Consider the following 72089-nt stretch of genomic DNA (forward strand, 5'->3'; position numbering starts at 1 on the left):
TTGGTTGTTGGTTATTGAGCATCTTAAAGGCAATATCATTCATGTAATGTTGAAGTTAAAATCATCTCCTTGGATATCAAGATACCTTGTGAATTTATGTGATTAATCTCTCACTACTGCTAATTCATTACTTGTTGTTTAGGATATGTGATCCTTGAGAACTGAACCTATCTAAAATTGTGATTACTTGCTATACGTGAAACTTGCTGTTTGACATGAAATTTCTTGGGATTTTAACTTAGTGTTTTAAGAACTGAATTCAGAGATGCTTGTCTGACAGAGCATTAAATTAATACATCATTCAAGAGAAATGTCCTATCTACTCAGAGAGAATGTGATGCTGAACTTTTATAGATGGAAGTCTGTATTTGAGCAAAAGCACTGGAGCACAGCTTTAATTTTTTCTTAGGGTAAGCTCCTTCTGGCTCAGTTTCCCAATTATGTCCCTTTGAATAGGAATGTTCCCCATGTAATTATTCCCAAGTGTGGTTATGGGGTGGAATTGCAAATGCATTTTTGGTTGTTAGTTGTGATTCATATATGAAATCAAATGGAGATAAAGATGCTTTCTATCACAATCACATCCTTACTTTTTCTTCTTATAGCAAATTTCTATATTCAGACCAAGTGGTCAGTAAGAAGCCATGAGCACATGACAAGTATGTAAAATCTTGCTATTTTCAATCTGAAAAGGAAAAGGAGTATTTGGGGTAGTTACCTATCTATTACTAAATGTTTGTTTCTGTATGAAAGAAGATCCTTAAAGGTTTCAAAAGGATATAAGAGCAATTGATCCAACTGTTTGTGGGAGTCAGCTGTTATTTTATTGATGTTGAAGCTAAATCTAAAACATCTTCAGTGTAGTTAAGAGAAAAGAATTTCAATGCAATCAGTTTTCTTAGAGAGATGTAACTTATGGAATATTTTATGTTACATCAATGGCAAAGTCAATTTTATTTAAGTTTATTTATAATGTGGGAATAACATCTGTTTGTACTGTGTGTCCTGTGGCAAAACCATGTTTTCTTATAAATAATTTATTTGATGTGCACAGACCAATTTGTAGGAAATTGGCTTGCTGATGCAGCCACAAGAGTGGCTGCTGGTCAATCTATTATCTTGGCCTTTTTACTCCTCCAGTTCTCCAGTTCTTATATATCATCTTATAACAGGCCCTTGCATAAGAGAGGGGATATACTTTTTCCTCCTCAGGCTGGTTTTACAAACCCTCAGGCAAGCTTCTGTGTGGGACAAAGACCATTGCCTACAATAAATCAAGATTTCTCAAGATAGAAGCAGAAAGGAATTTTATTACAATCTCTCAAGAAAGTGTCTCCCTCTCCCTTACAGAACACCAAATTTTATATCCCTGACTCAGAGATCTCCCACCCACCCCTGGCTTCCAATCCCAGTGAGTGGGGGGGCAGGCTCACAACCTGAAATATCCCAGACACAAAGAATAAGGAAACAGAAATTAACCAATTCAAAATCATAAAAGCACCCACAACCTCATTTGGGGTAACTCCTGCTGATGTGGCAGAGTCTCACAATAGCATTCAGGGGAGGGGGATTTGGACTTCTTGTTTCTAATCAGATGATTTTTGGTAAATGAATCTGGGGCTTGGGGCTTGAACAAATTTATCGTAGTGACTGAGAAGTCTTCACCTATCCTACTCAATCCCTCCTCTTGCATTCTAACTCTGGGAAGACTTCTCACACCATTGCTTATATAGTTCATTTGCTTCTTCATTATCAGTCTCCTCCTCTTCAGGGCCGAGTCTTTCTTCTACACCTTTGACCTCTAAGAATCCTTAACTTGACAGATCCTCCAGCTTGGCCCTTCATTCTAATCATCTTGGACAATACAGACTGGATATAGGAGGATCCCCCTGAGTGCTATGAGGAAAGCTTTCCACAGACATCTCCTTCCTATTGATTGGAGTTCTATAACCCCAGCTCCCATCCTGGGCTCAGGTAGCAGGGCCACCTGTCTTCCCAACCAGCTACATCCCCAGTAATCAGAGTAGATTATCTTTCACAAATAAAGATCTTTATCACAAAAGTCAGCAACCACAGAAATGTTAAAAGAAGCAGACAGACATGAACCTAGCAACAGCTAGATGACTAGGCTGAATTCTCTTGTATCTACTTTAGGGTATGATGCCCACATAATTTTCAGATTTCACTTGAATTGTGCTCATGGCTTCTACTGACCATTTGCTCTGATTATAGAAATTTGCCATAAAAGGAAAAAACAGGGACATGATTTAAATAGCATGAAAAGTGGTCCTTCAGGCCTCAGCCTAAGATCTCATACATGATACAAGATAAAGTATTCTTAGATCAGTTTGACTGCAAGTAATTGTCACATTTTTCAATTCACCATGTAGCAACAATTCCACCTTAGAGCCAGACTCAGGAATAATCAGGTAGGTTCTTTTTCAAAAGACACCACTGGGGAACTGAGTCAGGAGGATCCCACCTTAAGCAGAGGCCAAGGTCGTCCTCCCAACTCTTGTTCAGATACTAACTTCCACCTGTAACAATTCAGTATTACATTATTCTGGATAGCTTGTGGCATATTCCTTTTAGATGGTGGACCACTGACTTGATAATCCATCAGACAATCATACCTGAATTTAAAACTCCAAATAATATCACCTACAGTCTGAGGAGATTTTATCTGAAATAGCAAATCTCATTAATCAAAGCTTCAGATGAATTTAGCTCTCAAGGATCACATATCCTAAATAAATATTGACTATGATCTTACAATGATAACAGTAAGAGATTCATCCTAGAAAGTTCACAAATTATCTTACATATCTACATAGATGGTTTTAACTTTAACATTACACAAATCATTTTGTTTTTAAAATGCTCAATATATGGAAAAATTCTAAAATGCATATTTTCTATAGCAGAAAAATGTTCAAAGTGACAAAGGCATAAATTATTCTCAGAATTCCTTTAAATAATGGGTACAACTTTAAGATGATTCAATACAACCAATTAAAACAAAGTTTGCTAAACTTCACATACATAAATAATTTCACTTAACATCTTTGATCCATTTTCTTTATAGCAAAAACTCATTCTGGTGTAAAAGGTAAACATTAGAAATGTTTAATATAACAAACCAGTAGATTATCAATAAACTCATTCCTTGTTTGTAGACTATAAAACCTAAATAAATTTTCCCCAGGGCTGTTTCAAGAAACATAGTAATTTTCTACAAGGCTCCTAGAGGAGGAGCCTTGAGCTTGATGTTCCTACCTGTTCACTCCAACTATTCTTAGGATTTTTCTGTGGGATGTGATCTTTGATATACCTCCCTCCCCCACCAAAAAAAAAAAAAAACAGTTTTAATTGCCTTGGTGCAAAGTCAAATTTTTACAGGTTATAAATTGTCCTTAAAAGTCCATTCTTGAAGTTTCTCCACAGTTCCTTTAACCTTGCTGTAGAGTCCATCTCTTCTCAGCCCCTGGTCTCAGTCATCAGTAACATCTGATAAGGTCCTTCACACTCTGAGCCTTCCAGTATTTAAAAGGCACCTAGTCTCCTGTAATTATAAAAACTCCAAAGGTGTTGTCTAGGCCAACAGTTCTTGTTTCCCAAGGGCTGAAAAGGATAAGAACGTGGCCAGTATACAATTATTAAAAACCTTATTCTTTGTTTCAAAGAAAAGTATTTCCCTTTTTCCTCTATCTCAAATGGGGAAAGCCCCAGATCTCTTCTGGGGACAGTTCCAATACTTTAATAAGGCAATAAGCAAACATTTGGTCCAAAGCAATTTAATATTTAACATCAATTTAGTAATGTTTCTTGAAAACTTGATTCATTCTTTTCACTTTCCCTGATAAGGGTAGATAAGACTCAATTTGCAGCCTTCACTTTCTTTATTTCTTATAAAACCTTAGAAGGAAAGTATGTTCCATTATCAGAATTCAGTGGTCTCTAGCTATCCATACCTAGATATAATTTATTCCAAGGTTATTCTACTAACCTCTCAAAGTAGTAGAGCTCAGGGGAAAGAGCCCACTTGTCCTATCAAATGGTCCACTATAACCAATAAATACTTCAGTTTTCCCACTAGTGTCTTTTCAGTAAAATCTAACTTGAATATTTTGGAGCAGGCTCCCTTATTCTCATCTGACGCTCTCTAACATATCACTAAATTGTTTACTGCCCCAGCACCTTAGATTAATTCATAAGTCTCATCTGATTTCTTAAGGGACAAAATAGGAAAACTGAAAGGCAACATACAAAGTTTTAATAGTCCATCCTTCACACATCCCTTTATTATTTCAATCAGTAATCCAAATTATATAGGGTATTGTTTAACACACACACCACACTCTGGATTTTTCAGATTGATTTTGAGAACTTTTTTTTTTTTGGGGGGGGGGAGAACTTTTAAGTCTCCCCTATTTCTGCCATTCATATTTTCTTCCAAAAGAGGGTGCATTTTAAATCTGATAGTTCCACGCCGTTAATTATAATACCAATTGTATAATTCAGCCTCTGCCTGACAAGTTATTTCCCACCTCTGGGATTTACATCTATTCTATATACAGAAGTGACTTCTATCCTGAAACTCTGACTAATTTAGAGTGAAGATCTCTCCACTCCAGTAACTACTATATCCCCTCCTTTTTACTCTTATACACACACAGTACTTTCAAGTATAGGTTTTAACATAATGAATAATCTTAGAATTTTCATAAGTAACAGCCAAATGGTCAGATGTAATTTCCTCCTAATTCACAAGCAATGATGGAAATACTAATCTTTTAAATTACTTTTACTGACTTGTAAAACTGATAACAATCTTTTAAATTACTTTTACTGAGTTAGTAAAACTGATAACAATCTTTTAAATTACTTTTACTGAGTTAGTAAAACTGATAACAATCTTTTAAATTACTTTTACTGAGTTACTAAAACTGATAACAATAATTTTTTAAACATTTTCTACCTTCTGTTAGTTTTTCAGTTTATATTCTAATAACCTTCAGAGTACTTGATAACAAACCAAATCTGGGTTCAACAATCTCAGAAGGAACACCACTAATAAGCAGTTCAGGTAAAACAGAACCGATCTTTATCATAATCAATTAAGTTTCCAGTTTAACATATATACCTATTTAAAAACTAATTTAAAATGATTAACCAGTACTTTAGTTTGTGAGATTCCCTAAAATCTAGCTAGATATTCCATTCAAGCAGAATTTCTAATTGTTTTCCTAATTCACACAACCCTCTTTTCTTTTGTAAGCCAGGAAAAATCTTAAGTTTCAAGGTAGTAGCAGAAGATGGCTAAGCAACTCTGAAAGAATTATTACTCTGAATGAATTCCAGCAATTCAGCCAGGTATTTCTACAAGCCAGGAACACAGAGGCTGAATTCTTATTTTTCACAAGCTTATTAACTTTTAACACAGAACACAGAGTGAAAAGCAGACATTCACAGACAGATACACACAGAAATCTCCTCTCTACAGCTTTTAAATACAGGTTTAAGTATGACATACCCAATTAGCCCTGGGATCATCTTCCCCATGTAGAACAACAACATTTTATCACTTTTTTCTCTCTCCCTTTATTTTTAGGGAATTTTGCCCTAATTCTAAAGTTTTTATTCCCCAAAGGGTTGTCTACCAGTGTCTCAGATTTAAGGGTTGTCTACCAGTGTCTCAGATTTAGACTCTGACTTAATTTAGCAAGGACTCTCACAATCCCAGAGCCCTGACTTACTGGGCGCTGCCCCTTTCTGCTGGATCACTCTCTCTAGTAACCCCAGGTCCCTGTTCAGCTCACCTGTGGGTTGTACATCTTATGTGACTGCTCCACTCACCTGGCAGGGGGACTTGTACAATAGGAGTCTTTTCCTGTTTTGTTTCTGTTTCACTAAGTCTTCCCTTCTCAGGTCATTTAGCACACCAGGAGGCAACCACCCTCTAGGACCAGGGACCACCAAATTCGAGCGAGGGGCAGCTATCCCCACACTTGGAGAGAGAGCCCCCCTCGGGGGGGGGCCCCCCCCCCCCCCCCCCCCCCCCCCCCCGCTAAAACTTGTTCAGAGGAGGAATACTTGTTTGGGAAAAGACTGGCAGATTACCTGTCGAGGAAAAGATTGGCTGAGAGATTTTATACATATGCCTCATGTAGAGGTTTGGGCTAATCTTCCTATTTCAATACCCTGCTTTCTGATAGGTGATTATTCTGAGATACCTCTTAAGGAAGAATTAAATGCCTCAATTATCCTGCTAAGAAACCCCTTTCTGAAAATTATTTTTCCCCAAAGTAGTCTTCTTCATGGGGATCTTGGCTACTCTTTTTGCTTGGTTCCTATACTCATGCTACTTCTAATCCCAAGTAGATCTTTCATCCAATAAAATTTTTTTATACAGTACCAACTAGGTGGAGCTCTCTAGAAATCCTACTTTTATTGTATCCAATCAGAAAGCCAAATTAGATGTCAAATCCCTGTGATTAGATTTCTCAGCTGCTGTTGTATCTCTCAAAATAAGCATGTTTTTATTCCCAATGCAGAGAAAATTCTTCGGGAGAAAGAGCCGGGACAGCACAAAAACAGCAAAATCTCTATAAAAGAGATCATATCTCATTTTGGCCTGTCCAGTTCTTTACAGAGTTAATATGGTCCAGCTTTCATGTCACAGATAACCCAAACTGTGGCTGAAGCATTTAAAATTGTCTCCATTCTGCCTGGAATTCTCAATCTTCAGGGAAGTTAGGGAAAACTGATCATACTCTCTCCAAGTCAATTGTTTTCTCCCATACTTCTTAAACCATTTCCCCCTGCCCACATATCCCAAGTGTGAGGGGTCTTCTCTGAATGCTCTCTCTCCAACTCTCTCTGTCCCACTCCGTGGGCTCCTGTCAGTGGGGAGATAACTCTTTAGTCGGAGTAGCACAAAGCCTGACTTCAGGCACTATCTATGCTGTTTGCGGCAGCCCTTTTTGTAATAGTAAGAAACTGGAAACTGAGCGGATGCCCATCAGTTGGAGAATGGCCGAATAAGTGATGGTATATGAATGTTATGGAATATTATATTAATATTATATTAATTACAATCAGCAGGATAATTTCAGAGGGGCCTAGAGAGACTTACATGAACTGATGCTAAGTGAAATAAGCAGAACCAGCAGGCCATTGTACGGGGCAACAACAAGATTATATGAAGATCAGTTCTGATGGACATGGCTTTTTTTTAAATGAGGAGATGATTCAGGTAAATTGCAATGATCTTGTGATGAAGACAGTGGAAAATGAGCATCATCAAACATAGCCTTTTCACTCTTTTTGTTGTGATTTCCTTGCATTTTATTTTCTTTCTAATATTTTTTCCTTTTTGATCTGATTTTTCTTGTGCAGCAAGATAATTGTATAAATATGTGTGCATACACTGGATTAACATATATTTTTTATCATATTTAACATATATTGGATTACTTGCCATCTGGGGGGGTGGAGGGAAAAGGGGGAAAATTGGAATACAAGGTTTTTCAAGGGTCATTGTTGAAAAATTACCCATGCATATGTTTTGAAAAGGAAAAAGCTTTAATAATAATTTAAAAAAAAACTACATTCCTTCAATTTTCTGTTTTCCTTTTAATTTTGGATACTTTTTTTTTACTTTGTTCTATTTTCTAGGGACTTCACAGTCCTGATTTTACAGGTTCTAAAATCTTTCAGTTGAGGTCCCTCCCACTTCTGACATTCCGTGTTTTAAAATCATTTCCAGATTTCATATTCCAGTCCATGTTCTAAGTTTCTTCCCAGTTCTGACATCCCACGTTTTCACATCCTTTCCACACCTAACCTTGTGTTTGCAGGTCCCTCCCACCTCTGACAATCTAAGTTCAAAGTTCTAAGCACCGCCCCCCGCCTTGCTTTTACCTTCGAAGACGCAACGCCCCACCTCCTCCCGACCCCGGCTCCGCCCCACCCCGCCTCCAGCCCGCCCCAATTCTCCCGCTGTGCGGCGCCCAAGTCCTCACAGAGATAAACAAACCTAGGAGCCAATCGGACACGCCCCTTCCCTCTTTCGGACCAATCAGGAGACGCTTTATATGGAGGCGAAGGCCCGGACGCTCCGGCGAGCCGGGGAGAGGAAGTTAGGCTCCGGGAGAACTAATCCCGCTTCCTGCAGCCGGCGGTTCCTCGTTCGTTCTCCGTGGGACGTAGCGTTGGCCGCTTGCTCGGGCGCCGTTCTGCCGGGCTTAAGGAAACAGAGATGGCCCTGAGCAGGAGGTAAGGCCTGGAGCTAAGCTCCTCGGGCTATCCGGGTTCGTAGCCTGCGGGGCCCTCGATTTGGCTGAGGCTCCCAGGCTGGAACGCTGGCGTGCAAGAGGCGGAGCCCTGGAGAAAAGCCGGGGCCGGAACCGTGCTGGGAGGTTTCTGGGAGAGAAGCCCGAGCCGGACTGGCAGTGCCGGCGGGATCCGGGCGGGGCTCCCTTCGGACGGAGGGTAATCCCGCGCGGGGGCCGGAGCGGGGCGTACGGACGAGGCCTCCGTGGCGACCGTGGGCGAGCTGCGAGGTCGTCCCTACGGGCGCTGCGCTCTCCGCTTTCCCCGCGCCCCTTGTTCAGGTCCGGGAAGCGGGACCGGCGAACCGCAGGCTCGCGGTCCCATTTACGCCCCCGGGATCCTCCTGGACCGTTGGCCGCGGCCTCGAACCGCTCGGTCGCCTCCGCCCGCCAGGACCCGGATCGTAGAGGGACTTCAGCTGGAGGAGCACTTCCCAATAAATAAAGGGAAGACCCCGGAAGCCAGCCAGCCAGCCCATCTCTTGAGGGGATGCAGGAGGAAACTGAGGTTGACTAGCTCAGTTTTATCACACTAGGGTCAAAGGTCACATTGAACCCCGGTCTTAAGCCTCCGATGCCATCTGTCCACAGGCTCCAGTGGGATTTTAGATTTGACCTATCGATTCTTAAGTGCTATATATTGCGACATGAGATGGGGGCAGCTGTCTTGGGTAAGATGGTTATATGGATAGAGTGAAGCGTAAGTGGTACCTAGATGTGCGTTCATTCAGGGTCTGGGTGTAAGATCCTGCAATATGCGTGTTTATACATCGGAGTGGTGATGGTGTGGCAGCCACTAACCCCTTGGTAATGGATTAGGCTTTAGAGCTGGGAGGGTCTCCCTGCCATTTTACAGATAAGTCTTGGCGCAGGGAGATGAGATGATTAGTTTGGAGGCATAGAAAACAAAAGGCAGGTGTCACACCCAGTACATCTGACTTGAAATCCAATACCCTTTCCATTCCATTATGCTCAGTCTCTCATCATTTTCTAGAACCTTGTTTTTGTAATCTCCAAATGGATTTTTTCTTCTATCTTAGAAAAAAGGGGTAAAAGCTTTTCCAAAATTGTTAAGATTGGATAGATCAATGATGAAAATCGATTCTTTTTCTCCCTAATTGATTTATCTCACTATAAATAGCTCTGTTCCAAAACTTCTCCTTTACTTTCTCTGCTGGAAAATCAAGAGCTCCCTCTTTTGTCCTTAAGTCATATCACCTTGATATATCTTACTGTCCCTTTTGCTTTTAAAAAGATGACCTTTTTAAAAAACAAAAAACACAAATTTACCCCGATCCTTTTTTTTGTTGTTGTTGTGTCTTTCCAGACTCTGTGACCCCATTTTGGTGTTGTCTTGGGTGAGATATTGGAGAGGTTTGTCATTTTCTTCTCCAGCTCATTTTACAGATGACCAACTGAGGCAAGTGTGGTTAAATCACTTGCCTCGCTGTCACATAGCTAATAAGTGTGTGAGACTGGATTTGAACTCGGGAAGATGAGTCTTTCTGACTTTAGACCTGGCATTTTATCTACTGAGCCACCTAACAGTTTGTACCCTTGATGCTCCCCTTGCATTTTTCTCTAGCAAATTGCACCCAATGTCATGTTTTATTTCTTCGCATCTTCACATTATGTTCTGATCCTTTCACTTCTGCATAATAAGCCTGAGTCTCCCCTATTTACTGTTCTGCTACTTATCTGCTGACCCCACTAATTATTTTGTCCTTTACTGATCCTTCTATTCAACTTGAAAAAACTGTATGCTTTCTCTTCTCTTACTGTCTTTTAAAACCTCTGCTGGATGTTTTTGACTTCATTCAAATGAACATGCTCTCTCCAAGGTTGCCATTGATGTTTTTATTGCTGGGTCTAATTTTTTTTCACCTTTATCCTTCTTTATTTGCAGTATTTCCTATTAAAGATTTCTCTTTTGAGTTTTCATGACATTGCTCTCTCTTTGTTCATCTGCCTGTATGACAGTGTATTTTCAGTCTTCTTTACTGGCTCTTCATGTTATGCCCTCTAACTGTAAATGTTCCCCAAGGCTTTATTTTGGGCCATGTTCTCAGAAAATGAGACCCCCCCTCCCAGGATAAGCTGATCACTAGAAATATCAATCACCATGCAACAAATTCAACACTGTGTACTCAAAACCTTCTCAACTCCTTCAGCCTCTTCTCCCCTATTATTGTAGGACTAGGGGAGTGGAGCATTCAACACTAAAGCTTTCCTTTAAATAAAGTAGGATTTGGACTTTGCAGCTCACTCTCTCCACTTTTCATTTGCATCTTGGCTTGGTTTGCACTTCATTGAACAAGATATCCCTTGGTATTCACCCCTAGTCTTCTAGTTTCCATTTGTATTTTTTTTCTCTATTAGATTGTCAACTTCTTGAGAGCAGGGACTCTTATTTTTATTTCCATTTCTTAGCATAGTTTTTGGCACATGGTAAGTACTTAATGTTGTTTATTGAATTGAATTGCTACATATGGCTAACCCACTTCTTTTTATGGTTTCATAAATATATATGTGTGTGTATATGGCTATATATCTGTGTATCTTTGAAAGTATCATCTGTGGTACTTTTTCCATGTAGTTGATCACTGCTTGCTTACATTATTATAATTCTTTTCATTACTTCTTGGGTCACTTTGTAGTTTTGATTCTTAAGTGGTAGTATTCCATTAAATTGCTTCGAGAGTTATAAAATTAAACATAACTATGGTAACAGTGGAATGCCTTAAATTTTACGAAGTTCTTTACACACATTACCACAACAATCCTGTGAAGAACCTATTACAGGCTTTTAGTTAACCCCCTAGTGCTAGAAATATACTCTTTTCTTATTTCTGCCTCTGAGAATCCCTAGTTTTCTTTGAGTTTCAAGTGAAATGTTTTAGAGCTGTGCTATTTGGAATTCTGGTTCCTAAGAGAACATAATATCTGTAGTGAAACCTTAGTTTGATCCTATTGTTCCAGTAATCCTTGGTGAATATGCACCAGAGTTTGAGAAGGGTATCTTTTGCCAACATAACCTTACCTTCTCATTCATTCACAATCTGTAGTCTCCAAAGCATTGTGACCAGCAGAAGCCTTTCTTGGAACTGTCATTCAGAGGTATTTTTCAAAGATAGAATTAATTGTAGAATTACTGGTATAAAGAATCTGCTAATATCCTAAGTCTTATGTAAATATTTAGTTTAATACATAATAACAGAAATAATTGGGAATATACCTGTGTTCTCTATCCAACCTACTTTAATTTTTTTTCCTAGAATATGGAAATAATTTTTTAAAAAGTTAGACTATTAGTCTCATGTTTGCTTTAAATGCACCAAAATTCTTCAAACTTGCCCTATTCAGCCATCAAACCACCCCACACAGTCCATGAGATGAAAGTTTCTAAGGCTGAGGCTGCCTTTCAACTCTACTACTCTAAGTTTCTCTGTTAATTTAAAGAGTTGGCCTGAAGGTGCTTGCACTTCATTCAAGCCCTCCAAAGCAAGGGATAAGGTCTTTCTGGGGGTCTTTTCAAGTTGTCTTAGGATGACAACTGCTACATCCAATTTAAAAAAAAAAATTTCCCCTGTATTTATTTATTTCCTCTGTAGCAAAGCTCTATCTTTTTTTGTGGTGGAAATTTGGAGAGCCAAAAGTTTTTTGACCTATTCCACCAATTTCCTAGAATCTTTTCCAATGTTATTTTCCAGACTTTGCTTACTGACTCTGTACTCCAAGCTCCAACTGCTTCCCAACACAGCCTAATTTTTTGATACTTGTTAGAAAGTTTTCTTTTATATTGAATTTCTATAATTTTAAGACAATGGTATAAGTTCTGCCCCTGAAGCCAAGCAGAAATGACCTCATTCTTTTTTCAGTGAGAGTCCTTCAGTTATTTCAAAACAGTTATCACATTCCCTTTCAAACCTGTCCAAAAGGATAGCAAGAAAGACTTTTTTCAAAAGACCTCTTATTTTCCAGAAAGACTAGGTTACATTAGCTACAGTAAATGTATTAAGAGAATAGACTCCTACCATCTCTATACAATAACAAAACTGAAAACAAATTTACATGACAATACCTAAGCAATCAATGCATTTCACATTCATTGAATGTTAAGGCTGGAATAGTAAAACTCTTCTAGGGCATCCCTTTCATCACACATATAAGAAAGCAAAAGGAGTTCTGGCGTTAAGAGTCAGGACACAGACTGAAACCCCAGCTCTGCCATTTCCTTACCTGAGTAACTCTGGGTAAGTTTTACTTTACATCTCTGGGCCTTCCATTTCATTATCAATAAAATGACAGGTGGGACTAAACCATTTCTAAAGTCTCTTACCACTCTTAATAAATTTCATGGTCCCAAGAAATCATTTCACCAGAGTGGTTATTCAGGCTGAGAGAGAACCTAGGACCAAAATCCATGCTGTGCAGGGTTTTCTACTGTAATGCTCTTTAAAAGCAACAGTGAAACTTGGAGCAGTGGAGTTGAAAGGCAGCCTTAGCCTTAGAAACTTTCATCTCATGGACTGTGTGGGGATTTGAGAGACTTGTTGGTGTTTGATGGCAGAATAGAACAAGTTTGAAGAACCTTTCAGGACTGAGGAGTCCTGGGCTGCAGGAGAGAAGGAGATAGTGGATGAGAAACTTGAAATGGTCCCAAGAGCAAAAAGAGTTCTTGGAAGAACTTCAAAAGGACTTTAAATCAAAAAGATTAAAAATCAAATCAAATAAAAGATTGAGGAAAAATTAGTGAATTATTTTCTTCAGTTAGCTTTTTTAGCTCCTTTTGCATTTGGCCAATTGAATTTTCAAATGAGTTGTTTTATTAAATGAATTTTTTTTTTCCATTTCACAAATTCTGTTTTTCAAGGAGCTGTTTTCTTTTTCCATTTTGTCACACCTATTTTCTAAGGAGTTACATGTTTTTAAGATCCTTTTTGAATTCTTCCAAGAGAGCTTTGTGAGATGGGAACCAACTCTTATCACCCCTTTGACGCTTCATCTGGAAATGATTTGCTTTTAGTGTCCTCAGTGTTTTGAGGTCTGTTGTTCTTTTTCTCCATAAAAACTATCTATGGTCAGAGTTCTTTTTGCTTTTTTTATTCATTTTTTAAAGGTTGAGGTCTGCTCTTAGGTCAAAGGGAAGATTGTCCCAGACTTCTTCTATAAATAACAGCAACTTCACACTGCTCTGGACTGGTGCTGCTAACTTGCTTCCTGTGCTTGGGAGCATGGCCAAGCCCTGTGTTATTCTGGAGTTTAGAGCCTCACTGTTTGCCTTTTGTTTTTACATTGGATGTCTCACAGCTAATCTGCTGATCCACTGGTTTCTGAACTGAGGGAGTAGCCAAGGCTGCTGTATTTTGGCCAAGAAACCCCCACTCCCACCCCTCACCCCCCCGATAAATACCTTGGCCTGCAGACACTACACTACCTTGGGTCCTTGCACTGGGACTGCGCTAGGTCACCTTCCCTGGGCCTGATTAAAACAGACCTTTTCTGAAGTTCTTCCAAAATATCTTCTGTTGGAAATTTATTACACTCCAAATATTTGTGAGTTTTGTCACTCCAAAAAAAAGTCACATGCTTGATTTGGTGTAAATTAACAAGGGACGCCAGAAAGAGCTCAAAGACCTGTCTACTCTGTCATTTTGTCTCTACCCCTAATTGAGGAAAAATTAGAACAACAACTTATTAGATGAAAAAAAAATTATGAAAAGAAAGTGAACTAACTTGAAATAGAGAATCAGAAACTTAAGGAAGAAAATGGCACTGTGCTGAGCCCTGGAGATACAAAAACACAAAGAAAAACAAAATAAAATTTAAAGAATGAAAAAATAGAAGAGAATGTGAAACATCTCATCAGAAAAAGAATTGATTTAGAGAACAGATCAGGGAGAAATAGAAGAATAGTTGAATTACCTGAAAATTAAAGGGGAAGAAGGAATAAAACTTGCACAGCAAGAGATAAAAGAAGGCCTCCAAGGGAGCAAGCAAAAGCCAAGCAGCTTTAAAAATAATGTTCAGTATTTATTATAATAGGTTTTCTTGAAATGGAAATTTGTCCTTTTATATTGAATCCTGTGTTCTTTTGTAAATATAGCCATGTATATATTTTTTTGTATTTAAATTTAAAATAAATTTTTTTAAACATTCATACAGAAAAAGATGACTTGTTGGAGATATTGGGGGGTTTATGATTTGGGTAAAAATGATTTCTTTAAGTATCTACTAACTTTAAAATTCTATGATTTATTACCTTTTCCTTGTAATCAACAAGGATTTTCTCAATTTTCAGATTCTAGCTGAGGAAACAGTCTCTTTGTTATGATGCCATCCCGTAACAATGTAACTACTGGGATCCCCAGTAGTAAAGTGAAGTACTCCAAGCTTTCTAGCACAGATGATGGCTACATTGATCTTCAGGTGAGTAAACAGGGAGAAGTTTCTTGATGTTCACCCCCCAAAAAATCTAGGCCACTTAGGAAAGCAACATGCTGGAGTCTATGGGCACTAGATTTGGAGTCCCATAAACCTGGGTTGAAATGGCCTCGTGTACTTGGTAGTAGCTTTGTGATTAACTCCTAGAAAGCTTAGCTCCATGTCTATAAAATGTGGGAATTTAACTTAATAAACAGCTTTAAAGTTCCCTTCCAGCTCTAAATCTGTAGGTTAGATCCTAGGATCTATACTTAGAATCCTTAAACTGTTGATAGTCTTAGGGAGTATTAGGTCAAACCAGTATAGTACAGGTTCTGTCGATTTCCCTTGTGGCTTCCCAGAAATATACCTGGAATAAAATCAGACAATGTATTTGTACAAATTGGAAGCTTTAAAATTCAATAGGGAAATTATGTTGAATTTCATTGAAACTTCAATTAAAGTATTTTTTAAACAAACTATTTTCTTTTTCTTGGGGAAATAGTAAGAAACACAGAAAATAGTTACTCAATCTGTATCCCACGCTGGTTAGTTATTAAAGACAATATTACTGCCTCTTTGCTCGTTTGTCTTCCCTCTTGCTATAAATTTAAAATGAATTGATGGGGATTAGTTCCTTAAAGACATACATATACAACTTTGGCATTTGAAATAAAATTTGAAAATGATCTAGGAGACTTCCAGGAAAGTCTATTCAGAAACATTGATCTCAAACTTTAGGAATCATCTCAAAGTCTCATCACAAATTGAGGTCGTTATGAAGGCACTTGCCTTGTGGTACAATGAAAATGTTAGCTAGATGTAGTCATCCATCTCCAAACATATAAAGATGTTAGCCAGCTTCAAATACCAGAAACTGCTATCCAATATATGTGTGCTATCCAGTAAGTGGTCAGTGAATGTTAGTTGAAATTGCTGAAAAATCAAATTGCGTCATTCATCTTTTCACCTTTCATTAACATCCAAAATCGTTGATCATGCAGACATCATGATCCTGCAGAGACTCTTTTTTACAGAATACTGAAGACCTCTGATAATGTACACAGTGATTTATGAGATCTTGGTTGTTTTATCATAAAGGACTATAAAATTATTTTTGGAAGAAAAAATATTTTTATGGCATTAACTTGGTATAACACTAGTACAATCCTGGCCAAACAACTTTTTGGACTCAGTTCTGGTTACTACATTTTAGAAAGGACATTGACAAATTGGATTGTATTTAGAGGAAACTATTCAAGAAAGTGAAAGAATTGAAAACAAGCCATATTAGGATTGATTAGTGTAGAAACATTGATTCTAGCAGTGTTTAGCTAGAATGAAAATTTATGAGAAGTATGGTAGCTGCTGTCAGATATTCAAAGGGAAGTAATGTGGAATAGGAGATTTCCCCCAAGAAAACTGAAACTAATGGGTGAAAGTTAAAGAATGATCAATTTTGGCTTGATGTGATGAGATGGTTATCTCGTGATTTAAAACCTTTTTTTTTTTTTGGAGGCAATTGGGGTTGAGTGACTTGCCCAGGATCACACAGCTAAGAAGTGTTAAAGTGTCTGGGAGCAGATTTGAACTCGGGTCCTCCTGACTTCAGGGCTGGTGCTCTATCCGCTGCACCACCTAGCTGCCCCTTATTTAAAACTTGAAAAAAGAAAAGGACTACCCTAGAGAGTTAGTGAGTTTCATATCAAAGTCCTTAAGAAAAAACTGTATTACTATTTGTTAGTCTCATAGCAGATAATCCTTTTTCTCTTGATGTCATCATTCTTAAAACTTTGGTGTTCTCTTCTATATAAGGTATTTCTCTAATTCTACAAACTGCTAGTGCCTCCCTCCAAAATTTACCTCATATTTTATATAGTTACACGTGTGTGTGTGTGTGTGTGTGTGTACGCTCTTTGAAGTCAGAAGATATTTCATTTTTGTCATTATGTCCCTACTACTTAGAATAGTGTCTGGTGTATAGTCAATACACTATAATAAATGTTTTGTGTTCAAACTTTTCCTTAATGTTTCCTTTCAGTTTCTTTTTCTTGTTAATCCTAAAATATCTCCCACTTTGAGTTCCTTCCTTTTCAGTTCTTGAAGCTACTGTAGCTCAGACCCTTTTCACTTGGATTATATAATAGCTTTCCACCTGGTTTACCTTTCCCTGATCTGTGCCTTCTCTGCTTTTTACTTTGCTTTCTGATCAATCTCTGTAATGCACTGTTTATCTGCTTAGAAACCTTCAGTAGCTTCTCATCCCTTGTGGAATCAAATAGAATGTCTAATCTTGGCATTCAGCCACTTCCTCCCCCTAGAGTCTAGCTCCAGCTTGCCTTTCCAGCCTTCTCTCACATTGCTTCCCTTTACATAATAATGTTCTAGCTAAACTGACCTATTTTCTTTCTTTTTTTTTCATCATTTTTTAAAATTTTGGTGTTTGCTTACAGTATCTCCAACAACATGCCTGAAGTAGAGTCTTCTTCCCTCCATTAATTCCCCATTTTTGTTGGTTAAGATCCCTTATTTCAAGGAGTAACTCAGATGCTACCTTTTCCTGACCTCTGCAAACCAAAAAGAATCTCCCCTTCAAATCCTCATAGCACTTTTCTTCTTTGTGTAATCCTCATTGTCTTTTTGGTGTAATAGTTGTGGACATATGATCTCCACCCACTATTATAAGCTTGTTGAGAGCAGGGTATGTCATGTCTGTTTTTTCATTCCTAGTGTTTGATATCTCTGTGCATTGTAAAAACAAATTCAAATGTAATAGAAGTTTTAGAGGTTGGATTAGATGAATTCTGGGAGCCTATGAATGAAATAAAGAACTAGAAAGAAGAATTTACCAGGACTTCCTTTTTAAGTATTTAGTATAATAGTTCAGGCTTTAGAGAGTTTTCCCCATTGCCTCAAGAATGAAGTGTTATATTCTTGAAATCCTTCCTAATTTTTTTTTTTCTGAACACAGTTTTCCTTTTTTTCTCTCCCCTAAAGTTGGATTGGAGAAAGGGGGGCAAATATGTTGTGAAGGAGTAATCAGGGTCATTAGGAGGGTGGGGGAGGAAGTATTTTTGTTGTTTGTTTTTTTTCTATCTCGGGAGGCCTAATCCTTTTTAATGTCTTTCTTTTCCCTTCAACCTTCTAGTTTAAGAAGAGCCCTCCCAAAATCCCTTACAAGGCAATAGCACTTGCTATAGTGCTATTTATGATTGGCACCTTTCTTATTGTCATAGGTGCTCTGCTGTTAGCTGGATATATCAGCAAAGGGGTAAGTTGTTTATTGTGTAGCTGATCCTTCGTTGTAATTAGAGAGTATTGTAAAAATATTTAAAATTATCTGGGAATTTAAAAAGGCTTATTTTTAAAAAAAACTTACATGGACACCCAACAGTTGAGAAGTGGCTAAATAAGTTGTAGTATATGAATATTATGTTTTAAGAAATGAGGAAAATAAATGATTTTAAAAGATATAGAAAGACATCAATTGATGCCAAATGAAGTGAGTAGAAACAGAAGAACATTTTGTACTTGGTCATCAGTATTATAACAATAATAAACTCATAAAGAGTGAAATGAGTAGAACTTGGAGAACCATTTATATAACATTAAAAAAGCAACTTTGAAAGATGTAAGAACTCAGATCAGTATGATGACCATACGTGATTGCAGAAGACCAATGATGAAATATGCTCTCTCTATGTAGATATAATATGTATAGTCATTGGGGAAATTTTTTTTTGCTTGACTACACATATTTGGTTTGTTGTTTTTTTTTTTTCCCCTCCTCTCCTGCGAGGTAGTAGGTAGGAAGAAGAGAAAATAGATTACTGTTAACTTTTTTAAGTTAGTAAGATGGGAGCATGCTGTAGATATGAAATATTGCATGAACTTTCAGTCAAGATCACTGTATTGGTTGTTTTACTTAATTTTCATTTTGTTATGAGAGGCGTCTTATGAAGCAAGAGTATTATGTAAATGTTTGTAATGTAATGTAAAAAAAATAAATAAAATTGAAAATGTAAAAAAAAAACTTTAAAAAACTTTATTTTGGGGAAGCAATATATTTCTCAAATGTTTTTAATATTCTTCCATTGAACTCACAAAGCTTCTTACATATACACAATTTCTGAGAGTCCAGTGATAGGTCTTGAAATTTCTTGGTTTACATGTGGAATTATTTATATGTGATAGTTTTGAAGCCTAGAAATGTGAAAGGCCACTTACTGGACTTCTGTAGTGCCTCAGAAATAGAAAACCAGAGGTGACTGGAAGTACCATCTTTATCTTTTAGAATATCTTTTGGATTCACAGTGGACACACTTGGAAAATAATTTTTTATTTTTAAGGAAATCTTCAGATTTAGGGAACTGGGATTTTATGAAGTGGTAGTCTGAGCAGCAATAAGTTCAGCAATAGGCTAAGTTTCTTTCAGACTGTTTCTGCAGGTCATTCAGCCAAGGCAGGCAAAAAGCATTAGTGAGAATTGCTCTGGTGATAACAGAGAAGGGTAGAAATAGAGCCTTTTCACAAGGAAGCATACATCTGAATGCAGGAGAAAACCTGCAAATAACTATGAACATACAAGATATATGTAGAGTAGATAAAAGTAATCTGAAAGAGAGAGCATGGAGAGCTAAGAGTGTGTTAAGAGAAGTATGATATAAGATTTTAAAGGTGGTAAATGTCCAAATTATGAGGGCTTTAAATTTCAGAGTTCATATTGTATTCTAGAGGTAATAGAAAACTACTGGACAGAAGGTTGACATGGTCAGATCTACACTTTTGGCAAATTACATTGGCAGTTAAGTAGAGGATGAATTGGAATAAGGAGAGAATTGAAGCAGGAAGAATAATTAGAATTCTTTATAGGAAAGGGATGATAAAAGCCTGAAGTAGAGTTTGTGGCTAACTCAATAAAGTGAAGGGAATATATATGAGGGATTTTGTGAAAGTAGAACTAACGGGATTTTTTGGTTAAACCATAGTTGATAATTTGGAATTGTTCAGAAGTTGTTGTAGAAAAAGTAATAAATCAATTTTTGCAAGAGTCCTTTTTAGTCTGAGGTTCCGGATTGGTGACAAGGTGATGAATTTTTCAACTGTAGCAGCTTTCAAAGACCTATGTACAGAGTTGTAGAGAAGTTGCATTGAAAAAAGGAAGTCCTTAAAGTATTTTTTGTTGATGGCCTTAAGAAAATCTAAGTTTGAGTCCTATCATTTGCCTTCTGGATCTAGTCTCCTTATCTGTCAAATAGAAATGGTTATATTTATTGCTATGAAGACAGATGTCATAAACTATCAAATGTTATTTAAAGCTATCATGTGGCAAAATGGCTTTCCCTGGAAGTGATCACTTACTGTTGCTGCCCTACATCACAACACGTAAATTTGAAGGTTATCTTGTAAACAAAATAATACTTTTCCTTTAGTGTCCTCTGTGTATTTAAAAGATGTTCAGAAAGATTTAAAAAAAAATTTGCTCCTAAGTTTTTAGTGACATTGGTGTAATGCTAATGTTTTCCTTCTTCCACCACCAGGGAGCAGACCGAGCCATTCCTGTCTTGATAATTGGGATTCTGGTATTCCTGCCAGGATTCTACCACTTGCGCATTGCCTACTACGCTTCCAAAGGCTACAGGGGCTACTCTTACGATGACATTCCGGATTTTGATGACTAGAGTCTACTTTGTTCCAGAAGAAAACAGTTGCTGTGGGGAATAAGCTTAGCACTGAAAAGCTGAACCCATGGAAATTTAAATACCTGTGGGTCAGAGAATGCTCTAGTTTATTTTAGCAAGGTCATTGCTAGGCTCTCTGGGATCATCCCAAAGATGTTAACTGAGCTTGCAATTGGAGAAATATGGCATCATTTTCTTTACCTCCTGTTCTGAGCTAAGGTTTTTGAAGAGGCAGCTTTCCACACATACACTCACACCCACAAGTTCAAAGCAGTTGTGGAAATTTAGTAATAGAATCGCTCCAAAAAATCATTTTTGTAAGATACGACCTTTTCAGTCTAAGCTTCATCACCAGGTTGGCTTTATGGTGATGAATTTTTCTACTGCAGCTGCTTTTACAGACCATCTGTAATAACTATATCTCAATATATGTATGTATATATTAGTATGTGAATATATACATATATGTATATACACTCACACAAATGTACACAGTAATAGGAATTTAGTGAGGAATTGGCCAAATAATGGTCTGGTTGAAAAGAGACTGAATCTCCCAATCTTAAGTTGAACATTTTTATGTTTTAGCTTTTTATTTTTGGAAGTAGTCTAGTGTTACCTACATGGTTTGTGTCAAATAGAATATGTAATGTGTTTTAGCTTCATTTTGTTAAGTAGTATTATTTGAAGAACCATTTGAATTGAATAACTCAAAACCATTAACCTATTTCTTCTACTGTCTTCCAGTAGAACATTTGTTGATAGAACTAAGTGTAATCAAATTAGTAAGAATCCATAATGATTCTAACTTGCTTTTTGAAGTGACACAAAAATTAGGAATGCTGGAAGTCTCAGACTACATTTTGCAGTTTTTCATCTTGCTGATACTTTATCAGGCCTTATCTGTTTCATAGGTTTGATGACAATACTATGGGGCATTTTGTCCTCTGAAGATCAAGATGTTCCATGCATTTATCATTTTTTAAGGGCTGAATTTTTTACCAGTTGTCAAGATTGTTTATTTCCTATGAAAAATAAGGTTTGGTTGTTGATAATTTAGTTGTGTTTTTTTAAAAATTGCTTTATTAGTACCTTTTATTGTTGCTTTCTTATTGCAAAGATGATACAGACTCGATCACTTGAAGTCTGAGCTTGGCTAATATAAGTTAATTATTTCATTGTTACAGGGAGTGAGAACATTTAAGAGAAATTAAAATGTCAAAATCAGAGCTCTAGATTTAATATTTGTAAAAGCTGTGCCTTATATTGGACATTGTAATAGACTTGATTGATTATCATGTTGGATTTAAGTCTATAAGTCACATATAGCATACATCCTCTTTCTTTTTGACTTTTGGTTATACCAAGTCACTTATCAGATCAAGATTCTACTATATAACCATACTTTTACACTTCCCTGCAATGAATTATATTTTTGCATTTAATCATTAATCATCTAAGACCTAATCAGTAACATTTCATTGAGTCGAAGTGAAAAGCACTCCATTAGGTACTATTCCAATTTATAACTAAAGCAGATGGCATCATTTCTGTCCTCAGGGAGCTTACCTATTAATGGAAGAAACAAATGGAAAACATGTGAGCAGAAAATAGCAAAATCATAGAAGTATATTAAAATGTATTTTCTTACACATTAAATGTGGCCCTTTTGATTTTTATGAAAGTAAGACAGCTGCTCAGGGAAGGTTGTTGAAGTGATGGAAGAGACTGAAACCAGACTATGTTATATGAAGGCTATGCAGAGAAGAGGGACAAGGTTTGGCATAAAGGGATACATTGAAAACAGGTGTGGCATAGATGAGCGGCAATGGTGTAATGGAAAGAGCACCACATACTTAGGCTTGAGTCTTCGCTCCATCACTTAGTAGCTGAATTATTTATTTCCTCCGTTCCTTTAATCTGTAAAATTGGAGTAATAATAGTTGCACTACCTACCTCACAGGGTTGTTGTGAGGAAAATGATCTTGAAACTTCTCTCTTAGATAAGTCATGTAATCTCTTTGAACCTCAGTTTCATCTGTAAGAGAGGGATTCCCTGAATTCTTCATAAGATTTTTTTGTGAGAATCAGATGAGATTATATATATATTAATACATACAGGAGCAAGGAATTCTTATTGTGAAGGAAGACAAAAATAGGTGAATTGTGGAAGTATTAAGAGAATGATACAAAAAGACTTAAACTCTTTTGCAGGGATTTTTAATCTGGGCTCAATTTTTAATATTTTGATAACTATTTTAATGTAACTGCTTTCTTTTGCAATCCTTTGTATTTAGAATGTGTTTGACAACATTATTCTGAGAATGGGTCCATAAGTTTGGCCAGACTGCCAAATGAGTCAATGACACAAATAAAATTAATCTCTGGTCTGGTCCAACTCGTTATTTTACAGATTAGTAAACCAAGACCCAGAAAGGTTAAGTGACAATCATAAACATGTTTATTTGGCTAAGTTGGATAGTTCATGCTATCTTCTGTGAATATATTAGAAAATTAGAACAGTTAACCAGTGAGATAGGAGGGGCAAATTGATTAAGGTGATAATGTGAATCAAGAATGAGTGGAGAGAAACTAGACCTTGCTTTTTCTCTTTTCTAGTCCTGACATAGTAGTTTTAGTGATCAATAAATGCTTGTTTGATGAATAAAACCTAAGAAGAGAAATTAATAAAAATGAAACTGGCCAGTAGAATTAAGAATTTTCATTTCTTAGTTCAGGACAGTCAATCCAGAAGTCACTGAATTAGAGTGAACAATGGAAAGTATTGCTTGCAATGGAGAGAATGTTGCAAAAGAACAAGTAGCACACTTAGCAGGAAAGAGAGCAATTTATAACAAAGCTTGAGGTACTTGGAAGATGGTGTTTAAGCAACAAAACGGCCTGTTTGGGGAGTTTTCCTTAAATTGAGCCAAAATTTTCTACTCTAACTTCTGCCAGTTCTGCCTAGATTTTCACCTCTGAAGCTGTACAGAATAAGTGAAATCCTTTCATATTCTGATATCCTTGAGATATTTTAAGCATATATTCATGTTATACACTTCCAAGCTAAACATATCTTTCCTTGATTTCTGGACCTCATTCTTGCTCTCTGTATGGAAGCCAGTTTGTCAGTATTCCTCTAAATATGAGGCTTGTGCATAAACAGTACTCGATTTCTGATAAGTACAGAATATAATTGTACTATTCCCTTATTCTTAATACTATATTTCTATTAATATAGTCTAAGATTGTATAATTATCCCCCAGTGTAGTCATATTATTATATCATTCTGAGTTTAAAGTCGTTTAAATCATCATAGCATAGTAGATAAGGCAGTGAATTTGGAGTTGGGGAAGGACTCAATTGACATCCCACCTCAGATACTTATTAGCTATGGGATCTTGGACTAATCATTTGTCCTCCCTGTACTTCAATTTTCTTATCTATAAAATAAAGATAGTAAGTCTTGAATGCTTCTAAGGTCTTATCTAGTTCTAAATCTATGGGGGGGGGAATCAAAAATTTTTTTCTACATATTACTAATTAGATCTCATCCATCCTATTGGTATTTATACCTTGGTATAGGCTTATCACTATTAAATTTTATCTTGACAAACTTAGACTCATGATTGTAACCTGTTCAGGATCTTTGAGGGCTTCTATGAAAGGTAGATTTGTCATTTGGTATATTAGCTTTTTCCCCTCAGGGCTCTCAGTCATTTAAGTCATTGATCAAAGTATTGAATGAAATAGAACTCAATTTAAATCTCTTGCCACCAACCATTAGAGACATTCTTCTAGGATTACACTAATCCATGCAATCTTTAGATGTTGAATTCATTTAGAATCACAAAGTCAAGGGTTGGAAGGAACCTCAAGAGTTATCTCTTTCAACCCTTACCAAAAACATGATGTATCTTCTCTAAACGGTTGTCTAGACTCTGCTTGAAGACAATGTTTGGAAGTTCACCACTGCCCATTCTCTATCCCCCAACATAGCATATGATGTTTTTTTCATATGAACTGGCCTGGCCATAGGTTACGCATTCTTGTAAGTTAATTTTTTTCAACTCGGGTCAAGGGCTTTATTTTTCTGATTTAATCTTTTTACTTTCATCCACAGTTTTCACCTGTCACAGCCTTTTGGGATGCTGATTCAATCATCCAGTATATTAGTCCTGCTTTTTGATTTCCTTTATTCTTCAAATGTGATAAATGTAACTTTTCTATCCCTTCATGCAAGTAATTGATTAAAAAAATTTATTGATCTCCAAGGGCAAGAGACCTGTTATTAGGGACTTCCATCCAATTTAACATCACTCTTTGGATTTATTTGGACTACCAAGCCACATGATCGATCCCTGCCTTGTCTTGAAGAACATCAGGAAAGACTACCAAATGCCTTGTTGGAAGAATCTAGCTATACTATGTCTTTAGCATTCCCAGGATCTGTTAGTCTGACTACTCTGTTCAAAAAAGAATTGGAGTAGATTGAAATGGTTTTCTGAATAAATATATGGGTGATAAGCGAATAATGCTTCCCTTTCTAATTTATCAAGAACATTTATATTCGTAACAGTTTTACAAAGGATCAACATGAAGATCTTTACAGTCTATAGCTTTCTGACTTTTGAAAATCAGGGTATTTGCTGGTCTTTGGTCTCGGGAGTAATGTCTTTTTTACTCTAGTTTAAATAGCATGTCTAACAAGTTTGGTAGTCACATTTGCAAGTTCCTTTAGCTAAATGGCATAGTGATTAGGATACTAGACCTGGAGTCTGGAAGACCTCTGACTTCAAATTCAGCTTCACATATTTAGTTACATGACCCTTGGCAAGTCACATAAATCTCTTTGTCTTAGTTTTTGCATCTGTAAAATGGGGATAACACCTACCTCACAGGGTTGTTGTGAGGATCAAGTGAATTAACATGTAAAGCACTTTGCAAACCTTAAAGCACTACTATATAAATACTAGCAATTAATATTATTGAACTTTAAATAAAGGGATCTAAATGCTTTCTTACCATATCTTCACTTATATTAAACCATTTTTGTTTTATCCTTCCCAGTCTGAAGAGCTTGCTCTTGATAAAGAAAACAACATAATAAAAGTTGAGTATATCTGCTTTCTCAGTCTTACTTGTTACTATCTTATCATTCTAATGCAGATAAGGATCCTTTCCTCTGATCTTCAACTTGTCCTTGACATTGCTTAAAAAGCCATTTTCATTATATTATTTATTTGTATCTATACTTTCTAACACTTCTCATGGCATCTTTTCTCATTTCTCTAGCCTCACTTGTTTATGTCTCTTGAAAACTAAATGGATAATATCAATGTATATTTACAGCCTTTTTAGATTTCCTTTTCAAAAATGTTATTCAACTGGAGTTTCATTTATTCAGAAACTATAGAAATGGGACTAAAATTTAGATAACGTTTATTTTTTGAATCTCTTGCTCCATATGTCATTTTGTACAGTGGAAATTTTAAATTTTTTCTTCAAGCTTTCCAACATTTCCTTATATTCTATTCTTGTAACAGACAAATGAGTCTTTATAATATCTCTTATGGATCATATTCTTTCCAGTCAGACTGCCCCAGTCTTCAGGTTCTCATCACTAATCTCTGTTAGAACCTTCTAACTGGTCTCCCTACCTCAAGTCTCTCCTCCAATCCATCCTCTACTCATTTAACAAGGTGATTTTTCTTAAGCATAGGTCTTACTAAAATGAGTTCCAGTGATTTCTTAATATTTCTGAGATAAAATATAAACTCTGCTTATCCTTTAAAGTCAAAGTGGATACTTCCTACTTTTGGAAGGATATTTGTGAGTTTACTACCTTTCCAGTCTTGCACCTTCCTCCTTTCCACACACTGATCCAGCTAAACTCTTTTACTTGCTCTTTTTCATACTGGATACTTTAAGGTCTCATCCTTATTCTTCTGGTTTAACTGTCTTCCATGTCTGGAATTCTTTTCTTCACCTCTGTCTCTTAAGTTTCCTTGGCTTTCTTCAACACAGCTCAAATCTCACCACCTGAAGGAGAATTTTCCAGATCTTCCTAGCTGCTAGTAGTGTCTTACAATTTTAGATTACCTATTATCTACTGTGTATATATCTTGTATGTACATAGTTATTTACAAATTTTCTTCTTCACTAGAATGCATAGTCTGAAGGCAGGGACTGGTTTTTGTCTTTATATTCTAAGTACTTGGTATAATGGCTGGGTCATGATAAAAACTTAGTAAGTGCTTTTTGACTTAAGTCTCCTACTTCACTGATAATATCTAAAACATTTGAAGGTTACTCCTTCAACTCATTCTCTACCCCTCAAAGTTAACATAATCAGTCGTTTTTTTCCTCTGGTTTCATAAGATGTATCACTTCCTTGATCAAAATAATTCTCTGATCAAAATGTCCTTGATCTTTTAGAACTTTGCTCTAGCAGTCATACAATATTTCCTGGTCCTCCCTTCTATTCATTTATAATATATTCCAAAATTATATGTCCTTGATCTTTTAGAACTTTGCTCTAGCAGTCATACAATATTTCCTGGTCCTCCCTTCTATTCATTTATAATATATTCAGGTCTTCCTAATCCTATAAATTAATTTTGCTCCTGTCTAACTTCTATCCTCTTTCTCATCCCCTCTATTGCCAAAGTTCTTTAAAAGGTGGATTACTACTTGTTGGAATCTTTACAAATTGTTAAGTCATTAGAGTTGATAGAGACAATAATCTAATTTAGCATGATTCAGTATGAGTAATCTGATCCTACGAAGAGATGTGGGCCAGAACTTGAAACAAGGTACTAAGTACAACTGATAGACAATAATGCTTGTGTTCACACCTTTAGAGAGCTCTTATAAGCAAGAAGTATTTAAGTACTCATTGGAGTTCACACGTTTGGGAGATTTCAGGGTTTAGTATGAATTCACACCTCTCTTGAAGCTCTTAGGGCCAGAGAGCACCCAGAGATTCATTGCATCTTCCACCTTGGTGTTGGCTGGAGGCTGAAGAAAACAGAGGCAGAAGCAAAGGACAAAACTGCAAGAGCTCTTAGAACCAAGCACAGAGATAGGCCTCAACTAACCGACTATTTTGGAAGGAGAAAATAAACGTTTGTATTTTTACCAGCTGGCTGAATTTTGGGTGATTATTTACTTTCAACTGAAACTAAGGCTGCCTCCAGAAAACCTCCCCGAAAAACCTGCTTTCTCCCAGAGAGAACCATCATATATTTTAAAGTACAAAAACACCAATAACTACTTTCTCATCTATTTCTTGTGATCTGACTTTAGTCTTATCTCTTCACTAAAAAACTATCTTCTCAATGTTTACCAATGATTGATCAACCGTCTTGTCTCCTTGTGAGATTGTGAGCTCCTTGTCTTGCCTTTTCTTTGTAAACTCCAGCATTTAGCACAGTGCCTGAAAGTAGGCACTTAATAAATGCTTATTGACTAACATTCCTTCCAACCCCCTAAGTTGGACATTCTGTAGAAATCTGTTCTCAATCTTTTTATTCTCTTCATTTTCTTCCTTGACAATCAGATTCATTCCAATCCCATACAAATGACTATACCCCAACTACTTTCCTGAATTCTAGACTTGTATTTCCGTATAATAAACATATTCATCTGAATGCCTTATCACTACTTCAGACATATTCAAAATTGAATGTATCATCTTTTCTCTCAAACCTGTTCTTCTATTTCTTTTGATGACATCAAACTTTATTCAGTCTTTTAAGCTAAAAAAAAATCTTGATATTTTCTTGTGACTTTTCTCCCTTCCTGATCTCAGTTACCAAATTCTGTGATGATACCTTTATGATGCATCTCAAAACTGTTTTCATTCTTGCCCCTTTCACTCCTATATATTATACTTGGTAATAGGCAACTAGAAGTGATTCCAGTCTATAAAGTCAGCTAGTTGGGTTAGGTGTTGCTTTTGTAGCTTTTACAGATATCTGTGGTTTGTTTTCATAATTTTCTATGTGAATAGAACATACATGGTTGAATTCAGCAATTTCTTATGAAACTTTTCTTAAGGTAAGGTCAGTCATACGTGGGTAAGCACAACTATGTTTTTACTTACTCCACTTGAAAGTGTTTAAAAGAGTGTCACACAATTAAAGGAACCATTAGAACTGTAGCATGAAAGGATATGGGTCTAGAGACTGCTTATGGTTTCATTGTTATAGGAAACTCCCAGGTGAGAAAAGTACCTTTTCTGCTACTTATATCAGAGAGTTGAATTGAGTGCTGCTAAGAGATTAAATGATTAATGCAGGATGACATAGTAGAATCTTTAATCCACAGCTATATCCCATGGGCAAGGGGAAGGAGGGCATGGTGGAATATGGATGTGGGGATATAGGATGGAGGGTATGGTAGCAATTTATGAGTATTCCATTAACTAATGGAACAACTAGCCCATTCAGATATAGTCTGTCCGATTTAAAGCAGTAGAGCCTACTGGGGAAAAACAATAGCTGAAAGTCCCAAGTTTTTCTTTGCTGAGGTTATTGTAAATGAATAGATATTTCCTCCATTATATAGAAATTGACTCAACATTGAAGCAGCAGGTTCCAGTGAAAACAAATTTGGGAATAGGGACTCAGGTTAATTTTGAGTTCTAATAATGTAACATTATACATGTTCAGTTTCCTCTTTCCCCATCATCGAGAAGAGATATGGTAGAAGTACAGGAGACAGAACCTCCTTCCCTTTGCCTACTTAATGGTCTGCAGAGGTGAAATACTGAAAGTAGTACAGCAAGGTGCTATCAAAAGTCCAGTCATCTAGAGGGAACATCAGATTATATGCTGATGGAGAAATCCAACTTAAAAAAAAAAAAAAAGTCATTTTTCTAAGCTAGGCTGTCATTAAGAACGTAAGTATGTTGTTACTAGGGTCAGGATCTGGCTGGTCAACATTCTGAGTAGATTACTCCAGTGCCTAAGGAGAGACTATGTACCCAGGAAGGGGGAAGTTCTGGACCCATACATGCAGAAGATGTACCACAACTGGCAGCTTTATCTTCCACTACTCAGTTCTGGTTCACAGATTCAGGGTGAACTGAGAAAGTGTTCCCAGGGGTGGCATTCAAGGATAAGTAAAGGATTCAGGCTTAAGTTGAGAGGAATGAACACAGAAGAAAACTGCAGTAGTGTGACTGATCTCCAGGAACAGCAGGTTCTCAGGTCCAGCTTCTAGCTCCATCTGAAGCTTGCAGTGGATTCAGTCCAGGAATCTAGTCTACTTGGTGATAGGGACTGGATCTGATCTACTGCTCTTTAGACACATTAACTTACAGAGCTCAGGCATGTATGGGGGGGTAGCACTCAAACCGCTATGGATCAAATTGTTTTGAGAGTACTGAAGTCTTGCAGGTGGCCAGTCTGAGCTATAACTGAAATTCTGGAATAACACAATATTCAATTTCCCCAAAAAGCCAGGTCATATCTTCCCTCCAGAAGTATACAGAGGTCAGTCCTAATATCAAGTCCAAAATCAAAAAGACCAGAAGAATGGACAAAATCAATAAAAAGTTAGTTACTATGATGATGAGTGCTCAAAATGTGAATCTAGAAGAAATTAAAACATCAAGGAAAGGCTCAAAATTCCTGGAATATTTGAAGAGTTAGAAAATTATTTTAGAGGAGCTGTGGAAAAAATTAGAAGTAACAACTTGGCTCAATAAGTACAAAGCCTTGTTCAAGCAACAAATTCCTTGGAAATTTTGCTATTTAGTTATTTTCCTGACCTTTTTTGAGTTTTCTTGGCAAAGATACTGAAGTGGTTTGCCATTTCCTTCTCCAACTGGTTTTACAGATAGGAAACTGAGGCAAACAGGGTGAAGTGGCTTTCCTAGGATCAGAGACCAGATTTGAACTTGGGAAGAACAGTCTTCCTGACTCTAGGCCTGGTGTTCTATCCATTATACTGAAAATTAGAATGGACTAAAAGAAGCTAATGACAACATAAGAAATATTAAAGTCCAAAAACTGTCCAAAAAAATGTAAAGACTGCCAAAAAAAAATGCAAACATCAAAGAAAAAATTTAAGAATTGCTGGACATACTGTTCAGGTTGTCCAGCTATTCTTAAATTTTTTTCTTTGCATCTTTTGTTGCAGTCTTTACATTTTCACTTAATTCTTATTCTTAAATCTTATAATCTTATCTTTATATCTTAAATCTTAATAATCTTAAAACTGTCCAGATCTCTTGGAACCAGAAAGCAAAATACAAATAGGAAAAATTCATTAGTTGATGAATTATCATTTATGAAAGTTATGAAAGAAGACCAAAACGAAAACTTCCAGGAAATATTATAGTCAAAATCTGGAACTTCAGGGTTAAAGAAGAAAAATACTGCAATCAGAAAGAAACAATTTAAGTACTAAGGATCCTTAGTAGACATGCATAATTTAGCAGCCACCAATGGAAAGGAACATAGTCTACCTTGGAATATGATATTCCCAAGGGCAAAGTATATAGGCTTACAGCAAAACTGAGTATAATGCTTCAGTGGGGGAAATAGATCTTTGATGAAATGAAGCATCTGAATAAAAAGTGCAGAGCTGCATCTGCATAGAAACTAGGACATTCAAACACAGAAGTTAAGAAACAAACAGGCAAACATGAATGAATGGTGATGGACTAAATATGGATAAATTGTTTACATTCTCTTATGAGAAAATACACATATCCTTTCAGAACCCTGAATGTTAAGGCCTCTAGGGAATCTAATTAAACAAAGCTTGGGGATGATTGTTATATGTTGATGATCTATAGAAAAAAAGGAAGGAGGTGGAGAGTAAATTTGGGAAAAATAATGGTGCATAAGTAGAAGTCCATGTAAAGAAAAGGAAATGGGACAGTAGAATCAGCTGACCCTTGAGCCTTACCCTCAGTTGAATTGGTTAAAGGAGGAAAGAACACATATACACACACACAAAAAGTTGAATCTAACATCTCATTCAACAAGAAAATAGGGAAAAGGATGAATTAATGGGATCATAGTTGAAGGGAGGAATTATTCCTAAGCAACCAACTCTAAAAATGTTTATAGCTTTTTTCAAAGTAGCAAAGAATGGAAATCTGAGTGCCTATAAATTAGAAAATAGCTGAACAAGTTATGCTACATAAATATGATAGAATACTATAATTATTATAGGTAGCATTTACATAGTACCTATGTGCTAAACACTTAAAAAATGTTTTTTGATCCTCACAACAACCTTGGTTATCATTATCCTCATATTCTAGAGGAGGAAACAGGTTAAGTGATTAACCCAAGATAACATAGCTAGGAAGTATCTGAGGCTGAACTTGAACTCAAGTCTTCCTGACTGCAGTTCAGTGCTCTATCCACTGGGCCACATTAACTGCCTATAATACTATCATATCAGAGATGATGAAGATAGTTTCAGAGAAACTTGGGAAAACATGGGAAGTGATAAAGAGAAAAGTGAACAGAACTAGGAGAATATGCAATAACAACATGGTAAAAACAATTTCAAAATCATTAGAAACTCTGATGAGCCTAATGACCAAACATAATTACAGAGGACCTATGATGAAACATGCTATCTACATCATAATAAAAAGGTGAAGGACAGTGCAGAATGAGATATGTATGGGTATCTCTATATGTATTTTATGTGTACACAAAATACACATGTACATATATGCATTTTGTACATAGTCAATACGTAAATTGTTTTGATTATACATATTTGTAACATGTTTTTGTCATTTGTAATGTGTTGGTGTGGGAAAGAAAGGATTTTTGTTGATTAAAAAAATTAAAGCAAAATACGAGTTAAATGAGATTGCCCAGAAGACAGAATTTCTCAGGAATCAAATATCAATATCCTTTAATATCTGATATTAGACAATGAGCGGGTGAGCAACAAAAATATCATTTGGTTTTTAATCTTGGGCATTCTACTCTTTTTTCCCTTTTATTGAGCGTGATGAATTGAAGCCCTGCAGTTCTCCTAAGATGAAAAGCATTGAGAACCAGAGCTAAAGCAAAGAGTGGGAGGATTCATAAATATTTGCTGTCTTTCCTCTGTAGACGGCTCAAGTTTGAAGATGCACCAAAAATTGATGCATCTGGCTCTTGGTTTATTTTACTCCGACTTATTCACTTCAATCAAGTGCCTGTTCTGCACAATGCTGGGCCCTGGGGATACAAAGTAAAAAATAACTGTCTTTGCCCTTCAAGATCTTAACGTTCCACTGGGGCCGGTAGGGAAGAGAGCAAGCGAACAAGGTTCCGGCCACGAGAGGGCGTCAGAGAAAGCGTGACAAGGAAGCGTTACGGCCTGAGCAGAACTTTGAAGAAAGGCCGAGTTTAGGAGGATGGCTTCTGGGCTTGGGCAAAGTCTAAGGTAAATCCGTGGTCCCGGGGGTGGGAAACAGCTTGCAGTCCGGTCTGCCTGGGACAGAGAGGGTGCGAAGAGCGAGGAGATGAGAAAGAGCATGGAGAAGCACACCGGAGCTGGTCCGGAGGGTCCCAAGTGCCCGGAGGCACGAGTTTGCCCCTTGTCTCCCAGCCGTAGGGAGTCGCGGATGGTCTTTGAGCCACGGAGTCGCTCAGTCGCGCACCGCGGCCCACGGCGTGATAGCCGCGGCAGCAGCCGGGAGGAGAGAGCGAGCGGCAGCGGGGATAGCGCGGGGGCGGGAGGCGGGGATCGCTGCGTGGGGGCGGGGCAGGTTGAGGGCAGAGTCGGGACCCCCTCCACAGACAGAAAGTACTGTTATTCCCTAGGGAACCAGCTGCATTGTGGGGGGGGGGGGGGGGCACTGAGCCTGGAGGGGAGAAGACCCGAGTTCAGGGCTAACCCGGACACTTAGCAGCTGTTTGGAGTCTGCGGAGTCGGTGGCTCATTGGACGGATTACTGGCTCTAGCGTCAGTAGGGCCTGAGTTCAACGCTAGCAGCCTCTCCGGAGTCTGCCCAGAAAACGTCAGACAGCACCCGAGGCCTCGAAGAGCGGGACGAGCCTCGTTTGGGGGGCGCTGCCAGGTCGCCCGAGTCCCTTCCCTCCGCCCTTCCCAGCCCGCTTCCCTACTGCGTCGTCGGGCGGGAGGCACGCCCCGAGGGGCGCTTGTTGCGCAGGCTCCCCAGCTCCTCCCGGCCCTCGGGGGATTTCCGGGCAAACGCCCGGCGCGGCTCGCCGCCTCCGGCTCCTCTCACAGAGGGAGAAACTGAGGCGGAGCGGGCTCGGCGACTTTCTCCTCAGTGCTAGCCAGAAAGGCCGGCCCCGGGCCCCGGGCCCCGGCCGCCCCGCCCGAAAGGGAGAGCGGCTCGGGCTGGGCCTCGCGGGGAGGCGAGGCACTGCTCCTAAGCCGTTCCCATCCCCGGGGAACTAGGCCGCGTGGGCCCTGAAGGGAGGTAGGGAGAAGGGAGGCCTTCGCTTGTAGTGCTGTCACAGATAGAACGGGGAGTGCCAGGCACTCCTCCAAGGGCCGCCGAACCCACCCGGCCTCTGACATTTGGAGTCAAAGGATCCGGGTTCCAATTCGCTGTCGGGGCAAAAGGCTCATAAGGTTTCCTCAAACGTACAATGTGTTCCATCTTTTTCTCCCTCCAACTCCCCCTAGCCAGCAAGTAATGTTAGATATGTGCAATTACATATTTACATAATTATCGTGCAAATCATGTTTAATTATCGTGCTGCACCAGAAAGATCAGATAAAAAGGGGGAAAGGGGAAAGAAAACAAAATGCAAGCAAAACAACAAAAAAGATGCAAATACTATGTTGTGATCCATAGTCAGTCCCATAGTCCTCTCTCTGGGGGCAGATGGCCCTGTCACAAGGCCGTTGGAACTGGTCTGAATCACCTCAGTGTTGAAAAGGGCCACTTCCAAGATAGGAGTTTTTAAAAAGTACTTAGCCCCATGCTTTTAGTTGGTACCTAATAAATGCTTATTCCCTGAAGATCAAAGCATATGATGTTTCACTTTGTGCAGCTGGGCTTTCTTTTGGTTTGTTTCTTTTTTCAAATCATGACTGTCTCACAAAAGGGGAAGTTAAAAAAAAAAACTCATAGTAAGGGACAGCTAGATGACATGTTGGTTAGAGCACTGGTCCCAGAGGCAGGAGGAACCTCGAGTTCAAATCTTGCCTCAGACCCTTAATTAGTTGTGTGATTTTGGGCAAGTCACCCCCAATTGTCTCTACAACACTACAAGTAGTTGGGAAAAAATTTTTAAAAATATTTTTAAGAATTGTGTTCCCTGTGAACAAGTTCCTTTGTTCTCCACAGCCTCAATATGTTAGTTAATTGTAGTCAAAATGTAGCACCTGCTTTAAACACCTTTTTCCTACTTTCTCCTGCCTTTTTTTTTAGCTTCCATGTTTTACCAGTTGTGTGATAATGCTCCTTCACCTTAAAAAGACAGTCTCCAGCCTCCATCATCAAGCTGAATGTTCTAAAAAAACTTCACAGGATCATGAAATTGCAGAGCCAGGAAGACATTATGGTAGACATTGGGAGAACAAAAGGACAAAAAAAGGAAACAGTGTCCATCCTTAAAAACGTTGGATTCTATGTTATGAAGAAAACTTTGTTTCACAATTCATAAGCTGTAAAAAGTAAGGATTTTTTTTTTTTTTTTTTGTTAAGGGAGGGAATGATATGATTAAACCAATATTTTAAGGGGGAACTCTGGAGGATATGTAAGATAGAAAGCCCTAAGAGTTAAGAGAGCCATTTAGAGAGTGTATGGGAATGAAAAGGCCTGTATTTGAGAGACCTTACCTGATGATTGATTAGGTATGGGAGCTAAGAATGGGCATATCATTAACAAAAGAAAGTAATTGTAGAGGCTTGAGTGTCTGAGGAAATTTCTGTGAGGACACAGAATTTAAATCTGATCTGAAGGAATCCATATATTATCACTGAGGAAGAATCACCTGACAGTACACTCAAGCTGGAACCCTTGGCCTACTTTCTCATCCATTATATGCCTACCCAGAAAACAATGGGATTCATTTCACTCCATCTTGTAAATAGTGTGGTGCCATCACGTCCACAGCCATGCTGTCTCTCTTGACAGAGCAATATTACAAAGTAAAAGGCCAGAGAAATGAAGGAGAATGCATTACTCCATGCACAAAACCTATATTACAGTAACTTTATTAAACAGAACAGTATATACGTGTTGGGGGTATACCAAATTTAATTATAACATGGTCCCTGCCTTCAATAAATAACAATAGTTGTTTGTATAGCTATTTATTTTCCCCAAAACTACCAGCAGAGACAATTTTTTATTTTTTTTTTTTTTGGAGAGGCAATATCGGTTGTGACCAGTTAATTGTTAAGTGTCTTAGGTCAAATTTGAACTTAGATTCCTCCCAACTTCAGGACCAGTGCTCTGTCCACTGTTATCTAGTTGCCCCTTACCATGAGGTGCTTTTTTTTTTTTTTTTTAAATTCTGAGTTCTACATTTTTTCCCTTCATCTCTCACCTCCCCCTTCCCTGAGACAATTATGTTATGAAAGAAGCTATTAATTTGCATTATCTCTTATGTTTCATAATAACCTGTGAGATATTGTTAAACCCATTTTATAGATGAAGAATTAAGGTTCAGAATTGAGAATTTGAGATCTGATCTGCCTTTGGTCACATACTTATCTAGTTTAGGAGGTGGGAGGTGGATTTCTTCTGTCTTCAAATCCAGCACTCTTTCTATTACAAAGAGCTGTTTAGAGTTTCTATAAATACTAGTAAAACTACCATGAATCTTCTGCAAGGGTTATTTGCCTGCCTCCCAAGTTTGGGAAGCACAATCTTCTGGATTAAAAACTAATCATTTTGCTTGTTATCTAGGTGGGCCCACTGGATGGAGGACTGGGGTAATAATACTTGCCTCTATTGTATGAATCAAGATGTCTACAGCATTTAGCAAACTTGAAAGCATTACTTATGTAAATTATATCTATTGTTATGAGTGTCTTAATTTTTAGTTTTCATTTTGTTTCAGACATCAAAAAAGGCAAACAATTTGCTAGTGAAAATCTTTTACTTAAACATTTTCTCACCTTGACACTTATTGTTAGCATTTTCTTAAAACAGCCTCTTTCTTACAGTCATATCACTAACTATAGGGAGCCAGATCAAGAGACAGCATTCTGATGACTTTTGTGTTGTTGAAAAAAAAATATTAACTGCATACCCTTTGTTTTGGACACTCACGATTCTTTTTTAACATTATTTTAGCTTTCTAGTCCAAGCATTGTTCTTGGAGGGAGAAATGTCCAAACTAACAATGTCCCCTCATTGCCAGACAGATCTCTCCAACACAAGATATTTTAAAGATATATTTATAGAAATCTTGAACTTGGAAAATTTCACAATTTTGTAAAACATAGTTGTGCAATTTAGGGTTAACATTCATTTCACCTAATTGAGTAATAGTCATTTAATCTTTGGGGATCTTCAGTAGAATTATCCTTGTAAACCACACAGTCCCACTTTGACCATTACCTTCAAAATGGTTCCAGATAACATGAGGTTATCAGGGACCTCCCCCTTCTAATACTCTAATCCCTTCAGGAAATGGGAAAAGGGGTCAGTCAAGGTCCCCCTTGTCCTTAGTCCTTGTCTAAGTACTTCAAGGGAGGAGGTCTCTTAGCTGATTTAGAAAGAAGGGAACAGGACATTATTTCAGAATTGATCATAAAAGGAAGGTTGATAAAATGTAGCTTTCATACTAAGGCTTCAGACTAGGACAATCTTAAAATACAATCTTAATGCCTATAAAAGGGGACATCAGGGGACTTGGCTTTCTCAGTCTAAAAGGAAGATATTGGTCCCATAGTGTGTGTTTGTGTGGGGGGAACGAGGAGGGGGAGAGTTGTTGCCAAATTCTTTCAAATAAAAGCAGCTTGGTGTTCTTATTTAAATTGAGCTCATCTAAAAATAGCTCCTGTCAGCTCAGCAGTCTGTGCACTCACACTTTCTTCTCCATTAGATTCTCAGCTTAAAGGGACATAGGCAAAAGCAAAATATAGTTATGGCTCCTTTCTTAATTTCTGCCCAATGACCTATACCTTATGAGGATAGATAAACCATCTTTGGAGCCAAGACAAAAACAAAAACAAAAACCATGTTTTGTCCTAGTACTTTTTGCCCTTTTTTAGAACAGGTTTGTCCTTTCCCTTTGGTTTCTACTGAACCATCTTGGCAGGTTTTCTGTTCAACACTAGGAGGTACTGTTGTGTGTAGAATGTAACAGACTTCTTTCTAGGAAGGACTTTCTTAATTTTGATTTTGCCTTAGAACAATCCATTTAGTTTCTAAGCCAAGTAAGTATATTAACTTATTTATTCATTCATTCATTCATTCCTTTCTTTGTTTATTTATTTATTAGCTTATTTATTTCACCATCAGGCCTTCCTTTAGAAAAAAACTCATGCCAAACTTTTAATGGCTCCCTATTTTATGAGTACAGTGCTCTGATAAGTAAGGAGAGAAAATATACCAAGTTATATCTAGCAATGGGGGCAAGTGCCTACTATGTGCTAGGTTTTGTGCTAAGTGCTGGGGTTACACAGAAAGGTAAAAACAAATAATATAACAATGCCTGTTTGTTGGCCACAAAAACCACTAAAAGTTTTAGGAATGTGTTGGAGCCAGTTGGTACCTCTTCAGCTAATGAAATTTTCAGTATGAGCATTTATAGCTCAGAAATCAGCAAATGCTACAAATCAAGTCTGGATTTATTTTTTGATTGTCAAGAAAATGATGCAGAAAATATTAACAGCTTAGATTATCCTTCAAAGTGGGTCATGGGACATCTAGCTGTCACATGGATAGGGCACTGGGTCTGGTGTCAATAGGACCAGAGTTCACATCCAACTCTAGACACTAATTGTGTGACCCTGGGCAAGGTACTTAACCCCGATTGCTCCCCACAAAAAAGATATGTCATGAGTACATTATAGACTTGCATCCCCTTCCCCCCAACTACATGATGGTTATTAAACATTGTACCCAACCTGTGGTAGAGCCTTCTAAGTTTGTATTGGAAGGATCAGCCACAGTCAGACATACTGAATATTCATTCCAATATTATGTCAGTTTGGTCCTCTGAATATGAAGGACCACAACTGACCAACTAGCACATTACTGATTTGTGTTTCTTCCCAGTCTGGGAAGAGAAGAAACTGAATCAAGAATCAGTGGTTTAGGGACTTTCACTCATGGCTACAGGAGTTTGGGAACTCATGAGAAGAAAAAGGAAGATGTGACTGTGGTCTTATAACACTCTTAGATTTGTCCATGAGACAAAAAACTGGAAGCCAGTGGCTGAGACACCCGAGTCCCTTTAAAAAGATTATACACATACAGACACATACACACACAGAGTGTGTATATATGTGCATGTGTGTCTTGTATCTCTGTTTTCTATATGTATGTGTACATGTGTGTACCTGTGCATGTATTTACACATACAAGTATATATACAGGTAGGCATATATGTATATACAGGAAAATGCATATATACATACACACATAGGCACACACACACACACACATATATATATATACACACACATAAGCTATGTAGGAAACAATTAGCATAAGGAAGGCAAAAACATTAAGTGAGAGCAGGAAAGGGATTCTTTTTTTTCCCTCTCTATGTACCTTAACTTTTCTTTTTTCTTTATTAAAGCCTTTTATTTTCAAAACATATGTATGGATGATTTTTCAACATTAATCCTTGCAAAGCCTTGTGTTCCAATCTCCCTCTTTCCTCCCTTCCTCTACCTTAGGAAAGGTATTTTTGAACAAGGTAGGATTTAAGCCAAGACCTAAAACAGCAGAGATCAGGAGGCTGAGATGAGGAGTATGGATAAGAATGAGTGAAGATGCCCAAAAGTGGACAATGATTTCCCGTGACAGGAGACTGTACTATATCACAGCATCTCAGACAGGAAGTTCTCAAACTGCAGCTCAGAACCTCTTCTACTTGTATGTTTTTGTCCTTTGCCCTGTAGCAGCAAAAAGTCCAATTGTACAACTGTGCAGGGAACACTTGGGGTGTGAGTCCTGGGGGGACACCACACAAGCAGGAGGGGGAAACCCAAACACCACAGCTGAGCTAAGCTAACTTCTTAGAGACTCACCCCCATTTCACTTCTCTGCTTTCTCACATAGGCCCATTGACACCTGTAAGGAGAACTGGGCAGACTAGAGTCCACATTAGAACTTCAGAAAGTGCAAAACTGGCTTAAACACTTATTCCTTCCCTAAATTACACATGGGCAGAGCCCCGTGGTGATCACTGATGCACAAACCCTGTACCAATCTAGGGTCCTGGGAAGAAGTCATAGTCTTTCCTAGTATGACTGAACCATCCCAATATCTCGTCTTAGAACTGACTATAAAATGGGGATAATAATAGCAACACTTCCTACAGTTGATGAGATAATATTTGTAAAGCACTTAGCAGTCAGTCAATCCACACTTATTAAATATCTACTATGTGTCAGTCACTGTACTAAGTACAAGGGACATAAAAAAAGGCAAAACATGGTCCCTATATTCAAAATGTTCACACTCACAAACTAACAAACCAAGAAGGAGATTGAGAGGTATCTAGAGCACTGGGGCATGGTAATGTCCACAGCCATGTTGTATTATGCATTATGAGGTTGCTGCACTGGACACCATCCTTATCTTACAGGAAAATTAATTTCTGGAGACAATGTCCAGGAGAGCAGTCAGGTGGGAAATTACAAATGGGTTACCTTGAGTGCCTTCCTTCAGGAGAGGATCTGTGAAGTCTCTGATGTCCATCTTCTATTCTCTCTAGTGAAAGTCCTGGGGTCCAGAGGTACTAAGGAAATGTGTTTTGGAATTGATGTGGTCTTAAAGGAAGATAAGATTCTGGAGATAATAATGAAGTCCATGATAGCAGCAGCATAGTCTGCTACATTGTAGGTGCTAACCAAATGCTTGTTTTCTCTTTTCCTTCTTTTCTCTCTACCTCCCTACTTTCCCCCTTCTTTCTTTCCTTCCCCAATTCCTATTGGAGGGAAAAAACCTATTATAATAAATATACATAACAAAGCAAAATAATTTCCCATATTGTCCATGTCTGATGTATATGGACCATAATCTTTTTAAAAATGAATTTTATTGATATTGTCTGTTTTTTACATCACCATAATTATCACATGGATTTCTCTCTCCCCCTCCCAGAAAAGTATCTTTTATAACAAAGACTATTTTATTTGATCAACACAACTGATTGATACATTTAAAAAGTCCAAAAACATGTGCAATTTGTTATGCCTGTATATCTCTCCCACTTCCACGAAGTTGGGAGTATCTTCTCATATCTTTAAATTTGAGTCCTCCTTGATCTTTATAATTTTGTTACATTTACTTTTGATTTTTTAAAAGGAGCATGTCATTTTTTTCCATTTACATTATTGTATTTACTGTATATATTGGGGTCTGGGGCTCTGTTGATTCCACTCTGCATTAGTTAATGTAGATCTTCCCACACTTTTCTGTATTAATCACACATATTTTTTATTAGCACAGTAATATTCCATTCCACTCATGACCATAATTTTTTTAACCATAATTTGTTTAACCCAAATTGATCTAAAATACATATTTTCAATTCTTAGCTATCACAAAAAGTATGGCTATAAATATTTTTCTTGTTGATAGCATCCTTGAGGTATAAGCCCAGTAATGGAATCTCTGGTTCAAAGAGTATGAACATTTTTGTTACTTTATTTACATAATTCCAAATTACTTTCCCAAATAGTTATATAATATCACAGCTCTATCAATAATGTTTTAGTGTGCCTGTTTTTTCACAACCCCTCCAACATTAACTATTGCCATTTTAAAAATCGTTTTTGCCAAATTGCAGGATGTGAGGTAAAACCTCAGGATTATTTTGATTTGCATTTCTCTTATTATTAGTTATTTGGAACATTTCTTCAGATAGTTGTAAACACTCTGCAGTTGTTGTTGTTGTTGTTGTTGTTTTGAAAACTGTTTGGGTCGTAATCTTTCTATGTTGTTAAGTAGTACCAGTTTCTTCTCTATGTGATAATTTTAACTGTTACAAAGGAACTAGGTTGCTGCACCTTTTTTGCTAAGAACCTCCTCTACTCTAGGGACTAAAGTGGCCAGAGTCAGACCTGGACAAGGCTGGCCTCTAGTGGTAAGGTTAGGTTCCTTTTCGCAAACTTGTTGGCTTTTTCTAGACCCTATCCCAAGGCTCTGGAGAAATTAATATTGAGGTTTGGCTTATATCTAGAGTCTTCTTCTAAGGAAAATTAGAAACATACTAATGCATAATGTGAATCAGACAAATATTTATTTCCTCTACACAAAACAAATGTTTAAAAATACTAAACACTCACAAGCAAGCACTGAAATATGAACTCCTTTTATACTCTGCTGATATTTATAATATTGAAGCCTGGAGCACTTAGTGGAATTGTTGATTGAAATTCATCTTCATCTTGGCTATTCACTATCTGAACAACTCTTTCCAGTCTATGTCTTCTAGCCATTCAGGCCAGGGCTTGGACTCATGGTTCCTTTATGCTCATCTTCTGGGGAAGGTAAGTGACAGAAACTTCCTCTGCTTATGGTTAGTTAGCCATGACTGAGAGACTCAGGAGCTCTTAAACGTATGAGGTTGACTCCAAGGCTGGGGACATCTTTGTTCACAGTTCCTACCTGTGCTCAGAGAAGTATAAGCAGAAGAGGTAGCTGGGGGCTTGAGGTTCAGGCTCAGTAGTACCTTAGCAATAGGTGTACATTGTCATGGTCAAACAGCTGCTGTCACTGGTCTGAATGTGGCAGGACCAGGGGGAGGGGAGGAGGGTGTGGAGATAGCCTCCTTTCTCCCTAACTTCTCATTCCATCCCATACCTTATGGAGAAAAAAAGAAATCAAGAAAGGAACTTGAACTTTTTAAGTAGGAACCTCTTTCTGGCTCAGTGACCAGAGAGCACTCCATTATTGTAAACTGTCAATTCCTTCAGCATTGAAGTAGTCAGCTAGGTGAAATCTCCTTTACATTATCTACAACTAACTGATTTCCTGTCTAAAATATGGTGTGGAACTGAACACAGTACTTAAAATGTGATTTGACAAAGGCAGAATAGAGTAGGTCTTTGTCATCCCCCTTCCCTAAAACAACCAGATCTTCTAGCCATGCTTCCCAAAACATGTACTTATGAAGTTTATTTAACCAAAGTATATGACTTTACAAGTAAATTTCACCTGATTAACTTTAGCCTCTATCATTTTAGATTTTGGAGGTCTTTTTAAATCCTATCTCTCCCATAAAGTGTGTTAGTTATTCCTTGGAACTTTCTGTGGCCACAAGTGATTGCTCCAAGTGCCTGATAGAAATATTGAAGGGAGCAGAGCCAAGTCCATATGTCAGTGAGGCACTCCGTGCAAGCTAATAGGAAGTCACTAATGACCAGTCCTCCAATTCAGCTACATACAAATACTGTTTGGGGAAGCTGAGTGACATAGTGAGTAGGCTTCCAGACTTGGACGGAGGAAGACTTATCACACTAGCTATGTGTCCCTGGACAAGTCAATCAATCCTGTTGGCCTCAATCTGTAAAATGAGCTGGAAAAGGAAATGGCAAAACACTCTACCATCTTTGCCAAGAAAATCCCAAATGGGGTCACAAAGAGTCGAACAACTGAAAATGGCTGAACATCAATACAAATCCATCTAACCATCATTTAGCTCAAATCAATCCATCCTGTCCCCAAAGATGTCATGAAAGCCCATTTTAACTAGCTTGCCGAAATTTATGTCAATTCCATCTTCAATATTCCCCTGACCTACCAACTCAGTGAAGTGTCCCAAAAAACCCCAAAGGTCTCAGTCTAATTTCCTCACATACAAAACAGGGATAATGTCACCTTACTCAAAATGCTATTGTGAAGATCAAATGAGAAAACATATAAAGAACATTACAAACCTTAAAGTACCATAAAAATATTAGCTAGCATTGTTGAAAGTTGAATAGTGTAGTGGATAGGGAACAAATTATAGAGCTAGAAACGGATTCAGATCCTGTCTCTGACAAATATACATGCTGATATTGTGATTCTGGATAAGTCATTTCAGATGAGTGGTTCTAGGCAACTTTTAACATAAGGATTTGTCGATTTTTTTTTTTTTTTATATATATTATGACACCTTTGGAAGTCTAGTGAAGCCCATGGATCCCTTTTCAGAATTATGCATAAAATAAAACACATAAATTACAAAAGAAGCAACTGTGTTGGAATATAATAATCAAAATATCTAAAAATTTGTGGAATGATAATATATTGCTTCTTTATTAATGCTTATACTAATAAGATAATATATTTAAAATTCAGGCAACTTAAAAGTTTTTAAAGTTTCTAAAGATGTGTCAATGTGAAAGATGTTGTTACTTAGCTTTTAGAACATTAAAGTGTGAGGTAGTCTTTGACAAGGCTGTGATGTTGCATAGCTAAATGTTTTCAAATTTTTGTTATCCATAATCACAATCACAATCACAAAAATATGTAATTACAAATAGAATAAAAGTTTACATAGCTTGTTTTAGAAGGTATGGATAAGTTTCTCTCAAAGAACACTAGAATTCTCTAAAGTTTTTTGAGTTAAGCTCATTTATAGCTAGATTGTTTTATCCTAAGATCTAGGGAATTCATCTTTAGCTAGATTAGTATCTTTGCTACAATTTTTACCAGAAGAAAAGGATGGTGACTTCACAGTTTAATTTTAATGCCATCAAGACAGAAATAACTTTTAAGAGTTCTGATGTGTTTTTGAGTGCTGGCAGATTTCTTTGAAAAGAAATTTTCATATCTCAGTTCCATCTTGATAAAGTACTTCTTCCAACATTTAAAGTTTGCAAAGATGTTGGCATTTACTGTCTTCTTCCATAATAGCAGCTTAACCAAAAAAAAAAAAAAGTTAATTTTCTTTAGCCTCTAGAATGATGACTTCAACTAAAAGAGTTTATATAATTCATATAGCTGGCCAGGTAAGCCAACCAATGGGCAAAATCCTTTCTTTCAAAGTATTCCAAAAACTATGCCCAAAGGCAATACCACTGCTAAGTCTGTATCCCAAAGAGATCAAAGAAAAAGGAAAAGGACCTATCTGTACAAAAATATTTATAGCAGCTCTTTTTTATGTGTGGAAAAAAAGAATTAGAAACTGATGAGATGCCCATCAACTGAGGAATAGCCGAACAAATTATGATATATAATTGTGATGGAATGCTATTGTCCTATTAGAAATGCCAAGTAGGATGTTTTCAGAAAAACCTAGGAATGGGGGTAGCTAGATGATGTAGGATAGAGCACTGGCCCTGAAGTCAGGAGAATCCAGGCAACATTTCCTAGCTGTGTGATCCTGGGCAAACCATTTAACCCCAATTATTAACAAACAAAATAAAACAAGCAAAACTTAGGAAGACTTCTATGAACATTGATGCAAAGTAAAGTGAGCAGAAACAGGAGAACAATGGACATAGTAACAACAATACTTTATTGATGATTAACTCTGAAAGATTTAGCTACTCTGATCAAAACAACAATCCAAGACAATTTTTAAAAAACCTATGATGAAAAACGCTATCTACCTCCAGAGAGAGAATTGATGAATTTTGAGTGGAAATTGAAATATGCTTTCTTTTTTTTAACTTTTTCTCTCTCTTCCTCTCTCTCCCCTCCTCTTTCTTTGTCTCCCCCGCCCCCGTCTCCTGTCTCTCTGTTTCTCCCTCTTCTTCTTCTTCTTCTTCTTCTTCTTCTCTCTCTCTCTCTCTCTCTCTCTCTCTCTCTCTCTCTCTCTCGCTTTCTCTCTGTCTCTCTTCTCTTCTCTCCTTTCTCTCTTTATGTCTCTGTCTCTATCTCTCTGTCTCGCCTTTTCCTTCCCTCTCTTCTTCCTATATACACATATACATTCATGGTTATCTATGTAAGACTATCCTATGTTTATTTTATCCCTTTAGACTCTTCTGTTTTAATTCTACCTGCTATTTTGCCCTTCTATTACTTAACTTATCCTGCCTCCAAGAATCCCAACCTCATCTTCTCCCCTCACCTTTTCCTCTTGTCCTTTGTTTCTATCTCCCCCATCCCCTTAGCCTCTTATTTCTTCCTGAATTTAGAAGACTTTTATACGCTACTAGATATATATGTTGTTCCTTCTTTAACTCATTTTTGATGAAAATAGGATCTGGAACTACCAAGTCTCCTCCCTATTCCATTCCTCTGTTACTTCTTCTTCTCACACTTCATTTGTGTAAGATAATTATTCTTTTTTACTTTTTTCTAAATGATTTTGATTTTTAGAACCACATTATATTCAGTTCTATCCCAATCTCTTTTTCAAACTACCCAATTATTGATAATCTTAGCATATCATTTATATTTCAGCATATAAAAAGTAAACAGCTTGTCCTTATTGAGTGCTTTGTAATTAGTCTTTGATGTTTACCTTATGTTTCTCTTGAATTTTGTATCTCAAATTTTCTATTAATTTCAGGTCTTTTTGTAACAAAATCCCAAAAGCCTGGCAATTCATTAAATATCCATTTTTTTTTGGTTCAAAATTATGCTTAACTTTCCTGGGTATTATATTTTTTACTGCAATTCCTATTCTTTTGTGCTTTGATATGTAGTCTTCCAAGATCTATGGTCTTTTAGTGTAGCTGCTGCCAGATCTTGTGTTGTTCTAATGGTGACTCTGCCATATTTGATTTTTTTTTTCTTGTCTGTAATATTTCTTCTTAGTTGGGTGTTTTGGAATTTGGCAATGATATTCCTATATATTTTCCTCATAGGATCTCTATGTGTGAGTAGTGTATTTATTTTTTCTATTTCTACTTTCCTCTCTTGTTGTAGTACTTCAGGACAACTTTAATTATTTCTTGTATTATTGTATCAGGATTTTTTTTTTTTTTTGTAGCATTCAGGTAGTAGAATTATTCTTAAGTTTTCTCTTCTTGATCTATTGTCCAGATCATATGTTTTTCTTATGAGATGTTTTACATTCTCTTCTATTTTTTCATTCTTTATATTTTGTTTTACTATTTTTTGCTCTCTTATAACTTCCCCTTGCCCAATCTTAATTTTCAAAGAGTTGGGTTTTTTCCTTAAGATTTTGGATCTCCTTTTCCAGTTGTTTGACTTTCTTTTGATAATCTTGTTTTTGTTGGTTTGTTCTTTTTTTTTTTTTAATTTCATCATTCTCATTTGATTTTTTAAATCTTTTAAAAAATTTTTTCCATGAATTCTTTTTGGCAGATGAGCATTTTATGTTACTCTTTGGGAGAAGAGTTTTTGTTTTTGTTTTTTTCCCCTTTGCTATCCTCCTCTGAAGATGAACTCTGGTCTTTTCTATGCCCATAGTAACTTTCTATGGTTAGTTTCTTTTCTCTTTGTTTGCTTACTTAAAGAAAATACATAGCAGCTTGTGATTGTTTTAATCAGCTCTAGTTGTGGTACCTCTAGCCTCAGGTCCTCCTTCACCTCTTTCTTCTGTCTGGAACCAAAACCAAGAGCTGCATCCTCCTGTAAGTGCCCACAGCCAGCAGTGTTCTGCTCCATTGATTCTGTATTCACTGAGCATGTCCTGGTTCCTTCTTGCCTAGGGGCCACATCTTGACAGTAGAGGTGGTATGTGGTGTCCCTTATTATCAAAAGTTTCCCCAGTCTTCCCCTGCTCCAATGCCCAACTCCCCACACCAGGCAGGAAGTAAAAAAATCTTGTTTCTCAGAGCAGAGGCTACCTCCTCACCCAGCTAGCCCTACTGCTCACATCTTGGTGTTTTCACAGGGACCACATCCTGGTATCTTTCTTCAGTTCTTCTCTGATTATCCCATGTTCTGCCTCAGCTCTTATTTATTTTTATCATTCTACATTTGTCCTGAGGTGCTATATTGTCTTTCATAGGGAAAATCTTGAGAGCTTAGAGTTTTCTGGCCTATTCTACCATCTTCCCAGAATCCTCTCCCAGGTTTTCTTTTCTTTTTCTTTTTCTTTCTTTTTTTATAGAAAAGTGAAACTTTTGCTTTTAATTTGAAAGACTGCTATAAGAATTATTCTTTTGAAAGTCCATGAGCTTCTGTGTTTGTGAAACTCTTCAAATTCTGCTTCCATTTCTTGACTAAAATATGTGTGTGTATGTATATATATATGTACATATATAAAATATATATATATATATATAATACATTTCTGACTAAATTGATGATTTTTTAGGACTATTCATAAAACTTCTTTCAAAGCTCTTGTTGTCAAAAGAGCTACTTTGCCAGTATGCCCATAAAGAGCAACAAGTGATGATATGAGGAATTTCCTTCACCAAAATAGTAAAATCAGATATATTTACCAAGCATCACAGGACCTTTATTTCTGCAAAAAGCATAAAGCTTTTCTTTTAAGTCAAAGTTTTATTTAGCAGAAAATCCTCCAAAACCACTCTTTTACCATTTTTGAAATATCTACAATCTTTTCCGCTTCCAAAAGAGACTTATAAAAATTCTTTGATGCAGTCAATATGTACATAGTGAACAGAAAGCAAAAAAGGTAGCCACATTGTGATATCTGTAGTTTCATCCAATTATATATTGAATCAAATGGTAACGCTATCACTTTCTTGATGACCTACTTCAGAATATTAAAAGGCATATCAACTATTCTCAAGCACATCAAATCATTTGAGAATGGAACCCCTTCCAGTTTTTTTCCTCTGTCCTAGTCCATAAACCAGCTTAAACATTACAAAAGGTATTCCAATAGTGCAGAGCTTCTTTAGTTTGGTAATTTAGTAGACAACTTTATAACATGCTTCTAGAAAAAGTTTTTTATGAAATCCAAGTTTTAGAAGTATCTTGCTTTTCCTAATTAATCTCTCTGCACAAGAGCAAATTGCATCTTTTTTTTTTTTTTTTTTTTTTTTATTTCGGGATGGACAAGCATAAGATAATCTTAGTTTTGCTGGCTTCACACTTGCATTCACAAGAATTTTTCATACACACATACTGCCCCCCCACTCCATGACATCCAAACCTCTTTGGGTTGGGGGGACTCGATGTGCAGGTGGAAGCTATGACCCTGTGCCTGTTGCTGCCCAGAGCTCTGGCCCCCTTCAGGGTTTGGGGTCCTGGACCCCCTGCCTCCGCCCCCACCTGGGCTCCCACTGCTGCTGCTCATGTCAGCCACCATGGTTGCCTCCTGCTGAGCCCGCCAGCCACTCTGTGCCCTTTCCAATACTAGCATTTTGGGAGCTGGGAGACTATCTGCTTTAGCCACATCACCCTGCAAGAACTATCCCATGATACCCTCAGCATTGCAGACTCCAGCCCGAGAGTGCTGGGCTGCTGGGGAGGAGCTGCCCACAGCTGAGGGCAGCGAGGTTAGGGGCTGGGCAGTGGCCTTGATCTAACACCCTCCCTCCCTAGGTTTTCCTGAGTGAAGTCTCTCTCATCTTAGAAGGGAGAAATTCCTTCCCTTTTCTTATCTATATCTGTGCTTTACATAAACCTATAAACCAGTAATGCTCTTTTGGCCAATTAGCTTTATCTTAGCAGTAGAATAAAGACAAGGATGAAAGTAAATGTTTGGGAAAAGAACAGTCTCCAAACTCTAGCTGCTGCTTAAACACTATAGCAGAAAAAGCCCGGGAGAGCAGGGGTGTGAAAACCTGACACTGTCGTTGGATCATTTCAGTCATGGCTGACCTTTCTGACCCCATTTGGGTTTTTTGGGTTTGTTTGTTTGTTTTTTAAAGATAATGGAGGGGTTTGCCATTTCCTTCTCTAGCTCATTTTACAGAGAAGGAAATTGAGGCAAGCAGAGTTAAGTGACTTGCCCAGGGTCCCACAGCTAGTAAAGTGTCTGAATTCAGTGAAGATGAGACTTTCTGATTCCAGGCCCAGCATTGTGTGCACTATCGTGCCATTTAGCTTCCCTTTGAAAATATGACAAAATAGCGATTTGGCTTCCCCTTAGAATAAGGGACAGGGAAAGAATCATTTCTTGTGGAGTCAACCCAGGCCATAGGTCACCCTGGAAATGTTTCTTTTTTCCCTGCTCTGGACCATTTTTCCTCCTGAAGTCACTGACCTTTAGCAACTCTAGCAGGACGACTCCCCTTCCAGCAACAGCTACTGTTTCCTTCCCACAAGACTATTCAACCTCAAGGTCAGGGATAAACCAGCCAGTCTTCAGATTGGTTCTCTCCTTGGAGTCTCTCAAGGTAGTGCTCATTGCAGAAGAGGCCCAAGGCAGGTTACACTCATGTCTCTATTGGACATTATCTTATTAGATTCAGCAAGAGTTTCAGCCCATCATGATCTTTGTGGATATTGACTCCTTCATCTGCTGTGCTCATTGTCTATTCCAACTTTGTGATATTTTCAAATTTGATTCTTTCAGACTTTTTCCCATTTGAATACCTTTTTAACCCTGCCTACAAACTTGCCTAAAAGGTCTTCTTTATCCTTAAAGAAAATCTTTATTTGTCTTTGCCATTACTTCTTATATTATTCTATGTATGTTCTCAAAGTACCTAGAAATCTACTTGAAATCACTACTTACTCACCATTCATTAATTTCTCCATTTCTTTCTACTTTTTTTTGGGGGTGGGGGGGAGGGCAAGGCAATTGGGTTAAGTAATTTGCAGCAGGGTTAAGTGTCTGATGTAGGATTTGAACTGAGGTCCTCCCAACTCTGTGGTGGTGTTCTATCCATTGTGCCACCTAGCCGCCCCCATTTTTCTATTTCTTACAATTAGACATAGCCCATCACTAGTGATGGTACTTTCTCCTTTCCTTGACCTCTGCAACTTTTTATCTGGTTAGTTCTTTCCTTCTCTTGGATGATAACCTCTTGGCTCTTGCCTTCCGTGACACTGATTGCACTCTGCAAGTTCTCTTCTGAGTATCTTTTCAGTATTTTTATCTAGTTCATTATCCTTTTTATGCCTTTTAAGCATGAGTGTTCATCAAGGCTTTTGTTAAGCCCTCTATATATTGTATTCTTTTCCTTCATAATCTCATCAGATTCAGCTGATTCAATGATTAACTCTATGAAGATTATTCCCAGATCTTTATATCCAACCCTTATCTCTCTCTCCTATTGCCAACTACTTGCTGGATGTTTCCATTCAGGTTTCTTAAAGGTATGCCAGTAAATGTTGAATAATTGGCTCTCCAAAAATTTAGGATGTACTTTTTTTTTACACTTAAAAGTATTTTATTTTATTTTTCAATTATATGTAAAGATAGTTTCCAAAATTCATTTGTGTAAGATTTTGAGTTCCAAATTTTTCTCCTTTCCTCCTTTCCCTCCCCTCTCTGCAAAACAGAAAGCAATCTGATATAGACTATATATATAAGATCATGTTAAACATTTCTATTGGTCATGTTGTGAAAGAAGAATCAAAAGAAAAGGGAAGAACTATGAGAAAGAAAAGAAAAACACATTTTAAAAAGTGAAAATAGTTTGATTCAATCTGCATTCAGACTCCAAAATTCTGTCTCTGGTTGTGGATGGCATTTTCTATCACAAATCTTTTGGAACTATCTTAGAACACTGTATTGCTAAGAAGATCTAATTCTATCAAAGTGGATCATCACACAATGTTGTTGTTATTGTGTACAGTGTTCGCCTGATTTTGCTCACTTTACTCAGCATAAATTCGTGTTAGGTCTTTCCAGGTTTTCTGAAATTTGACTGCCCAATATTTCATATAGCACAAAAAATTATATTACATTCATATATCACAACTTGTTGAACCTTTCTTAATTGATGGGCACCAATTCCTTGCCACCACAAAAAAGAGCTGCTATAAATGAGGCCTTTTCCATTTTTAAAGATTTCTTTGGGATATAGACTTAGTAGTGGTATTGCTGGATCATGGAACTATTTCTGTACCCCTAAGATGCAGGCACACAAGTGGGAGATGACAGGGACCTGCTTCTGAGAGAAGACAATCTGTCTTTCCTTTTCACCTGGGTAGGAGCTCTCCCTTGACTCTAGTCAGAACTGATTGTGACTACATTACTAATATAGAAATATCTTTTGCATGCCTTCACACATATAGTAACATATTGTTTGCCTTCTCAAAGGGTGAAAGGGAGGGAGAGAATTTGGAACTCAGATTTTTTTCAAATGAATGTTAAAATTTTAAAAAATATAGTTAGGGAATATTTAAAGAAACAAAAATACATTTTAAAATGATTGTGACTTAAAAAATAAAACAGGTGACCGGGACAATCTCTTTCTGGCTCTATTTGAGAGTGAAAGTCTTGTTTATCCACAGTAAAGGCACCATGAACTAAGCTGGGTTGAGTGAAGGGCTACCTTCCTTCTACCCTTCTAAACTTAACAGACTCAAGAATCAGGAGTTTTGTAGCTGTTTCATTCGTCCTTTTCAGTTCTAAGTATTGATGGCAAAGTCTCTGGACAATGAAGTTTGAGTCATTGGAGGGAGGATTCCAAGCAGGGTACCTGGACTTGAGCCCAGGGAGACAATGGACTTAGAACTTGGTGGGCTCATGCTACATAGGAATTGAGTTAAACTGTAAACTTCATCCTCTTCCTCTCTCCACAGACTGAGAGGTGATATAGAGGAGACTATAATGACCCTAAGTATTAGGGAGGAAGGATATTTACATATTTGTTTTTACTCTATCTTTGAAAAGATTAATTTGACAGTTAAATTGTTAAATGGAACTAGGGTACAAGGAAGTCTGAAAACTAGGTGAACAGAACTGATTGAGATTTAATCCAAACTAAAGACTGGCAGAAAGACTAAAGACTCTCATATGGTAAAATGTAACATCTGATCTTCATTAGAAATCAGGATAATCCCTGTTACCTATATAACATTTTAAATAGCATTTAGAGGCAGGTATTATTTCATTTGATATTCCAGACACTCCTGTGAGTTAAGTATCACTGACCCAACTTTTTTTTGCTGAGGCAGTTGGGATTCACACAGTTAGAAAGTGTTAAGTGTCTGAGGTCAAATTTGAACTCAAGGTCCTCCTGACTTCAGGGCTGGTGCTCTACCCACTGTGTCACCTAGCTGCCCCATGACCCAACTTTTTAGATCAGGAAATTGAAACTTAAAGAGTTTGTGTTTTGCTCAGCTAATATGAATAGATGCAAGGATTTCAGCCCCCGCCTCTTCTAACTCCAAGTTCATGGCTATTTCCAATATGCCACATCATCTCTTTTCTCTGAAACTCCAGCTTTCTGCCTTTTCAAATAACCTTGAATTGATTTCTCTAAATCTATATTATATACTCCTCCTCTCCTACCTCATCCCACCTCTCACTAGAATATAGACTAAAGAGTCAGGAGTATTTCCTTTCTGTCTTTGAATCCTCTGGGAGAATAGTATTCCATCGCAATCATATACCACAGCTTGTTCAGCCATAATGAAAATGTAAACGGATGTAGTGGGGATTGAATTGAAGCTTGTACCCTCCACAGTGTGCCTAAGAATGCGAGCTACAGAGCATGTGGGCCCAGCAGTGGTTCTTAATTGTGCCAGGCATGTTCTGTTGCTGTTTAGTTGTGTTCGTTTCGGGGCTTTCTTGGCAAAGACACTGGAGTAGTTTACCATTTTCTTCTGAGGTCATTTTACAGATGAGGAAACTGAGGCAGACAGGGTGAAGGGACTTGCTCAGGGTCACACAGCCATTAAGTGTCAGATCAGTTGGATCTGAATTCAGGAAGATGAGTCTTCCTGACTTCAGGCCTGGTGCTCTGTGCCCCACGGGGCCACCTAAATGCCCACCTGGCACAGAGAAGGTGTCTGATAAATTCCAGTTGACTGAACAAGATGAACAATTGACTTGATATGTTAAAAAATAAAAACAAAAACAAAAATGAGAATGATCTGTAAATGAAAAGTTCTTCAAGGACAGACCAGATTGTCTGAGATGTAGGAAGGTGCTGGACATCAGACATAGGTCAGATTAGATGATGAGGTCACACAGTGGGGAGCAGGCTGGGCTTGGTATCAGAAAGAGCTGAATTTGAATTTTGCCTCATTTGACAGTCTCATTTGCCTCAGTATTCTCATCTGTAAAATGGAAGGGGAGAGGGTAGATTTTATATTCTCTATGGTCCATTTCAACTCTAAATTTTTGATTCTATGACCTTTAAGTTTCCTTCCAAGCAGAGTCTATGCATCTTGATAAGGGGATACAAACAAGGTATACTATACTATACACACACACACACACACACACACACACACATATGTATATATGTAAAATATAAAAAATATAAAATCTGCCTCAACTCAGTTGTGCCTCTGTACTCAAACCTCTACTTTCAGATTTAGCACCATGAATTCTCTATCTTTATTAATATAGTTAAACTTAAATATTAACCAGTAAAAATAGATAATTCTTTAAAAAAAAACTCACAAGCTTTTAAATTTAAAATAAATAAACTCTAGATACAATTAGGGACTTTTCTCTCAGTATCAATTTACTGTTATCATTCACCTTTTAATCTAGTTTTGTTTTTATCTCCAGACTTTACATAATCTCCATATTATATATTGATATAACTAAATTGTCTTTAAAAAAAATAAAAAAAGTAACTATTTAAACAACTGCACATTAATCAGATAATTCCTAAAAAGCAAACTTATCAAAAACAAAACAAAATACCCAAATATGAAGTGCTTTCTCTCAGTTGTTTAATTGTTGGCTAATACGGTTTAATTTAATTCTACTCTTATCCTCAAATTTGGATTAGAATGTTCCTTTTAAAACACTCAAGTCCTTTTTTTTTTATTCTCATGGGCCAGATCACTCTTGGACACTTCTGCTCACATGCCCTGTGTGGGTGCTAAAAAAGGTACAAAAGAAAAGGAAATCTAGAAGGTCAAAGCTAGAAGGTACAATTCATCGAAGCCCAGTCTCCTTGTGGAAATGAGAACAGAGAAGCCAAGTGAAATTAAGTAGTCCTTCAAAATCACAGAAGTAGAAGTAAGCTTTAAACCCACCTCCTGTTTCTGGTCCATTCCCTTTCTGGGAGTGTACTGGAGCCAACTCAAACTGGCTTATCAGAGCTGATTGCTAAATTTTCAATGTGAGCATGTACCCTTCAGAAATGTCAACCAAATGTTACAAATCAGGTATTGATTTAGTCTTTTGTTGATTGTCTAGACTTAAAAAAGTGATAGTGAAAATTTTTAAAATGTAAGGTTAAACTTAAAAGAGTACTGTGTACTTCTCTCCCCACCCCCACCGCAAGAGCTGGTTGTTAAACGTTTATGAGCACAGTGCTGATTACCATACACTGCCAAATGGAACATATTATCTTCTCTTCAGAAGACAGTAGTTATAGTATTTATGATAGTCCTCTGGCATAAGGGATGGAGGGTTTCCCTATTGACTGTTGCTTTCCACAACTAAGCTCACAATTCCCAATGTAGGTGTGATTGTCAATAGGTTAAATTCTTCTCTTTAGGAAAGACTCATAGAGCAGCCAGAAATATTTGGGAAAACCACTCTAAATGAGTTGAGGATCATGATAAAAGGAGGAGAGTCAGTTCAATGCAAAACTTTATTGCAAACAATGAGAAAAAGGGAGACGGGACAGAACAAAAAGAGGACCCAAAATACGACCCAGACATATACTAACAGAGAGCATCTATGACTCATGTGGGGGCAGCGCCATTTTGGGGAATACTGAGACACAGGGTCTATTCAGCAGGAAAGGGCTACTTCAAAGTGCTCTTTTGAGGAAAGCTTTATTTTGGGGGACCTCCTATAGCTGGTTGATTTGAATGTCAAGAGTCAGAGTAAAATATTATTTGGGTGGTTTGTTATCAGGGAGAAAAGCTTGTGGTAGACAATACTATTTGGAGGACATGGCTGTACTAACCTTCAAAACATGTTGTTGTTGTCAGTATTTTTCCATTTTCTATAAACTTAACAGAGTCCTTTAAGAGGAAAATATCATGATGGGCTCAAGATCATCAGCCATATATATATATATATATATATATATATATATATATAATATAACTATACACACACACACATATATAACATATATGTGTGTATATTATATATATATATATGTAGTTATATAGTTTTATATAGTTATAAGGTGAAAAGACACAGATACATATATGCAGTTATTGTTAAGAAACAACCTATATTATTATGATATATCTAAATGAGTGATGACCATGCTGTGGTATAAAATAATAGTTTGCCAAGTGCTTTACAAATATTATTTCCTATTATCCTACAACAACCTTGGAAGGTAGGTGTTATTATTTTTCAGTTTTTGCCAGTGAAGAAATAGAGATAGATAGATTAAATGACTTCCGCACACAGAGTAAGTGTCTGAGGTTAGATTGAAGAGGAGATATTTCTGATTCTAAGTACAGCCTTCTTGTCCCTCGTATGACATAACTGAAGGTCAGAGGAAGGAAAGATCAATAGGGAATGTGATGTCAGGGACAACCTTTTGAAAGGGAAAGAATTTGAACTCAACCTTGAAATATGCAGGATGTGAAAAAGGTGAAGGGAAGTGAGGTCATTTCAGCAGAAGGAGGAGCTCTTTGGAGGAAACCAGTGTTCTCAGAACAGAGAGGTGAAAGGTCATATTATGGAGGAGAAGGAGATAAAGTCAGAGACCTAAGTTGAGTCCAGATAAAGGTTTTATATAAAGCCATATACAAAAAGACTGAAAAAGATTAGTCTGCTTGTGAAACAGAGGATGGACAATCAATCAAAAGACATTTATTAAATGCCTTGTGAGGTGCTTCTATAGGCAAGATGCAAAAATACAGACAAGAGAAGGTTGGGGCCTGGCCTAGACACATGATAGTGGAAAAAACAGCTTTTGGGACTGCCCCTGGGTCCAGAACTTCAGGATAAAAGCAGCAAGCATTCAAAGTCTTTTCCACAGAATGATTCCTTTTAACTGATTGTTTTTCCCCTATTTGATAGTACTCTGTTTTTTTTTTTTTAATTACATGTAAAAGCCATTTTTAATGTTCTTTTTTTAATAAAATTTTGAGTTGCATTTTTTTCCTTCCTCCCTCTCTTCCCCACCTCTCCTTTTCCTTACTTGATTGTACTGTTTTTTTCCCCCATTTGAATGTAAAAACAATTTTTAATTTCATTTTTAAAATAAAATTTTGAGTTGCATTCTTTTCCTTCCTCTCAACCTCTAAGACAATAAACATTTTGCTTAATTGTCTTTTTTCATACTCTATTGCATAAATATTCTCAGCTGGTTACAGTTTTCTTCTCAGACCTAGTCTTTTCTTCCTTATGTGTTATTAAAAGCAGAAGGTATCAATATTGCAGGTAGGCATTGATTTGAATTACGATTGGATTTAGAATGTCTCTTCTGCTTTCCACTCTGGAATGCCTTTTTGTTGAGGACCTAGAAACTTACCACCCATAAGTTTTCTTCAACAAAAAGGAAATTATTTTCTCTATTATTCTCTTTTTTTTGGCAAGGCAATTGGGAGGTAAGTGACTTGCTTAGGGTCACACAACTAGTAAGTATCGAGTATCTGAGATTAGACTTGAATTCAGATCCTCTTGACTCTGTGTTTTATCTACTATACCACCTCTTATTTCTCTATGAAAAGTGAAAAAGCCCTTTCCCCTTCCACCAGTTTTTTAGGGGGAATTTGTTTTGCCTACTTAAAGTACATAAGCACATCTCTTAATAATGTCCCAGCAGCTGCTGGGAAAATAGTTCCAAAGTTACTGGCAGGCTACTTAATAAATTCCAGAGGTTCTCCTGTTACTTCCAGGATCTAATATAAACTACTTTTAAGACCTTCCAGGACCTGGCCCTTTCCTTCCCTTTCTGATTATCTTAGATTTTCCTCCTCTCCATATACTTTATCAGGACATATCCCCGTCAGATTCTTGGCATTTTGACTGGCTGTCAGCCATATCTGGAATATTCTTCCTTCCCATTTTCACCTTCTTGGTTTCCCTGATTTCTTTCACGTCTCTAAAAAGGCATCTTTCTCAGGAAGCTTCTGCCAATTCTCTTTAATTCCAGTGCTATGTTTGTGAATTTATCTCTAATTGATATATTTTGTTTGTATACATTTGTTTGCATGTTGCTCTCCTGTTAGATAGTAAGCTTCTTGAGGGCAGAAGCTGGTTTTGTTTTGTTTTTCTTTGTATCCCTTGCACTTAGCACAGTGCCTGGAACCTAGTAGATACTTAACTAATGCTTGTTGACTTGACTTGGCATCTTTGCCAAGAAAATCCAAATAAGGTCACAAAGAATCAGACAACTGAAAAAGAACGACCATTTTAAAAAGAGGGGAGGAGGGGATTTTCAAGTCCAGAGTCAGAAAGTTATCTGTGACTAAGGATTTCAAAATTTTTCTAGGAGAAAGGGGTCAATCAAAATATATTTAACTTTATTCCAGGACATTCTGCTGGTTTTTATTGGGTATAGTAACCCATGGATTGACAAAGAGAGCATCTTTAGACACTTTATCCTTGACAGGAGTTCTTAACCTAGGATCCATGAACTTTTAAAAAATATTTTGTTTAAAAAATATTTTGTTGATTGTATTAAATAGAATTGCTTTCATTTGTAATCCTATACATTTTATTTTCGGCATTTAAAACTATTATTCTCAGGAGGGGTTCCCAAGGCAGTCTATGAACTTAATAATAATAATACCCCCTGTCAGTCTATGAACTTAATAAAATATTTTGTTTTGAGATGTTTTAAATGTATTCAATAGAATAGCTTTCCTTTGTAATGCTACATATTTTATTTTTGCATTTAAAAATATTATTCTTTTGCACATGTTTAACATAGATGGGATTGCTTGCTGTCTAGGGGAGGAGGTGAGGGGAAAGGAGGGAGAAAAAATTGGAAAATAAGGTTTTGCAAGTGAATGTTGAAAACTATCTGTGCATGTATTTTGAAAATAAGACATGTTTTACATATATATATGTATATATATATATATATATATACATATATATATGTCTGTCTCTCTGTCTCTCTCTTTCTCCTCCCTCTCTGATTCTCTCCATCTCTGTCTCTGTCTCTGTCTCTGTTATATATATAACATATACACATGTATGTACGTACACACACACACACACACACACACACACACACACACACACACACACACACACACACACACACACACACACACACACACACACACACCCACACACACACACACACACACACACCCACCCACCCACCCACCCAGAATGGGATCCAGAGCTCCATCATTCCGTCAGTGCACGAAACAAACAAGCTGGTTAAGATCCCCTGATAGATGGCGGCAGAGAGCAGCATTTGGTCCTGAGGAAATTAAACGGTGCCAAAGAAACGAATCCCAGCAGATCCTTGCCGGAGGTAGCTCAGCAACGTGAGCTGCGGGGCAGACACTAGGGACCAGAGTAAGCAGAGATGGGCCCAGTAGAGTCACACAAGTCAGTGGCTACTCTGCAGTTTTAGGGTTATTAGCGACCCCGCCGCCTTACCTCTCTCTCCGTAGGTATTACGCCCGGCATAGCTGTGCGTGCGCGTTCCCTTTGCTTACGTTCGCTCTCTGTCTCTGTCTCTCCATCTCTGTTTCTCTCTCTCTTTCTCCTCCCTCTGTCTCTCTTTCTATCTGTCTCTGTGTCTCTGTCTGTCTCTTTCTCCTCCCTCTCTCTGTCTCTTCATCTCTGTCTTGTCGTTCAGTCTATCTCCCTGTCTCTCTCTCTTTCTGTCTGTCTCTCTCTGTCTCTCTCTCTCTCTGTGTCTCTCTTTCTCTCTCTCCTCCTCCTCCTCTTCCTCCCTCTCTCTGCCTCTCTGTCTCTCTTCTTAATGCTTTATATTGTTTCATGAAATGTCTTTTGCTCTGAAGTAATATATCCTCTGTCAGGTAATAGGAAACACTGATGGAGATTAATGAGCTAAGTTTTGGAGTGTGTACTAGTATCCATAGAAGGTCTCAAATAGGGGGTAAGTTTTAGAGGGCCTATGGTGAAGAGGATTACTAACCAACATTATTAACAAACTTTTTAAAAATAATAGCTTTTTATTTCTTTCAAAATACATAGTTTTCAACATTCATTCTTGCAAAACCTTGTTCCAAATTTTTATCCTTCCCTCCCCTAGCCAACAAGTAATCCAATATATTTAATTTAAACTTTTTAAAAGTTTCTTATAAATAGTTTTTCATAAACTATATTAAGAAATATCTCATGACTCTTAAACTGGATGTTTTCAAAAACAAAATATAAATTTTAGTTGGCTTTGTGGAAGCGACACAATTTGTCACTAATACAGGTGGTTCCAAATTGTTTTGTTTGGTTGTATTTTCTCTCACAACTACATGTAAATTTCCAAAAACAAGGCATGTGGCTTAGACCTTTCTATATCCCATGTGCCCATCATATAGTTAATACTTAATAATTACACATTGGTAATATTTTGGCATTAATACTTCTCAATTGATAACACTTTTTTCCCACTTAATATGCTGCACAAAATTTTTTAAAATTTGGATAAAAAATTTTTTTAGAATACATTAAAAAAAATAAATGTATATTACTCTTTGTAGTAACCGGAGGCACCCTGGGGTAAGTAAACTTAGAACTGGAAATAACTGGCTCTTATTTTTTCTGATGTATGACTAACTTTCAATCAAGAATCTGTATAAAAGGCAGTAGGTGAAAGGGGAGCTTGTCTGTGGGTTTGAGCCTCTTTGATGAAACAGCTTGTGTGGTAGAATTCTTATTCTCTGATCTGTCCTTGATTTGCCTGGGACATGTGCCATTTTCCATTATCTCTGTGAACATTATCCAAGGCTATGTAACCTGAAGAAGCATGTGACTAGCCCTGATTCCAGCTTAGGAGTGTGGAGAATGAAAGGAGGTGCCAAAATTTGGCCCAATTTGACCACAGACTCACAGGATATAGTATAAAATGACGTCTTTTAAGTCCTGATAGGTCAGAGTTTCAAGGCTTAAATTGTAAAGAATTCGGCACTTCTAGAAGGAATGATGACATCAATCTCTATGGGGGGTGGAGGGTGGAGCAGTGAATTATCCAAAATCACATACTAATCAGTAATGCAGCAGATTATCTAATCAGTACTACAAAGGTCCTTTCCCCTACTTTCACTCATAGTCTCTCCTTCCCCTTATTCCAAAAATGTTCAGTGGAGATGTAAGCAGTTCTTTCATATTCTTTTGAGAGGAGAGTAATCTGATTACTATAAATTAGTAATATAAAATTATAATGAATATAATATATGCTTAATGTGTTAGGTGTCCTAGAAGTAATGGTCCTGGAGACTATTTCCCAGAGAGGCAATGTGCACTCAGGGGAAGGGAACAAACTGTCTCTAAGACATAAAGAACACCTACTTGTGGCTCCGAGCTCTTTTCTGAGTCTGAGTGTCCTTACCTATGCAAATGAGGAGTATGTCTGATGGCATTTCTAGCTCAAAATTTGTGCTCCTAGGATAATAGCCATGGGCAGTTAGGTGATGTCTCTTGGCCAGAGCTCTGGAGTTGAGATCCATTTTCAGATACTTACTGAGGGAACCTGGCCAAGTCACTTAGCTTCTGTCTGCCTCAGTTTCCTTATTTGTCAAAGGGGATGATGATAGGAACTACCTCCCATAATTATCATGAAGATCAAATGAGATACAATTTGTAATGCACTTTGAAAACCTCACATATTGGTGATTATTATATTATCTCTGCTCTATCAAATATCTGGAGCCTAACCTCAGAAACCTAATGTATACATAAAAACATAATACATGTTACATTGTGTCCTTTAAGAGCCAAATGAGTGATGCAGATAGTATTTTTTTTTCTTTAAAAAGCTTTTTATTTTTCAAAATATGCATGGATAATTCTTCAACATTAACCCTTAAAAAACCTTGTGTTCCAATTTTTTCCCTCCTTTTCTAACCCCCCTCTTAGATGGCAAGTAGTCCAATATATGTCAAACGTGGTAGAAATATATGTTAAATACAATATATGCATACATATTTATACAGTTATCTTGGTGCACAAAAAAATCAAATCAAAGGTAAAAAATGAGAAAGAAAATAAAATGCAGTAAACAATGACAAAAAGAGTGAAAATATTATGTTGTGATCCACACTCAGTTCCCACAGGCCTCTCTCTGGGTGTATATGGCTCTCTTCATTACTGGACAATTGGAACTGGTCTGAATCCTCTCATTGTTGAAGAGGGCCACGTCCATCAGAATTTATCATCATATAGTCTTGTTGTTGCTGTGTATAATGATGCCTGGTTCTATTCACTTCACTTAACATTAGTTCAGGTAAGTCTCTCCAGGCTTCTGAAATCATCCTGCTGGTCATTTCTTACAGAACAATAATATTCCATAACATTCATAAACCATAACTTATTCAGACATTCTCCAGCTTGTGAAGATCGCATATTTAAAATCAGCCAGAGTCAGGAATTCAGGTTAGGGGGAAATCTATCTTTATTCTTAGTGGAGGTGAAGAAGGATCACAATTGCAATGTGAGCAGCTGCAACAAGACGCCAGCCAGCAGTCTCTCCCCGCATCTCTTCCTGCCCCTCTGCCTCCACCCACCAAGATCATCATTTCCTATACAATACATCAGGACTTACACAAAGAGTGGGCGGGGGGGGGGGGGCATTCTTTCTCCAAGCATATATATTAATAGAGAATGGTCCAATTACTATTTAGCCTCACGTGCTTGGGACCTCAGTGCATCAACTTGAGCTTCAGCCCATTACTGATGGGCATCCACTCAGTTTCCAGTTTCTTTCCATTACAGAAAGGGCTGCCACAACCATTTTTGCACATGTAGGTCCCTTTCCCTTCTTTAAGATCTCTTTGGGATATAAGCCCAGTAGAAATACTGCTAGGTCAAACGGTGTGCACAATTGGATAACTTTTTGGGCATAGTTCCCAATCGCTCTCCAGAATGGTTAGATCAGTTCGCAATTCCACCAATAATGTATTAGTGTCCCAGTTTTCCCACATCCCCTCCAATATTTGTCATTATCTTTTCCTGTCATTTTAGTCAATCTGAGAGGAGACAATATTGTTAAATATAACAGAAAACCTGATTTATTCCAGTCTCATTCCAGTGTCTTCAGATTATCCCAATCCTGGATAATGGTTTTTTTTGTTTTTTTTTTTAATTTTTATTTAACATATTCAATTACTTGCTATTTAGGGGAAGAAGGTGGGGGGAAAGGAGAAAGAAAAATCTGAAATAAGGTTTTACAGTGGTGAATGTTGAAAATGATCTTTGCATATATTTTGAAAATTTAAAAAAAACTTATTAAATATATATGCTTATGTATTACTTATTTTAGGGACAACTAGATGGCACATTGGATAGAGCACAAGCCCTAGAGTCAGAAGGACTTAAGTTTAAATTCAGATACTTAACATTTCCTAGCTGTATGACTCTGGCAAGTCACTTAATCCCAATTGCCTCACCACAAAAAAAAAAAAATATATATATATATATATATATATATGTATATATATGCATATATATATTTCAATTCACAGAGCAAAACAAGCATTTCTATTACACAAAACAATAAAAAAAGGATCTATCATGTGCAAATTGCTATCCTCTCAAAATATATAACAAAATTATCATATACATTTTCCTCCTTTTTTCTTTCTTCCCTCTCCCTGGCATAGAGACAAAAATAGGTATATATAATATATATATATATATATATATACATGTATATACATATATAGATATATATGTGTGGGTTTATGTGTGTAGATATATATATGTAAGTATGTGTGCATATATATGTAAAATTATTCTATACATACTTTTTGTCAGTTCTTTTTCTGCATATACATAGCATCTTCATATAATCTATTTTTAATTTGGATATTTATAATAGTCAATGACAGTTTCTTAAAGTTCTTTTTAAAGCAATATCATCATTATTGCATACAATGTTCTCTTGGTTCTGCTTGCTTTGTTCTTCATCATTTTTGAAGCAGTAACCTGAGGAATTTTCAAGGTTCTAAAAAGTCAGAAGAGATTGGACTTCAGCTTTACTGAAACCATCTCAACTCACATGGTGGTGTTAGATGTGGTCCCCACTTCTGCCTTCTTCTTAACACTGACTCTATGCATGAATCTCATCCTGACATAAGACTTCTCTTGAGCAGGTAGAAGTAGATTTAATTACCTTGAAGCAGCCAAGATCCTAATGCAGTGCTCCTTCTTTCCCAAACTGCTGCTGTTTAAGCAGTTGAGCCATTTGAACCTCTGTGGGCTAGACTGATTATTTTTCATTATGCTTGTAAACTTTAGGCTTTTTGTTTCTTTATAACTCAGATGTTCAAAGGCATAAACCTGCACTCAGTAAAACATGCTTATAGTTCCATGGCCCATGAGCTTACTCCATCCAAAGGCATAGTTTACAACATAGTTCTCGGTGATTCTTGTATACATCCTACCCATAAATCCCCCCAAATACCAATGCTTTCTTTCTAAGACTAACTTGTATTTCACTTTTTGTATATTTTTATCTTTATTCACTTTGAATTTAATATATATATATATACACACACACACACATATGTATGTATGCATGTATTTTATGTGTCAGTTTCTGGGCAGCTAGGGAGCACAGTTCCAGACTTGGAGTCAGGAAGACCAGATTTCAAATATGACCTCAGACATTTTCTAATTTGTTGACCCTGGGCACATTACTTCACTCTTTCTGCCTCAGTTTCCTCATCTGTAAAAAAGCTAGAAAAGGAAATGGAAAATTATTCCAGTATTTTTGCCAAGAAACTCCCAAATGGATCAACTGGTCAATGGCTAAATAAGTTATGGTATATAAATGTTATGCAGTATTACTGTTCTATAAGAAACAATCAGCAGGATGCTTTCAGAAAGGCCTGGAGAAACTTACATGAACTGATGCTGAAGGAAGTGAGTAGAACCAGGAGATCATTGTGCATGACAACAATAAGATTATATGATGATCAATTCTGACTGACGTGGCTCTCTTCAACAATAAGATGATTCAAACCATTTCCAATGATCTTGTGAGGAAGAGAACCACCTACACCCAGAGAGAGGACTGTGGGAACTGAGTGTGGATCACAACATAGTATTTTCACTCTTTTTGTTGTGGTTTGCTTGAATTTTATTTTCTTTTCTCATTTTGTTTTTTTTTTTACTTTTTCATCTGATTTTTCTTGTATAACAAGATAATTGTATAAATATGTATGCCTATATTGGATTTAACACATATTTCTACTGTGTTTAACATATATATTGGATTACATGATTGCCATCTAGGGGAAGGGATGGGGAGAAGGGGAGAAAAGTTTTTCAAGGGTAAATGTTGAAAAATTATCCTTGCATATGTTTTAAAAATAAAAAATCAATAAAAAATAAGTTATGATATATGAAAATAATGGAATATTATTATTCTGTTAAAAATGATGAACTGGCTAATTTCAGAAAAGCCTGGAAAGATTTATATGAACCAATGCTGAACAAAACAAGCAATACTGGGAAGACATTGTACATGGTAATAACAAGATTGTGTGGTGATCAACTATAATAGACTTGGTTCTTTTCAGCAGTTCAGTGATCCAAGGCATTCCCAATATATTTTGGATGGAAAACACCAGAGAGAGAACTATGGAGATAATGTAAATCAGCATATGTCATGTTCACTTTTTTTTTCCTTTTTCTTTTTCTTTTTTTTTTCTCTTATGGTTTTTCCCTTTTGTTCATATTTTTCTCTCCCAACATGATTCATAAGGAAATATGTAAAAAAAATGAATATGTGCATAATTCCCCCAAAAAAGTTTTTTACATGTAACTGGAGAAAAAAAAGAAAAACACCCAAATGGGGTCATAAAGAGTCTAAAACTGTATTCTAATTTGAGTTATTTGCAACTAGGAATTGTTTCATTCTTTATTTATATCCCCAACTCCAATTACAGTGTCTAGCGCATATCTGTCAGCCACTTGAAAAAAATACTTGTGGATTGTTTTTAACATTACTTAATAAGTACTTTCTTGTATATTCAGTGCTATGGTAAGTACTGAGGGGGACAATGAGGAAGTCATGATTTTGCCCTTAAGAATTCATTGGGAAAACAATACTGATCCATATGAAACAATTGTTCTCTGTCTTTTTTTAACTTTAAAAAACCTAATTGTACATATTGTAGTACAGATTAATCATTGTTAGTTGGGGCTCCTAGATTCCTCTTCCCTCTGACAAACAGACCTGGTTCAACTTTGAGGGTTTCTCCTTGAAAATTATCCCGAGTTATTTCTCTAGGATCCTTCCTTCCTTTTTCCCTTTCCTCTCTTTCCTATTCTTCTCTCCTCTTTTTCTTTCCTTCTTCCTTGTCTGCCTCTCAGTCGGCCAGGAGGCAATCCAGAGTCTATAGGCACTCACAAAATCATGAAGTCTTTTCTTTGATCACCTCTTCCTACTTTAGAACTAGATTCTCACAGGGAAAATTCCATTATAACCTGTGGTGGGTAACCAAATCCTCATCTGTGAGAGAAAAGTAATAACCAAGCAATATACACTTATCCAGTAATCACAAAATAATATTGGGTTTTATGATTCCCCAGGTTTTAACTCCAAAGTTAATTTGCAAATGAGCAACTGAACCGCAGAGAACAGCTGAGCAGATTAGGACCAGCCCAGTTTAATTAAAAACATTGTCTCTGAAGCTGCTTTTGCAATGTTTTTATGGGCAACTCTCATGTTATGTTTTTCATCTTTAGCCCAAAGACAAGACATCAAAATGATCTGTCTGAATGGGGCATACTAACAAATAAACAAATCTTTTTTTTTTTTTTTTTAAATAATTAATTAATTACTGCCTGGAACTTTTTTTTTTTTTAATTAAAGCTTTTTTATTTTCTGGTCAAAGGATATGAACAGGCAATTTTCAGATGAAGAAATTAAAACCATTTCTAGTCATATGAAAAGATAAATCATTATCGATCAGAGAAATGCAAATTAAGACAACTCTGAGATATCACTACATACTTCTCAGATTAGCTAAAATGACAGGAAAAGATGATAAATTTTGGAGGGGATGTGGGAAAACTGGAATACTGGTACATTGTTGGTGGAACTGTGAACTGATTCAACCATTCTGGAGAGCAATTTGGAACTATGCCCAAAAGGCTATAAAACTGTCCATACTCTTTGACCCAGCAGTGTTTCTATTGGGACTGTATCCCAAAGAGATCTTAAAGGAGGGAAAGGGACCCACCTGTGCAAAAATGTTTGTAGCAGCCCTTTGTGTAGTGGTAAGAGACTGGAAACTGAGTGGATGCCCATCAGTTGGAGAATGGCTGAATAAGTTATAGTATATGAATGTTATGGGATATTATTGTTCTATAAGAAATGATCTGCAGAATGATTTATTTCAGAGAGATCTGGAGAGATTTACATGAACTGATGCTGAGTGAAGTGAGCAGAACCAGGAAATCATTGTACATGGCAATAAGACTATACAATGATCAATTCCTATGGACATGGCTCTCTTCAACAATGAGATAATTCAGACCAATTCCAATGATCTTGTGATGAAGAAAGCCATCTGTACTCAGAGAGGAGGAATTGAGGGTGGATCACAACATACTTTTTGCTGTTTGCATGTATTTTGTTTTCTTTCTAAATTTTTTTCCTTTTGGATCTGATTTTTCTTGTGCAGCATGATATTTGTGGAAGTATGTAAAGAGGAATTGCACGTGTTTAACATATATTGGATCACTTGTCAACGGGGATGGGGAAGGGAGGGAAAAAATTAGAACATAGGGTTTTGTAGGGGTGAATGTCAAAAATTATCCATGTATATATTTTGAAAATAAAAAGCTATAATAAAAAAGTAAAAAAAAACTTTTTATTTTCAAAATGTATACATAATTTTCAACATTTACCCACATACAATCTTGTATTACAGTTTTTTCCCTCTCTTTCCCTAGATGGCAAGTAATCCAATATATTAAACAAATCTTTAAAAGAAGATCAGCTCCTGTAGGAAACCATGATTCTAATAAAATAACTTCAAGCAGAGCTTTTGTTGTTTAGTGGTTCATTCATGTCCTATTCTTAACAGGGGTAAGTGATTTGTCCAGGCTCACATGGCTCAAGTATCTGAGGCCAGATTTCACTACAACATAGACTGTTTTAATAGAGATATACAAACCAAAATAAATCAAATAAACATTTCAGCACCTAATATGTGCCAGGTGGGGAAACTAGGTGGCTCAGTACATAGAACACTGTAACCAAAGCTAGAAATACAGAGTTCAAATCTGGGGACAAGGTCAGCTTCTGTCAGTTGTATTCAATAGATTGAACAACAAAAGCATATGCTAAGCACTGAACTAAATGCTACGGATAGAAAATGAGGGAAAAGTCAGTTCTTGACCTCAAGGAGCTTACAATCAAATGAGAGCCTTACTGTCTTTTGGTCTCACTATCCTGCATTTGGAGAATATGTCTAATTTTGGATGCCATGTTTTAAAAGGGGCAATGGGAATGTTTAACTTGAAGGCAAGTAAACCTAGGATCAATCAATCAGTATTTATTAAACGCTTCTTATGTGTCAGGTACTGTACTAAATGGTAAGTGATACAAAAGAGGCAAAAGACAGAACTTGCCCTTGAGGAAGTGACCAATCTAATGGGAGAGATAACAAAAACCCAAATATAGACAAACAAGCCATATATAGGATAAATAGAAAATATTTATTTATTTTTATTGTGAATTTGTCACATTTATTTATTTTTTAATAACTTTTTATTTTCAAAATATATACAAAGATAGTTTTCAATATCCACCCTTGCAAAACCTGGTGTTGCAAAAATTTTCCCTCTCTTTCCTCCACCTCCTCCCCTAGACAGCAAGTAATCCATTATAGGTTAAAGACATGCAATTCTTCTATAATATTTCCACATTTATCATGCTGCACAAGAAAAATCAGATCAAAAAGGAAAAAAATGAGAGAAGAAACAAAATACAAACAAACAACAACAAAAATGATGAAAATACTATGTTGTGATCCATACTTGATCCCCACAATCTTCTCTCTGGGTGCAGATGGCTCTCTCCATTACAGACCGTTGGAACTGGCCTAACTCATCTCATTGTTCAGAAGAGCCACATCCATCAGAATTGAACATCATATAATCTTGCTGTTGTGTACAATGATCTCCTTGTTCTGCTCATTTCACTTAGTATCAGTTCATGTAAGTCTCCCCAGGTCTCTCTGAAATCATCCTGCTGATTGTTTCTTATAGAACAGTAATATTCTGTAACATTCATATACCATAACTTATCCAGCCATTCTCCAACTGATGAGCATCCATTCAGTTTTCAGTTTCTAGCCACTACAAAAAGGGCTGCCACAAACATTTTTGCAACATGTGAGTCCTTTTCCCTTTTTTATTCTCTCTTTGAGATACAGGTCCAACAGAAACAATGTTGGGCCAAAGAGTATGCACAGTTGATAACCCTTGGCATACTTCCAAATTGCTCTCTAGAATGGTTGGATCAGTTCACTATTCCACCAACAATGTATTAGTGTCCCAGTTTTCTCATATCCCCTCTAACATTCGTCATTATCTTTTCCTTAGCCAATCTGAGAGGTGTGTAGTAGTATCTCAGAGTTGTCTTAATTTGCACTTCTGATTGATAGTTATTTAAAGCAGTTTTTACATGACTAGAAATGATTTTAATTTCTTTGTCTAAAAATTGTCTGTTTATATCCTTTGATCATTTATTAATTGGAGAATTGCTTATATTCTTATAAATCTGGGTCAATTCTCTATATATTTTAGAAATAAGGCCTTTATCAGAATCCTTGGATGTAAAAAATTTTTTTTCCAGTTTTCTGCTTCTCTTTTAATCTTGTCTGCATTGGTTTTGTTTGTTCAGAACCTTTGAATTTAATATAATCAGAATTATTCATTTTTGCATTTCGTACTATAGTCTAGTTCTTCTTTGGCCATAAATTCTTTGCTTCTAGACAGAACTGAGAGATAGATTATCCTTTGTGGCTCTAATTTGCTTATAGTATCAATGTTTATGTCTAAATCATGAACCCATTTTGACCTTATCTTGGAATAGGGTATTAGGTGTTGTTCAATACCTAATTTCTGCCATACTATTTGCCAATTTTCCCAACAATTTTTGTCAAATAGTGAATTCTTATCCCAGAAGCTGGGGTCTTTGGGTTTATCAAACACCAGATTGCTATAGTCATTGATTATCATGTCTTATGAACCTAAATTATTCCACTGATCAACTACTCTTTCTTAGCCAATACCAAATGGTTTTGTGACCACAGCTTTAAAATATAGTTTTAGATCTGGTACAGCTAGGCCACCTTCATTTGCAATTTTTTTTCATTAATTCCCTTGAAATTCTTGACTTTTTGTTCTTCCAGGTGAATTTTGTTATGATTTTTTTCTAGCTGTATAAAGTAATTTCTAGGCAGTTTAATTGGTATGGCACTGAATAAGTAGATTAATTTAGTTAGCATTGTTATTTTTATTATATTAGCTTAGCCCACCTATGAACACTTCATATTCTTCCAATTGTTTAGATCTGACTTTTTTTGTTTAGAAAGTATTTTATAATTGTGTTCATATAGTTTCTGATTTTTTCTTGGAAAGTAGACTCCCAAATATTTTATGTTATCTATAATTATTTTAAATGAAATTTTTCTTTGTATCTCTTGCTGCTGGACTTTGTTGGTAACATATAAAAATGCTGATGATTTATGTGGGTTTATTTTGTATCCTGCAACTTTGTTAATTATTCTAGTAGTTTTTAGTAGATTTTCTAGGATTTTCTAAGAATAATCATCATATTATCTGCAAAGAGTGCTAATTTGGCTTTCTCATTACCTCTCTAATTCCTTTAATCTCTTTTTCTCCTCTTATTGTCAAAGCTAACATTTTTAATACAATACTGAATAGTAATGATGGTAGTGGGCAACCTTGTTTCACCCCTAATCTTATTGGGAATGGTTCTAGTTTATCCCCATTACATATGATGTTTGCTGATTGTTTTAGATAGATGCTACTGATCATTTTAAGGAAAACTCCATTTATTCCTATGCTCTGTATTGTATTTATTAGGAATGGGTGTTGGATTTTGTCAAATGCTTTTTCTGCATCTATTGAGATAATCATATACTTTCTCTGTTAATTTGCTTATTAATATAGTCAATTATGCTGATAGTTTTCCTAACATTGAACCAATCAGGCATTCCTGGTATAAATCCTACTTGGTCATGGTGTATTATTCTGGCAATGACTTCCTGTAATCTTTTTTGCTAATATTTTATTTAAGATTTTTGCATCAATATTCATTAGGGAAATTGGTCTATAATTTTCTTTCTCTGTTTTGACCTTACCTTAGGTATTGATACCATATTTGTGTCATAAAAGGAATTTGGTAGAATTCTTTATTTCCCTATTTTTCCAAATAGTTTGCATAGTATTAGAATTAATTGTTCTTTAAAAATCTGGTAGAATTCACTTGTAAATCCATCAGGGCCTAGAGGTTTCTTCTTAAGGAGTTGATTAGTAGTTCTATTTCTTTTTCTAAAGTGGAACTATTTATTTTTCTGTTAATATGGGCAATGTATATTTTTGTAAGTATTCATCCACTTCATTTAGATTATCAGATTTATTGGAATTCAGTTGAATAAAATAGCTCCTAATTATTATTCTAATAAATAGGAAATATTAACAAAGGGAAAGCACTGGACTTAAAAAAAAGTTGGAAAAGACTTAGGAGATAATAGTGTTCAAATGAATTATCACATGGCAGAGGGATTAAATTTTTCCAGCTTGGACCTAATGGGAAGAACTAGGACCAGTTTCTAGTAAGGAAGAGGCAAATTTTAGCTTGATATAAGGAAAACTTGTTCAGAACCAAGATCTTTTTGGATTCACAGAAACCTCTGCAGTTCTTCTCCCTAAAGATCTTGGCTCTGGAATTTGTCAGAAGAAGAAAGGAGAGATTCAGTTATTACTTTCAACTCTTTCTATTTCTATAGACCTGATTTTTATTTAAATTAACAATCCAATACTTTTTCTAAAATCTTCTCTCTAGATGACATCATAAACATTAAATGGACATTTGCCCCAACGTCACCAAATAAGTCTATGGTTCAGTTGTCTCCGGTTTTGGATTGTTACCTATCTCTCACTCCCCTATCCAAGTATTTGCCAGAGTCTGCTTATTTCATGTTTGCAACATCTCTCAAATACACTGTCTTCTCTGTGACATTAACACTGCTCTAATGCAGACTCCTACCATCTCTTCTCTGGATTACTGCAATAGCCTTCAGGTGAGTCTGCTTCCCTTTGTCTAGTCTTTTTTTTTTTTTTTTATTTCAATTCGTTCTCCCACTAAAATGATTTTCCTAAAACTTGGGTCTGATCACTGGACTCCCCTATTCCATAAATTCTAGTGTCTTCTTATGACAAATATAAAATGCTCTAATTGGCATTCCAAGACTAGCCCCCTTC

General features: G+C 36.9%; 1 protein-coding gene and 1 long non-coding RNA gene across 3 annotated transcripts; both read left to right on the top strand.

Annotated features, from left to right (window-relative positions):
• Positions 1-8105: 8105 nt before the first annotated feature.
• TMEM230 (transmembrane protein 230) lies at positions 8106-24712 on the top strand. Of its 2 annotated transcripts, none has more exons than XM_003757941.4 (4): positions 8106-8277; positions 14635-14762; positions 17905-18027; positions 20297-24712. In XM_003757941.4, the coding sequence occupies exons 2-4, from the start codon at positions 14664-14666 to the stop codon at positions 20435-20437; spliced, it is 363 nt and encodes a 120-aa protein (XP_003757989.1). In that variant the 5' UTR covers positions 8106-8277; positions 14635-14663; the 3' UTR covers positions 20438-24712. The 2 variants fall into 2 exon arrangements, with proteins under 2 accessions (XP_003757989.1, XP_031806487.1); XM_031950627.1 differs by lacking the exon at positions 8106-8277 and adding an exon at positions 8846-9004.
• A 7787-nt stretch (positions 24713-32499) lies between these two features.
• Positions 32500-38882, top strand: LOC100925395. Its single transcript, XR_147336.4, has 3 exons — positions 32500-32852; positions 34819-35063; positions 36305-38882. It is a non-coding gene; the product is annotated as an uncharacterized LOC100925395 (long non-coding RNA).
• The last annotated feature ends 33207 nt before the right edge of the window (positions 38883-72089 follow it).

This window comes from Sarcophilus harrisii, chromosome 2 (genome assembly GCF_902635505.1).
Source record: "Sarcophilus harrisii chromosome 2, mSarHar1.11, whole genome shotgun sequence".
Classification (NCBI taxonomy): domain Eukaryota; kingdom Metazoa; phylum Chordata; class Mammalia; order Dasyuromorphia; family Dasyuridae; genus Sarcophilus; species Sarcophilus harrisii.

What these genes read in the sequence shown, in the direction of transcription:
- TMEM230 (XM_003757941.4), top strand. Translation starts at nt 14,664, where the DNA reads ATGATGCCATCCCGTAACAATGTAACTACTGGGATCCCCAGTAGTAAA. An exon ending in ATGGCTACATTGATCTTCAG is followed by an intron (nt 14,763 to 17,904) that starts GTGAGTAAACAG and finishes TCAACCTTCTAG; the next exon opens with TTTAAGAAGAGCCCTCCCAA. An exon ending in CTGGATATATCAGCAAAGGG is followed by an intron (nt 18,028 to 20,296) that starts GTAAGTTGTTTA and finishes TTCCACCACCAG; the next exon opens with GGAGCAGACCGAGCCATTCC.